Below are 72089 nucleotides of genomic sequence, written 5' to 3'. Positions count from 1 at the left end.
ACAACACCACCTAGTGGCAGAATGCCTGAAACTATAGCTTGATAGGAAAATAGAATTTTGTTGTGATAAGATGTTGATATAGTCTTTTAATACTATAAATTGCTGATATAAGGTAATATGAACAGGAAGTGTGCAGCGTACTCAAGACTTCTTATATATTATTAGTTAATCCTGTCATATAGCATACAGGGAGTCAAGATCGTACGTAGTCTTCAGGTGAAGCAGGATTAGTGGGAAAGGAATTATTGGACCTTGGCACACTGACATAATTCAGTCCACTCGAAAGTCAGAGCAGAGCTAATCATAAAGTCTCAGTTAGATTAAACCACAGGTTATAAAGGTGAAGTGGCCAGGGTGGGGCATGGTCACAAGCAGCAAGTAAAGAAACCCATTGCTTTTATATAATTCTAGCAGAGTCTCATCGACAGGTTTGCGGCTGCCTGCAATGAATTTGGCCTAACCATCAGCCTCAAGAAAACGAACATCATGGGGCAGGACGTCAGAAATGCTCCATCCATCAATATTGGCGACCACGCTCTGGAAGTGGTTCAAGAGTTCACCTACCTAGGCTCAACTATCACCAGTAACCTGTCTCTAGATGCAGAAATCAACAAGCGCATGGGAAAGGCTTCCACTGCTATGTCCAGACTGGCCAAGAGAGTGTGGGAAAATGGCGCACTGACACGGAACACAAAAGTCCGAGTGTATCAGGACTGTGTCCTCAGTACCTTGCTCTATGGCAGCGAGGCCTGGACAATGTATGTCAGCCAAGAGCGACGTCTCAATTCATTCCATCTTCGCTGCCTGCGGAGAATCCTTGGCATCAGGTGGCAGGACCGTATCTCCAACACAGAAATCCTGGAGGCGGCCAACATCCCCAGCTTATACACACTACTGAGTCAGCGGCGTTTGAGATGGCTTGGCCATGTGAGCCGCATGGAAGATGGCAGGATCCCCAAAGATACATTGTACAGCGAGCTCACCACTGGTATCAGACCCACCGGCCGTCCATGTCTCCGCTTTAAAGACGTCTGCAAACGCAATATGAAATCCTGTGACATTGATCACAAGTCGTGGGAGTCAGTTGCCAGCGTTCACCAGAGCTGGCGGGCAGCCATAAAGACGGGGCTAAAGTGTGGCGAGTCGAAGAGACTTAGTAGTTGGCAGGAAAAAAGACAGAGGCGCAAGGGGAGAGCCAACTGTGTAACAGCCCCGACAAACAAATTTCTCTGCAGCACCTGTGGAAGAGCCTGTCACTCTAGAATTGGCTTTTATAGCCACTCCAGGCGCTGCTCCACACACCACTGACCACCTCCAGGCGCTTATCCATTGTCCCTCAAGATAAGGAGGCCAAAGAAGGAATATGAGAAATAATATGATAGTTACAGTCAAATAGCTAAAAATGAAATAATAGAGGTACAGTCTTATATAGGTACGGAAGAGTTAGACATTATCATTGTCTAACATGGTAAGTAATAGACATGAATTTTATTTAAAGGGTTATAAGTGATATCAAAAGAATTGGATAACAAAAGGAGGCTAGCTCTATTTATTAAGAAGGAATTAATTTTTAATGAGAAATTATTTTGGTCTGCAGGGAGAAGCTAAGCGAATTTAGGGGCTGGATTTTATGTCAGGCGGACAGGAGCTGGTCACTGACGTAAAAGTCGGTGGTGAACCCGCATCCACCTAGCCCAGGGATCCATCCCGCATTTCACGGGTCCCCGGGCTTTAATTGTTTCGAGGCGGGACTTCCACCTACTTGAGGGAGGAAGTCCCGCCTCATTGAGCTGCCGGCCAATCATTGGGCCAGCAGCTCTTAATCCCAGCAGCGCCACCGGGAGCCCAGGCAAGGACATGGAGCCAGGATTGCAGATAAGTTTGGTTTGCCTCGCTGGGGTTAATCAGTGGGGCCCTGGCCAGGCAAGGGGGAGTCTTGAGTCCTAGGGGTGGTTGGGGAAATGGAGGCAGCCTTCAATTGGGCACCCTATGCCCGATAGTCAGAGCCCGCACCCCGTGCACTGAGAGGCCGCCAAGTTTCACCAGGCAGCTTTTCACGTCTCCAGGATGCCCACTTTCCATGGGTAAAATCCTCATGGAAGCAGGCGATGGCCCTTATGTGGCTGTTAAGTGGCCACTTAAGAATTAGAATTAGAATTAGAATATTACAGCGCAGTACAGGCCCTTCGGCCCTCGATGTTGCGCCGATCATCTGACCTACACTATTCCATTTACATCCATATGTCTATCCAATGACCACTTAAATGCCCTTAAAGTTGGCGAGTCTACTACTGTTGCAGGCAGGGCGTTCCACGCCCCTACTACTCTCTGCGTAAAGAAACTACCTCTGACATCTGTCCTATATCTTTCACCCCTCAACTTAAAGCTATGTCCCCTCGTGTTTGCCATCCTCATCCGAGGAAAAAGATTCTCACTATCCACCCTATCTAACCCTCTGATTATCTTGTATGTCTCTATTAAGTCACCTCTCCTCCTCCTTCTCTCTAACGAAAACAACCCCAAGTCCCTCAGCCTTTCCTCGTAAGACCTTCCTTCCATACCAGGCAACATCCTAGTAAATCTCCTCTGCACCCTTTCCAAAGCTTCCACATCCTTCCTATAATGCGGTGACCAGAACTGCACGCAATACTCAAGGTGCGGCCTCACCAGAGTTTTGTACAGCTGCATCATGACCTCGTGGCTCCGAAACTCGATCCCCCTACTAATAAAGGCTAACACACCATATGCCTTCTTAACAGCCCTATTAACCTGGGTAGCAACTTTCAGGGATTTATGTACCTGGATACCAAGATCTCTCTGCTCATCTACACTACCAAGAATCTTCCCATTAGCCCAGTACTCTGCATTGCTGTTACTCCTTCCAAAGTGAATCACCTCACACTTCTCCGCATTAAACTCCATTTGCCATCTCTCAGCCCAGCTCTGCAGCCTATCTATGTCCCTCTGTACCCTACAACACCCTTCGACACTATCCACAACTCCACCGACCTTCGTGTCATCCGCAAATTTACTAACCCACCCTTCTACACCCTCATCCAGGTCGTTTATAAAAATGACAAACAGCAGTGGCCCCAAAACAGAACCTTGCGGTACACCACTAGTAACTAAACTCCAGGATGAACATTTGCCATCAACCACCACCCTCTGTCTTCTTTCAGCTAGCCAATTTCTGATCCAAAGCTCTAAATCACCTTCAACCCCATACTTCCGTATTTTCTGCAATAGCCTACCGTGGGGAACCTTATCAAACACCTTACTGAAATCCATATACACCACATCCACTGCTTTACCCTCATCCACCTGTTTGGTCACCTTCTCGAAAAACTCAATAAGGTTTGTGAGGCACGACCTACCTTTCACAAAACCGTGCTGACTATCGCAAATGAACTTATTCTTTTCAAGATGATTATAAATCCTGTCTCTTATAACCTTTTCCAACATTTTACCCACAACTGAAGTAAGGCTTACAGGTCTATAATTACCAGGGCTGTCTCTATTCCCCTTCTTGAACAAGGGGACAACATTTGCTATCCTCCAGTCCTCCGGCACTACTCCTGTCGACAATGACGACATAAAGATCAACAACAACGGCTCTGCAATCTCCTCCCTGGCTTCCCAGAGAATCCTAGGATAAATCCCATCTGGCCCAGGGGACTTATCTATTTTCACTCTTTCCAAAATTGCTAACACCTCCTCCTTGTGAATCTCAATCCCATCTAGCCTAGTAGGCTGTATCTCAGTAATCTCCTCGGCAACATTTTCTTTTTCTACTGTAAATACTGACGAAAAATATTCATTTAATGCTTCCCCTATCTCCTCTGATTCTGCACACAACTTCCCACTACTATCCTTGATTGGCCCTGTTCTAACTCTTATCATTCGTTTATTCCTGATATACCTATAGAAAGCCTTAGGGTTTTCTTTGATCCTATCCGCCAATGACTTCTCGTGTCTTCTCCTTGCTCTTCTTAGCCCTCCCTTTAGATCCTTCCTGGCTAGCTTGTAACTCTCAAGCGCCCTAACTGAGCCTTCACGTCTCATCCTAACATAAGCCGCCCTCTTCCTCTTGACAAGCGCTTCAACTTCTTGAGTAAACCACGGCTCCCTCGCTCGACAACTTCCTCCCTGCCTGACAGGTACATACTTATCAAGGACACGCATTAGCTGCTCCTTGAATAAGCTCCACATTTCGTTTGTGCCCATCCCCTGCAGTTTCCTTCCCCATCCTACACATCCTAAATCTTGCCTAATCGCGTCATAATTTCCTTTCCCCCAGCTATAATTCTTGCCCTGCGGTATATACCTGTCCCTGCCCATCGCTAAGGTAAACCTAACCGAATTGTGATCACTATCGCCAAAGTGCTCACCTACATCTAAATCGAACACCTGGCCGGGTTCATTACCCAGTACCAAATCCAATGTGGCATCGCCCCTGGTTGGCCTGTCCACATACTGTGTCAGAAAACCCTCCTGCACACACTGGACAAAAACAGACCCATCTAAAGTACTCGAACTATAGTATTTCCAGTCAATATTTGGAAAGTTAAAGTCCCCCATAACCACTACCCTGTTACTCTCGCTCCTGTCGAGAATCATCTTCGCTATCCTTTCCTCTACATCTCTGGAACTATTCGGAGGTCTATAGAAAACTCCCAACAGGGTGACCTCTCCTCTCCTGTTTCTAACCTCGGCCCATACTACCTCAGTAGACGAGTCCTCAAACGTCCTTTCTGCCGCTGTAATACTTTCCTTGATTAACAATGCCACACCCCCCCCCTCTTTTACCCTCTTCTCTGTTCTTACTGAAACATCTAAATCCCGGAACCTGCAACATCCATTCCTGCCCCTGCTCTACCCATGTCTCTGAAATGGCCACAACATCAGGATCCCAGGTACCAACCCATGCTGCAAGCTCACCCACCTTATTCCGGATGCTCCTGGCGTTGAAGTAGACACACTTTAAACCAAGTTCTTGCTTGCCAGTGCCCTCTTGCGTCCCTGTAACCTTATCCTCTACCTCACTACTCTCAACAGCCTGTACACTGGAACTACAATTTAGTTTCCCATTCCCCTGCTGATTTAGTTTAAACCCCCCCGAAGAGCACTAACAAATCTCCCCCCCAGGATATTGGTACCCCTCTGGTTCAGGTGAAGACCATCCTGTTTGTAGAAGTCCCACCTACCCCAGAAAGAGCCCCAATTATCCAGGAAACCAAAACCCTCCCTCCTACACCATCCCTGCAGCCACGTGTTCAACTCCTCTCTCTCCCTATTCCTCTCTTCGCTAGCACGTGGCACAGGCAACAACCCAGAGATAACAACTCTGGTTGTTCTCGCTTTAAGCTTCCACCCTAGCTCCCTGAATTTCTGCCTTAAATCCCCATCTCTCTTCCTACCTATGTCGTTGGTGCCTATGTGGACCACGACTTGGGGGTGCTCCCCCTCCCCCTTAAGGATCCCAAAAACACGATCGGAGACATCACGTACCCTGGCACCTGGGAGGCAACACACCAACCGTGAGTCTCTCTCGTTCCCACAGAACCTCCTATCTGTTCCCCTAACTATGGAGTCCCCAATGACTAATGCTCTGCTCCTCTTCCCTTTTCCCTTCTGAGCAACAGGGACAGACTCTGTGCCAGAGACCTGCACCCCATTGCTTACCCCTGGTAAGTCGTCCCCCCCAACAGTATCCAAAACGGTATACCTGTTGTTGAGGGAAACGGCCACAGGGGATCCCTGCACTGCCTGCTGGTTCCCTTTCCTTCCCCTGACGGTAACCCATCTACCTACTTCTTTTACCTGAGGTGTGACTGCCTCCCTATAACTCCTGTCAATAATCCCCTCCGCCTCCCGAATGATCCGAAGTTCATCCAGCTCCAGCTCCAGTTCCCTAACGCGGTCTGCGAGGAGCTGGAGTTGGGTGCACTTCCCGCAGATGCAGTCAGCAGGGACACTCTTGGCGACCCCTACCTCCCACATTCTGCAGGAGGAACATACAACTGCCTTTACCTCCATTCCCACTATTCTAGATTCCCAATAAATCTACTGAAAAACCAAACGAAAAAAAAGTCAAAACTTGTTCGCTTAGCAATCCGACGGACTGAACTTTTTAAATAAAAAGCTTACCTTATCAACACACTAGAGTCCTTTTTTTTTTGGTTAGAGGAGGAGCGTGGGTGGGAGACACAACACGTGTAGTGTCTCGGGTACTGCCACTGCCCAAATAAATAGTTTTCCCCTACCCAGCAGTCCCCTGGTCCTCCGAAACAAAAGGGGATTAACTTGTAACTTACTGAAATTGACCGCTCAGCTGAAAGTCCGCTCCGCACCTCGTTCTGTCAAGGCTGCTCCTCGCAAAAGACAAAGATTTTAAAACTGCCCAAATAAATAGTTTTCCCCTACCCAGCAGTCCCCTGGTCCTCCGAAACAAAAGGGGATTAACTTGTAACTTACTGAAATTGACCGCTCAGCTGAAAGTCCGCTCCGCACCTCGTTCTGTCAAGGCTGCTCCTCGCAAAAGACAAAGATTTTAAAACTGCCCAAATAAATAGTTTTCCCCTACCCAGCAGTCCCCTGGTCCTCCGAAACAAAAGGGGATTAACTTGTAACTTACTGAAATTGACCGCTCAGCTGAAAGTCCGCTCCGCACCTCGTTCAGTCAAGGCTGCTCCTCGCAAAAGACAAAGATTTTAAAACTGCCCAAATAAATAGTTTTCCCCTACCCAGCAGTCCCCTGGTCCTCCGAAACAAAAGGGGATTAACTTGTAACTTACTGAAATTGACCGCTCAGCTGAAAGTCCGCTCCGCACCTCGTTCTGTCAAGGCTGCTCCTCGCAGGGCCTTGATTGGCCTGGGGCAGGCGGCCCGTTTATCGCCCCCCCCCTCCCGCCCTACATAAAGAGGGGCGGAGGCGTGAGCGGGTCAGGGAGGCCTCCCGGAGCCTTTTGCTCAATTTTACCCCCCCAACCATCCGACTCGCTGGGGTGGTGTAAATTCCGGCCTAGGTGTGGCTGGATCACATCATTACTCCGAAACTGATAATTGGTATCTGTTATGTGCTGTCAAGTCAGAGGACTAACCAGGACAAGATAGTTTCTGCATCAGGGTTACAGAATTAGGTAACGCATGTATAAAGGTGTAAATGTACGTATAAATGTATAAACCTAACAAGATTTGGAGAGTTTAATCTACATCTGAGGCAAGTACAGGAACACCATTCAAAACATTTGAATGCGGAGCTAGATGGTGAGATGCATTTTCACACAGTTGTTGGTGGCGCCAGGCATCTCGGACAGAAAGTTCCGATTTCCTCATTTAACTGCACATATGTGATCCGTGGAAGTTGCTGTCCAAGTTCACATATATAACGGTGAGCACTGTTAGGGTCACCATTATTTTTACAGCAAAATCTAATCCATAATGTTTTACCTGTTCTGCGAGTCAAAAATATGGCTAGCAACCATAACTTTGAAAGGGCTAAAATCAACTAAACAAGGGAACTTAAATAAATTAATTGGGAAAGATTATTCAGCCACACTTTAGTACTTGAAAAGTGTAACAACTTTAAAGGTATTATGCTGAGTGAGCATGATAAATACCTTCCCAAAACCAAAAAGCTCCAACTAAGCAAATCATAGAATGGTTACAGTACAGAAGGAGGCCAGTCGGTCCGTCAATGCCGCACCTGCTCTCTGCAAGGGCAATTCAACTTGTCTCACTCCCTCGCCCTTTCCCCATAACCCTGCAAATTTTTTATTGTCAGGTGCTATTCAATTCTCTTTTGAAAGCGACAATTGAATCTACCTCCACCACCCTCTCAGGCAGTGTATTCCGGATCCTGACCAATCGCTGCATAAAAAAATGTTTTCTCATGTTGCCTTTGATTCTTTTGCCAAACACAAATCTATGACCTCTGGTTCTCGACCCCTCCATCAAAGAGAACAGTTTATCTCTAATCTACTCTTTGTAGACCCTTCAAGATTTTGAACACCTCTATCAAATCTCTCCTTTTCTCTTGGGAGACCGAATTCTCCAATCTATCCTTGAAACTGAAGTCCCTCATCCCTGGAACCATTCTCGTAAATCTTTCCTGCATCATCTCTAAAACCTGTCCTAAAGTACAGTGGCCAGAATTGGATACAAAGCTCCAGGTGTTTTATAAAGGTTCATCATAACTTCCTTGCATTTGTGCTCTATTCCTCGATTTATAAAGCCTAGGATCCCATATGCCTTTTTAACCACTTTCTCAATCTGCCGTGCCACCTTCAACGATATGTGCACATATACCTCCAGATCTGTCTGTTCATGCACGCCCATTGGAATTGTAACCTTTAGTTTATATTGCCTCACCTCTTTCTCCCTACTATTCTTCCTACATTTCTCTGCATTAAATTTCATCAGCCTATCACTATCCTTCTCACAGTTCACAATACTTCCAAGTTTTGTGTCAAAATTCTGTCCTGTACACCCAAGTCTGTCATTAACATATATCAAATAAAATCAGTGGTCCTAGTACTGATCCCTGGGGAACACCACTGTATACCCTCCTCCAATCCGAAAAACAACCGTTTACCACTACTCCCTTTTCCCTATCACTCAGCCAACTTTGTATCCATGCTGCCACTGTCCCTTTTATTCTGTGGGCCTCAACTTTGTTGACAAGCCTATTACATGGCATTTTATCAAATGCTTTTTGGAAGTCCATGTATACCACATCAACTGCATTACCCTCATCAATTCTCTCTGTTATCTCATCAAAAATCTCAATCAAGTTATTCAAACATGATTTGCCTTTAACAAATCTGTGCTGGATTTTCTTAATTAATCCACCTTTATCCAAATGACTGTTAATTTTGTCCTGAATTAATGCTTCTAAAAGCTTTCCCACCACCACGGTTAAACCATTGGTCTGTAGTTACTGGGTTTATCATTACACCCTTTTTTGAACAAGGGTGTAATATTTGCAATTCTCCAGTCCTCTAGCACCACCCACGTATCTAAAGAAGATTGGAAGATTATGGCCAGTATCCCCGCAATTTCCCTCAGCATCTTCAGATGCATCCCATCCAGTGTTGATGACTTATCAGTTTTAAATACAGCCGGCCCTTCTAATACCACCTCTTTCCTAAATTTTAGCCTATCCAGTATCTCAATTACCTCCATCTTCAATATGACCCTAAATGGATGAACAAATAAATTAAAAATGAGATAAAGAGGGGAAATTACTTGTTCAAACCTTCAAGTAGGGAAAAGAAGCTCACTGGGATGGACATAAAAAATACAGAAACATGTTAAAAGGCTGATCAAAGAGAGACATGGAAAATGTTATAAGAGTAAAAAATAATCAGGCAGGCAGAGAAGTGAAAATATGCAAATATGTATAAAATATGCAAATGAGTTTGAAAGTGAAGGTGAGCACAAACTGGTAGATTATCTGAATTATTACTTACTCTGAACATTTAATAGGGAAAACTTAAGCAACACCCCCTCTCCAAACAAAATTACCCAAGTATAATCATCGGGCAGGGGGCAGTAGATTGGAAACAGGTTAACGTGGTGCCCATAGTAAAACAGATTGACAAGTCAGATATAGGCAACTACAGATCCAGTATTGCTTCCCTCCAGGAGTAAACTTCAGAATCATCAATATACCTGTAACTTAGTTAACAACAGTCAGCATGGATTCAGAAGGGGAAGATCCTGCCTGTCCAGCCATCTCTACTTCTCTGAGGATGTGAAAACCCAAGTGGACTGTGGTAAGCCCTATGACATGGTAAACCTTACAAAGTAGTCAAATTTAGTTTATACCAAAGTAGAAAGGGGAGTGGAATGAGAGGGGGCAGATTTCAAATTATAGAATGATTTATACAAAATATACAGAACAATGGCAGATTAAATGCACATGAATGTAAAGTGCTACATGTAGAAAGTAATAATAGCTGACATACATACTCCATGAATGATATTTAAATAGGTAAGAATGACACTGAGAAACCTGGGAATCTTTGTAGTCTCAACAATAAATATGTACAAACAATACAAAGCAGCAATCAACATAGACAATTATACAGCCAAAACAGTAGAATACAAGTCAGAAGAGGTAATGATCTAACTATATAATGCTGTAGTCTGGCTTGTTATGAAGGTGTTTCTGTGTTTTAATATTTTTGAGGAATTGTGTGTAAAAGTCTGTGGAAATCTGAGGAGCTGCCGGACTTGGGTTCTTTTTGAAAAGGTCACTGGAAGGACTTTTTAAATTCATTCATAGGATGTGGGCATTGGTGGTTAGGCCACCATTTATTGCCCATCCCTAATTACCCTTGAGATGGTGGTTGTGAGCTGCCTTCTTGAACCGCTGTAGTCCATGGGAGGTAGGTACATCCACAGTGCTGTTAGGAAGGGAGTTCCAGGATTTTGACCCAGCGACAGTGAAGGAACGGCGATATAGTTCCAAGTCAGGATGGTGTGTGACTTGGAGGGGAACTTGCAGGTGGTGGTGTTCCCATGCATTTTCTGCACTTGTCCTTCTAGTTGATAAGAGATTGCGGATTTGGAAGGTGCTGTCTAAGAAGCCTTGGGACGTTGCTGCAGTGCATCTTGTAGATGGTACACACAGCTGCCACTGTGCGTCGGTGGTGGAGGGAGTGAATGTTTGTGGATGGGGTGCCAAATCAAGCAGGCTGCTTTGTCCTGGATGGTGTCGAGCTTCTTGAGTGTTGTTGGAGCTGCACCCATCCAGGCAAGTGGAGAGTATTCCATCATACTCCTGACTTGTGCCTTGTAGATGTTGGACAGGCTTTGGGGAGTCAGGAGATGAGTTACTCGCCGCAGGATTCCTAGCCTCTGACCTGCTCTTGGAGCCATGGTATTTATATGGCTACTCCAGTTCGGTTTCTGGCCAATGGTAGCCCCTAGGATGTTGATAGTGGGGGATTCAGTGATGGTAATGCCATTGAATGTCAAGGCGAGATGGTTAGATTCTCTCTTGTTTGAGATGGTCATTGCCTGGCACTTGTGTGGCGCCAATGTTGCTTGCCACTTATCAGCCCAAGCCTGGATATTATCCAGGTCTTGCTGCATTTCTACACGGACTGCTTCAGTATCTGAGGAGTCACGAATGGTGCTGAACATTGTGCAATCATCAGCAAACATCACCACTTCTGACCTAATGGTTGAAGGAAGGTCATTGATGAAGCAGCTGAAGATGGTTGGGCCTGGGACACCAACTTGAGGAACTCCTGCAGTGATGTCCTGGAGCTCAGAAGATTGACCTCCAACAACCACAAGCATCTTCCTTTGTGCTAAGTATGACTCCAACCAGCGGAGAGTTTTCCCCCTGATTCCCATTGACCTCAGTTTTGCTAGGGCTCCTTGATACCATACTCAGTCAAATGCTGCCTTGATGTCAAGAGCAGTCACTCTCACCTTACCTCTTAAGTTCAGCTCTTTTGTCCATGTTTGAACCAAGGCTGCAATGGGGTCAGGAGCTGAGTGGCCCTGGCGGAACCCAAACTGAGCATCACTGAGCAGGTGATTGCTAAGCAAGTGCTGCTTGATGGCACTGTTGATGACACCTTCCATCACTTTACTGATGATTGAGAGTAGACTGATGGGGCGGTAATTGGCCGGGTTAGACTTGTCCTGCTTTTTGTGAACAGGACATACCTGGGCAATTTTCCACATTGCCAGGTAGATGCCAGTGTTGTAGCTGTGCTGGAACAGCTTGGCTAGGGACGTGGCAAGTTCTGGAGCACAGGTCTTCAGTACTATTGCTGGAAAATTGTCAGGGCCCATAGCCTTTGCAATATCCAGTGCCTTCAGTCGTTTCTTGGTATCACGCAGAGTGAATCGAATTGGCTGAAGTCTGGCATCTGAGAATGGTATCTGGCATCTGAAGAATAAAGGGACAACTGATATCATTCCATATCTTCTACTTTATCTTCAAGAATTAACATATACTTAGCCAAAGTTTATTTTTGTCTGTTTTGTAAAGAGATATTTGCAGAGAAAAACTTCTTTATTTTTTCTTTAACCAGTGTGTGCGTGTGTGTGCGTGCGCGCGCACATGTGTGTGTTGTTTTTTTTTTCGAAGGGTATACTTATACTTTCATATTTCAAACTGTGTGTTAAAACTTTGCATCTTTATTGAATAGGTCTTGTTTTATAATATATTAATAATTTTGTTGCTTATTAAAGAAAGCCGGTTGGTGTATTTTATTCTGAAACAAAAATAGTGTATATAATTGGCTGTATCTGTAACTGGGTAAACATTTAAATATATGTTGTGACCCGTGGAGAAGTCTTCTTTCTTTGGCCTCCTTGTCTCGAGAGACAATGGGTAAGCGCCTAGAGGTGGTCAGTGGTTTGTGAAGTAGCGCCTGGAGTGGCTATAAAGGACAATTCTACCTGTGGAGAAGTGGAACTAGAAAAAGACAGTGCACCCCTCCCACCTCGGTCATAACATATAATTGGGGGCTCCATGCAGGATAACCCAAAGCTGACGATTTGCAATTGTAAGTGGGGTAATAATAATTGAAAAGGGGAAAAGGAAAACACCGGGGGCCGGATTTTACCAGCCCCCTGATGTTGGGGGTCATGGTGGGTGGAGGGGGCCCAGAAAATGCCTCCGGGTGAGGCCCACTATGGGCTTCGACTCCGGGAAGGCCTTGCCCCATATTACTAGCAGCGGCGAGGCCTCGTGGTGGCCCCTCCCCACTCGGCGATGGGAGCAGGATTTAAATATTTAAATTACTGAATTAATTACCTTGCTGATCCCATTGGCTGTCCTGCTGCCATATTCCAGCTGGTTGCTGAGATTCGAGCGCCTTCGGATCTCCATTTGGAGATCTGAGGCGGCACACTGGTTGTGAGGGGGGGAGCAGGTAAGTTTTCAGGTCGGGGGGAGCGGGGAAAATGATTGCGATTGGTGAAGAAGATGGTGGGAAGGGGTTGAAGGTGAAAGGGAATAAACTTTGGAAGGGGGAAAGGTTGGGATCACAAGGTAGTTTTTTTTGGGGGGAGAGGGCAATTAATAAATTATTCAGTAATTGTGGGGGGGGGGGGGAGAGGGGCTTGAATCATTTATTAAATTTTTCTAATTAAATTTTTAATGACTATTCCCTTAAAAATGTAAATAAGGTGAAAGGGCTTGAAGCTCTTTAAAACTAGCACTGGCGCCTGCGCAGTGGCACCTGCCCCTCCACATCATCGGGGTGGGGCGGTCCGCCCCGTCCATGTAAATGAGCTGTCGTGTCAAATATTGCGGCGGTTCTGCAGAGTAAAAGCCATGTGTGTGGCCTGCCATCTTGGAAGCTCGCCGCCGAAAACGGCGGCAAGCTAGTAAAATTCAGCCCCAGGAGTTCACACTATCAGAATGGCTTTGTTAGTTGCTATGACCTTTCTGGGGAGTGAGACCTTATTCCTGAGTGATTTGAAAAACTTGACCAAGGCTGGGCTAAAAGAATTGGAAGAAAAGTTGAGGATAGAGTGAAAACCAAGAGGTAAGAAAGCAGACATAATTGAAGTAATAGCACAGCATTTGAATTTGGAAGAAGGAACGGCAATCTAGATGGTAGTTCAGTTGAATTAGCTAGAATTCTGTTGCAGATGAAGCAGCTTGGACAGGAAGGAGAAATGAGAAAACTTGGACTAGAATTTAAAAGGGAGCAAGCAAAGTGGCAGGAGAGAGAAAAAGAAAAAGGAAAGAAAGGGAGCAAGAAAGGGTATTCAAATCAAAAAAGCTATAACTTAAAAAAAAGGGTGGCCTTGACTCCAATGAAAATTCTTGTGAGGAAAGACCTGACTCCAGCCCAGTAGCCAGCCAAGAGTTGTTTAAATTTATGCAAGCCCTCCTGAAGTTTGCGGAAAGGGATGACGAGACATTTTTCATTTCTTTTGAAAGGATAACTAGACAGATGAAGTGGGCCAAACGAAAACTGGACACTGCTTATGCAAAGCAGGTTAATGGGCAGAGCTCATGAAGTTTATGCCATACTTTCTGAAGAGACTTCTGCAGATTATGAGATGGTAAAGAAGGCTATTCTCGCTGCTTATGAGTTTGTCTCTGAAGCTTAAAGGCAGAAATTTCGGAACCTCTGGCAACAGCCTGAGCAGACTTATATAGAATTTGAGAGGGTAAAGCAAATTAATTTTGATTGTTGTATATGGGCACTAAAGGCAGAGGCCACGTATGAGACGCTTAGGGAAATAATTCTCCTAGAAGAATTAAAAAATTCACTCCCTTCATTAGTAAGAAACCTTGTAGAGAACCAGAATGTTTCAACAGCCAGACAGGCAGCTGAGATCGCTGATGATCACGAGTTTGTTTACAAGCCCAAACCCTTTCTCTGGCACCCCCATAAACCTGAGAAGGATAGAAGGTGGGAGGGTGAAAGGAAGGCAAGTAGCCTGGGATAGGAAAGGATAGCTGGGAATGCCCCCGGGATCTTCTCCTCAGGCCAGAAACGAAGGTGCAGAGGGTCCAAAAGCCCAGGTGTTTCCATTGTCACAGGGTGGGACACCTTTGTGCAGAATGCTGGAAGTTGTGGGGTAAACCCATGGGACTTATTGGGGTACACAAGGCCAATGCAGAGAAAGGCGCTCTGACTGAGAGTACGACAGATCAAGCTGTAGCTCTGACAGTAACTGTAAGGCCAAGTACAAAACCGTTGTGAGTGCCGGGGATGTGAACAGGATGCCTGAAAGTTCTAGGGAATTCTTTTCAAAAGGAAAAGTAACTCTTTATCCCTCAAGTGAGGCAGGTAAACCTATCAATATACTTAGGGATACAGGAGCCACCAAAACTCTTCTGCTGGGGAAAGGCATAAACTTTCCTCCAGAGATCGCATTGAATGCCAAGGTTTTAGTGAATGGTATCGCGGAGAGTTTATAACCATACCTTTATATCGGGTGCACCTGGAGTGTGACCTAATATCTGGAACGGTAACCATAGGAGTTGTCCATTGTTTGCCTGTAGACAGAGTTGACCTACTCCTGGGGAATGATTTGGCTAGAGCGATGGTAGTAGCTTCTCCAGTAGTCACGGAAAGACCAAGTGAAGTCAAAGAGACAGAGCAGTTGCAAGAAAAGGTTCCAGGAATTTTTCCTTCATTTGTAGTGAACCAAGCAATGGCTAAACAAGTTCCATTGTCGAAGATCAAATTGGCACCACAGACAGATAGCCGAATATCTGAAACTTTCTTTGGGGATTTGGATAATCCGAAGGAAATGTTCACTAAGTCTTCTCTGATCAAGGCTCAGCAAGCCGATCCAGAGCTATGTAAAGTGGCACAATCAGCTCTAACTGAAGCTGAGGCAAAGGGAGTTCTGGAAGGCTATTATATTAAAAGTGGGATTCTGATGAGAAGGTGGAGACCTCCTCACAGATCTGCGGATGAAGAATGGACGATTGTTCACCAGATAGTGGTACTGCCCAAGTATCACCAGGAAATATTATGAGTAGTACATGAAATTCCTATAGCGGGACATGTGAGGATCCAGAAGACCCAATCACATATAAGTCAACATTTTTACTGGCCAGGTCCTTACAAGGACATGGTGCAGTTTTGAAAAACATGCCAGATTGTGGGGAAAACTGCAACCTGCCATAAAACTGGCACCTCTAATTCCCATACCAGTTTTTGTGGAACCATTTGGTAGGGTATTTGTAGACTCTGGGGGAACTTTACCAAAAACAAAAGCGAGACATCAATATATACTCAGTATTACGGATACGGTTTCTAGGTTCCCAGAAGCCATTCCCTTCAGAACAATTTCCGCTAAGGTAGTGGTAGAAACATTAACTTTTCTTCGCTAGATATGGAATACCGATTGAGATTCAGTCGGATCAAGGTTCCAATTTTACGTCTGAAATTTTTCAGGAAGTTATGAGTAATCTGGGTATAAAACAGTTAAAGTCTTCAGCCTACCACCCACAGACACAAAGGATTTTAGAACGGTACCATCAGATCCTCAAAACGATGATCAGGGCATACTGTCATGAGTATCCCCATGACTGGGATAAAGGACTGGAATTTCTTTTATTTGCCACTATGGAGTCACCTAATGAGTCTAACTGTTTTAGTCCTTTTGAATGAGTTTATGGACATGAGGTAAGAGGTCCTATCAAAACTAATCAATGAAAAGTTTTTAGAACAGAGGGACAAATCTTCCGTGTTAGGTTATGTATCCATGTTCCAGGAACGGCTCACGAGAGCCTGCAAAGTGGCTCAGGAACTCCTGAAAGCTTCCCAAACAACCATGAAGAAATGGGCAGACAAGCATGGCAAGACTCGAACATTTCAACCAGAGGATGAGGAGGTGTTAGTATTACTGCCTTTGCAGGGTGAACCCCTGAAAGCACGATTCAGTGGACCATATAGAGTAGTCAAAAGGATTGGTAAAGTAAATTATTTGATTGACACTCCAGATCACCAGAAAAAACATAGGCTGTGTTACATCAATATGTTGAAACAATATCACTGTCGGGAGGAGATAAGCAAGCACAGGTATGTCAGAGTAGGGACAATGAAGGACGAAAGGCATAGTGAGGACAAAGCAGGAGGCCTAGACAATTCTCAAATTGAACCTCCTACTATCCGGTGAGCTAATACTAAATTGTTCGGGAGATTGGACACTCTGCTTTCATATTCAGATGCAGAACAATGAGAAGATCTGACTAGGCTACTCACAGCAATTAAAGGAGTCTGTAGGGACAAACCAGGATGTACAAACTTAGTCATACATGATGTGGATGTAGGAGAATCCTCTCTATAAAACAGCATCCTTATCGCTTAAATCCAGAGAAACAGGCCCAGGTGAAAGCAGAAATCCAATACATGTAGGAAAACCACCTAATTGAACCCAGTCAAAGCAGCTGGATTTCCCCAGTCGTGTTAGTGCCTAGGCCTGACTGTTCAACTAGATCTTGCATAGACTATTGAAAGGTTAATGCAGTAACAAAGGCAGACACCAACTCAATTCCTCGCTTGGAAGACTGTACTGACAGAGTTGGCAGTGCCACTTTTTTTACCAAAATGGATTTGTTAAAGTGATACCGACAGGTTCCTTTAACATCCTGAGCTAAAGAAATATCAGCCTTTAGTCACACCAGATGGAATTTTTCCAATACCGAGTGATGCTATTTGGGCTAGAAAATGCCCCACCACTTTCCAGAGACTAATGAACCAAGTGGTAACCAGTTTTCCTAACTGTGTGGTTTACCTTGATGTTTAGTTTAGTTTAGTTTAGTTTAGAGATACAGCACTGAAACAGGCCCTTCGGCCCACCGAGTCTGTGCCGACCATCAACCACCCATTTATACTAATCCTACACTCCTACTACATCCCAACTGTCCCTATATTTCCCTACCACCTACCTATACTAGGGGCAATTTATAACAGCCAATTTACCTACCAACCTGCAAGTCTTTTGGCTGTGGGAGGAAACCGGAGCACCCGGAGAAAACCCACACAGACACAGGGAGAACTTGCAAACTCCACACAGGCAGTACCCAGAATCGAACCCGGGTCGCTGGAGCTGTGAGGCTGCAGTGCTAACCACTGCGCCACTGTGCTGCCCTAATGTGTGCTGGCATACAGTGAAACTAGGAAGGACCACCTGAAACAACTAGAAGCTCTATAGAGAAAATTATAATTGGCTGATTTGGTGATAAACCTTGCCACAAGTGAATTTGCAAAAGCACAGATAACCTACCTAGGGCATATAGGAGGGCTCGGACGAGTGTTGCCAAGCCCAGCAAAAGTACAAGCATTGATGGAGTTCCCTGCTCCTAAGACTAAACGAGAAATCATGAGGTTTTTGGGGATGTGTGGTTTCTACCGCAGGTTTGTACCAAATTTTAGCACTACAGCTGCTCCACTGAAGGATTTGCTACAAAAAAATAAAGCCAAGGTAGTGTGGGCAGGAGAGTGCTCAGCATCTTTTGAGAGCTGAAAGCCATTTTGATCAACGAACCAGTGTTGGTTGCCCAAATTTCACTAAACCCTTCAAGGTAGCAATTGATGCTAGTGACCTGGGGGCCGGTGCAGTCCTGTTACAAGACAATCAATCAGGAATAGAAAAGCCGGTCGGATACTTTTCCAAAAAGCTAAATCAACACCGAAAAAGGAAACCCTGGGCATACTACTAGCTTTTAAACATTTTGAAGTATATGTCTGCCACGACTACAGAAAGACACTGGTATATACTGATCCTAAGCCCCTGGCCTTTGTGGAAAAATTCAAAAACCAAAATGTCAGACTATTTCGATGGAGTTTAATGTAACTTCTGATGCTTTCTCTAGAATTTAACTTTCTGAGTATCTGAATGCAAAGATGGTACAAAGCAGAACTGTATTATTAATTTTACAGGTAAAGAGTGAATGAGTGTGTAAATGTGTTTTAATTTGTTTTTATCTTCTGTTTTTTCCACACTTTGTAATCAAACACATTCAAAAATAGTGTTTCATTCTTCTAAGGATTGAGTTGTTATGAAGGTGTTTCCATGTTTTAATATTGTTTGAGGACTTGTGTGTAAAAGTCTGTGGAAATCTAAGGAGCTGCTGGACTTGGGTTTTTTTTTAAAGGTCACTGGAAGGACTTTGGGACTTTGTTTATAAACACACTTTCTGGAAGTCACATGTCTTCAGCTAAGTAAACAGCAGATGCCTTCTGAATATTGGAGTTCTTTACGGAGAAGTGACATGTCAAGATTTAAGGTGGTCAAGAGTTGGTTTTGTTTTGGATATTGTTTTGGTTCAGTCGGGGGTCAGCCTGCTAAGAGAGAGGACACCAACCAGTTCATCCTTTCTCCACCTCTCTGAGAAACCCTGAGAATCCAGTGTGTGATAGCTGAAACCCTTGATGCCGCATTTCTCCTGGAAAGCCTGCCAGACTAAGCCTCGACGTCGCCTAAAGCGAACTGCTCCAAAAAGATCCCAGTGACAGCCAGTGACAGCCTTCGATGTGGACTTGGGATGCCAGAATAAAATTACAACTGATATCATTTCATATCTTCTCCTTTTCCTTCAAGAAATAACATGTATTTGACCAAAGTCTTTTTAGTCTTTTTTGTGAAGAGATATTTGCAGAGAAAAACTTCTTTATTTTTTCTTTAACCAGTGTGTGTGCATGTGTGTTGGGGTTATTTTAGAAGGGTATATATTTATACTTCCATATTTCAAACTGTGTGTTAAAGCTTTGCATCTTTATTGAATGGATCTTGTTTTATAATAAATTAATAATGGAATGTAGTGTAATTGCACTAGAAAGGGTACAGAGGAGATTTATGAAGATGTTGCCAGGATTGGAAAAATGCAGCTATGAGGAAAGATTGGATAGACTGGGGTTGTTCTCCTAGGAACAGAGAAGGCTGAGAGGAGATTCGATTGAAATGTATAAAGTTTTGAGGGTCTTGGATAGAGTGGAAGTGAAGGGTCTATTCACCTTAGCAGAGAGGCCAGTGACTAGGGGGCATAGATTTAAAGTGATTGGTAGAAAAATTAGAGGGGAGATGAGGAAAAGCTTTTCACCCAGAGGGTGGTGGCGGTCTGGAACTCACTGCCTGAAAGGGTAGTTGAGGCAGAAACCCTCAAGTCATTCAAAAGTAGTCCGGATATGCACCTCAAGTGCTGTAATCTGCAGGGCTACGGACCAAATGCTGGAAGATGAAATTAGAATGGGTGGATCGTTTTTCGGCCGGCAGAAACACTATGGGCCAAATGGCCTCTTTCTATGATTGTAGTTTTGTTGTTTATTAAAGAAAGCTGGTTGGTAGATTTTATTCTGAAATAAGAATATATAATTGGCCGTATCGGTAACTGGGTAAACATTTAAATATATGTTGTCACCCATGGAGAAGTAACAGGCTGCACGTTGAATACTGCATCCAGTTCTAGTCACAGACATTCAGGTAGTGGAGACAATGCAGAGAAGAGACAGAACGCGGATTCCCAGTGCCAGAGATCTAGATTATGAGGGTAGAAAGGGCCTTTTCAGTTTGGAAAGGAAGCATCTAGATGATGTTAAAGGAGCATATGTAATTGTATCAAATACATCATATTACTTTAATAAAAGCAAAATACTGCAGATGCTAGAAATCTGAAATAAAAACAAAAATGCTGGAAATACTCAGCAGGTCTGGCAGCATCCGTGGAGAGAGAAGCAGAGTTAATGTTTCAGGTCAGTAACCCTTCATCAAAACTGGCAGATATTAAAAATGTAATAGGTTTTAAGCAAATAAAGCAGGGGTGGTGCCAGAGGATTGGAGAACTGCTAATGTTGTACCTCTGTTTAACATTGGAGTGAGGGATAGACCGAATAATTACAGGCCAGTCAGTCTAACCTGACGGACCCCCCTTTTTTATTTTTAGTTATTTTTTTCTTTTTTATTTGTTTATCTTATTTTACTTTGTTTAGTTTTTTTTTTACTGTGCCTACCCACTGTTGTTTTTTCATGTTAGTGCTTGGGGCCAGGGCTGTTAATTTTTCTGTCAATTAACACCCTCTCTGCACTCAAGCTTTGTCTTTCACCACACCACTAACAAACCGTTTACCTTTGCTCCATGACCTTCTGGTCAGTTATTCTCTATGAACTTGTCATATCAACACCTCTTTTGTTATCTCTTGCCCCACCCCTGCTTTACTTGCTTAAAACCTATTACATTTCTAATCTTTGCCAGTTCTGATGAAGGGTCACTGACCTGAAAAGTTAACTCTGCTTCTCTCTCCACAGATGCTGCCAGACCTGCAGAGTATTTCCAGCATTTCTTGTTTTTATTTCAGATTTCCAGCACCTGCAGTATTTTGCTTTTATTTTAGTCTAACCTCAGTAGTGGGCAAATTATTGGAATCTATTCTGAGAGACAGGATAAACTTGTCACTTAGAAAGGCAGAGGTTAATCAAGGATAGTCAGCATGGATTTCTTAAGGGAAGATCTTGTCTGACCAACTTGATCGAATTTTTTAAAGAGGTAACAAGGAAGATAAATGAAGGTAGTGCAGTTGATGTGGTCTACATGGATTTTAGCAAGACTTTTGACAAGGTCCCACATGGTAGACTGGTTAAAAAAATAAAATCCCATGGGATCCAGGGAAATGCAGTAAGGTGGATGCAAAATTGGCTCAGTGGCAGGAAGCAAAGGGTAATTGTTTTCGGATGTTTTTGCGACTGGAAGGCTGTTTCCAGTCGTGTTCTGCAGGGCTCAATACTGGGTTCCCTGCTTTTTGTGGTATATATTAATGATTTGGACATAAATGTAGGGGGCATGATCAACATGTTTGCAGATAACACAAAGATTGGCCATGTGGTAGATAGCAAGAAGGATAGCTGTAGGTTACAGGAAGATATTGATGGTCTGGTCAGATGGGCAGAAAAGTGGCAAATGAAATTCAACCTGGAGAAGTGTGAGATGATGCATTGGGGAGGTCAACCAAGGCAAAGGAATGCACAATCAATGGGAAAACACTGAGAAGTGTAAAGGAAGTGAGGGACCTTGGAGTGAATGTCCACAGTTCCCTGAAAGTAACAGGGCAGGTCGATAGGTGGTTAAGAAGGCAACTGGAATCCTTAAAATGAAAGCAAAATATTGCAGATGCTGGAAATCTGAAATAAAAACAAAAAGTGCTGGAAATACTCAGCAGATCTGGCAGTATCTGTGGAGAGAGAAGTAGAGTTAACATTTCAGGTCAGTGACTTTTCATCAGAACTGGCAATGGTTAGAAATGTAATAGGTTTTAAGCAGCTGCCAGATCTGCTGAGTATTTCCAGCACTTTTTGTTTTTATTGCATATGGAATCCTTTCCTTTATTAGCCAAAGTATAGAATATAAGAGCAGGGAGTTTATGCTGGAACTGTATAACTCATTGGTTAGGCCACAACTTGAGTACTGTGTGCAGTTCTGGTCACCTCATCACAGAAAGGATGTAATTGCACTAGAGAGGGTACAGAGGAGATTTACGAGGATGTTGCCAGGACTGGAAAAATGCAGCTATGAGGAAAGACTGGATAGGCTGGGGTTGTTCTCCTTGGAATAGAGAAGGCTGAGCAGAGATCTGATTGAAATGTACAAAATTTTGAGGGGCCTGGATAGAATGGAGGTGAAGAGTCTATTCACCTTAACAGAGAGGTCAGTGACGAGGGGGCATGGATTTAAAGTGATTGGTAGAAAAATTAGAGGGGAGATGAGAAAAAGCCTTTTCACCCAGAGGGTGGTGGGTGTCTGGAACTCACTGCCTGAAAGGGTAGTTGAGGCAGAAATCCTCAACTCATTCAAAAGGAGCCTGGATGTGCACCTCAAGTGCTGTAATCTGCAGGGCTACGGACCAAATGCTGGAAAGTGGGATTAGAATGGGCAGATCATTTTTCGGCCGGCAGAGACATGATGGGCCAAGTGGCCTCTTTCTGTGCCTTAAACTTTTTATGATTCTGATCTATGATTCTATGTCCTGCCACCTTCAAAGATCTATACACATGAACTCCCAGGTCAATTTGTCTCTGCACATTCTTTAGAACAGTGTTATTAAGTCTATATTTAACTCTCTCCCTAAGCCTTCTGCCAAAATGGAACACCTCACACTTCTCTGTATTAAATTCCATCTACCGATTGTCCTATGCTTCTGCTAGCCTATGTCCTGTTGCAGTCAATTAGTAGCATCCTCACTGTCAGCCACACCTCCAAGTTTGGTACCATTGGCAATAAGCCAGCCACTTATATGTATCAAGTAAAGCAGTGATCCTAGCACTGAACCTTAGGGAACACCGCTGTCTATCATCCTCCAGTCTGAAAAACAACCATTTACTGCAACTTGCAGTTTTCTGTCCTTAAACCAATTGTTTATCCAAGCTGACACTGATCCTCCTATTCCATGAGCCTCAATCTTGTTAACCAGCCTTTTATGTTCTACTTTGTCAAGCGCTTTCTTAAAATCCACATAGATAACATCCATTTCTTTTCCCTTGTCAATCTTCTCTGCTACTTCATCAAAAAATTCGATTACTCAAGCACAGTCTTCCTTTTACAAATCAGTGCTGGCTCTCTTTAATTAACGCAAACCTTTCTAAGTGCCGGCTGACTTTTTTACCTGATTGTTTCTAACACCTTACCCACCACTAATGTTAAACTGACCAGCCTGTAGTTACTAGGAACACCCCTACATTCTTTCTTGAATATAGATGTCACATTTGCCACTCTCAAATCCTCTGGCACCTCCCCCGTATCTAGTAAGATTGGAACATTATGGCAAGCCCTTCCACTATCTACACTCACTTCCTTTAGTAACATGCGATGTAAGCCATCTGGAGCAGGCAACCTATCTGCTCCAAGCATAGCCAACCCTCCCAATATAATATTCCTTTCAATTTTCACCCCATCCATTGCCTCTACCATCACTGCTTCTCCCAAAATTTTGTCAGCATCCTCTTCCTTAGTTAAAACCAATACAAAGTACTCATTAAGTATTCTAGCCTTGCCCTTTGCCTCTAAGCATGTCACCCTCTTTGTCATCAACAAACGTCACCTCTTACTACTTGCTTACTATTTACATGCCAGTAGATGATTTTTGGGTTCCCTTTGATATTAATTGCTGTTCTATTCTCATTCTCTCTTTGCCAGTCATCGTTTTCCTCTTCACCTCCCCTCTCAACTTATTGTAGTTGGCATTCTTCTCACTTGAAGAATTCACTTGACATGCTGAATACACCCTCTGTAGTTGTTTCATAATATTCTTTATCGCTATCTCTTTGAAATACCCTCACAGGATCTTTTACATCCATCTGATAGGGCAGACAGGGCCTTGGTTCGATACCACATCCAAACGACAGAACTTCGGACAGTGCAGCACTTCCTCAGCACCACACTGCAGTGTCAACCTTTGACCTTTGTGCTCAAGTCCTGGAGCGTAACTGGAGGCCACAACCTTCTAACTCTGAGGGCAGAGTGCTACTACCAGAGCCACAGCTGATACCAGATAGAGCAGCAAAGGAAAAATTTCTGGAATTATTTAAGAAACTGTTTGGAATTACAAGAAACCTTAACATTCACTTCGATGCTCGAATTGAGATGGGCCGAATAACCGAAAGACCTGCTTCTGCTCCCTCCCTAATTTGATTCAATTATCTTTCCAAAACTCTGCTTAACCTGAATACTACACGGTGTATTCAATCCCCGCGTACAATGTCGCAGGAAATCAACAAATGCGCCGTCTCTCGGCCGGATCCAACCATTTAACGACGTTTGACCACACGGCACCGAGACTCACCGCCGCGGCTGTTGTGTTAAATGACGTCAACGTATTCCGCCCGTTGGTGATCACGTGCTCGATTCACAAGGGGCCAATCAGCTTTGGCGGTGGCCGAGTTTGAATTGGTTGTTTAGAATCTGCAATCAAGCAGAGGGCGAGTACGGAACAGGTAGGCCGGGTGAAAATGGAGCGGGTAATGGGACAGGGTCCGCAGCGCTGGCCGGGTGAAAATGGAGCGGGTAATGGGACAGGGTCCGCGGCGCTGGCTGGGTGAAAATGGAGCGGGTAATGGGACAAACTTCGCGGCTTTGCCGTAGGCCGTGATGTACTAGTTCTTTCTCTTACACAAACACATACCAGAAGCTGGTCAGGTCTGCTCCGCCACGGCAATCCCTTTTATACTGTTGTCGTTGGGGCGATGACTTTACAAACAACAGTCGTGCTGGCGGTGTAACTCTGCTGCTGGATGGTGCAAGAAACCAGACCGATCGCCCTACTAAAGGTTCCGATGTTGATATCACCCCGGCCCCGTACAGAAGGGACGCGTGTTCTGCGTTTGTCTCTGGGCAAGTCTCCATGTTCCGTGGGACGTGGGTGGGTTGCAGACTTTTCGGTCTCGTATACTTCCTGCTGCTGAAACTAAATGACTGAGGCTGGGAAACATTCAGAAGAAATTAAGAAGGAACTTGCATCTCATAGTTATACAGCACAGAAACAGGTCCTTCGGCCCATCGTTTCCATGTTGGCCATCAAGCACCTATCTATTCTAATTCCATTTTCCAGAATTTGGTCCATAGCCTTGTCTACTATGGTGTTTGAAGTATCTAGAGGAGCACTTGAATGTTGTGAGGGTTCCAGTCTCTATCACCCCTTCAGATAGTGTGTTCCAGATTCCAACTACCCTCTGAACATAGAACATAGAACATAGAAAATACAGCACAGAACAGGCCCTTCGGCCCACGATGTTGTGCCGATCCTTTGTCCTCTGTCAAGGACAATTTAATCTATACCCCATCATTCTCCTTTATCCATATACCTATCTAAAAGCCGTTTGAAAGTCCCTAAAGTTTCTGACTCAACAACTTCCCCAGGCAAGGCATTCCATGCCCCGACCACTCTCTGGGTAAAGAACCTTCCCCTGACATCCCCCTTATATCTCCCACCCTTCACCTTAAATTTATGACCCCTTGTAACGCTTTGCTCCACCCGGGGAAAAAGTTTCTGACTGTCTACCCTATCTATTCCCCTGATCATCTTATAAACCTCTATCATGTCACCCCTCATCCTTCTCCGTTCTAATGAGAAGAGGCCTAGAATGTTCAGCCTTTCCTCGTAAGACTTATTCTCCATTCCAGGCAACATCCTGGTAAATCTCCTCTGCACCCTCTCCAAGGCTTCCACATCCTTCCTAAAATGAGGCGACCAGAACTGCACACAGTACTCCAAATGAGGCCTTACCAAGGTCCTGTACAGCTGCATCATCACCTCACGGCTCTTAAATTCAATCCCTCTGCTAATGAACGCTAACACCCCATATGCCTTCTTCACAGCCCTATCCACTTGAGTTGCAACTTTCAACGATCTATGCACATAGACCCCAAGGTCTCTCTGCTCCTCCACATGCCCAAGAACCCTACCGTTAACCCAGTATTTTGCATTCGTGTTTGTCCTTCCAAAATGGACGACCTCACACTTTTCAGGGTTAAACTCCATCTGCCACTTTTCAGCCCAGCACTGCAACCTATCCAAGTCCCTTTGCAGACGACAATAGCCCTCCTCGGTATCCACAACTCCACCAACCTTTGTATCATCTGCAAATTTACTGACCCACCCTTCGACTTCCTCATCCAAGTCGTTAATAAAAATCACAAACAGGAGAGGACCCAGAACTGATCCCTGTGGCACGCCACTGGTAACTGGGCTCCAGGCTGAGTATTTACCATCTAAGACCACTCTCTGCCTTCTATCAGTTAGCCAATTCTTAATCCAACTGGCCACATTCCCCACTATCCCATGCCTCCTGACTTTCTCCATAAGTCTACCATGGGGGACCTTATCAAATGCCTTACTAAAATCCATGTACACCACATCCACTGGTTTACCCTCATCCACTTGCTTGGTCACCTGCTCAAAGAATTCAATCAGGCTTGTGAGGCAAGACCTACCCCTCACAAAACCGTGCTGACTGTCCCGAATCAAGCAGTGTCTTTCCAGATGCTCAGAAATCCTATCCCTCAGCACCTTTTCCATCAACTTGCCTACCACCGAAGTAAGACTAACTGGCCTGTAATTCCCAGGGTTGTTCCTATTCCCTTTCTTGAACAGGGGCACAACATTTGCCACCTTCCAATCACCTGGTACCACCCCCGTCAACAGAGAAGATGAAAAGATCATTGCCAGCGGCTCTGCAATTTCATCCCTTGCTTCCCATAACATCCTTGGATATACCCCGTCAGGCCCGGGAGACTTGTCTATCTTCAAGTTATTCAAAAACCCCAACACATCTTCCCTCCTAACGAGCACTTCCTCGAGCTTACCAGTCTGTTTCACACCGTCCTCTTCAGTAATACACCCCTTCTCATTCGTAAATACCGAAGAGAAGTACTCATTCAAAACCTCACTTATCTCTTCCGGCTCAACACACAGTCTCCCGCTATTGTCCTTGACCGGACCTACGGTCCCCCTAGTCATCCTCATATTTCTGACATACGCGTAAAAGGCCTTGGGGTTTTCTTTTATCCTACCCGCCAAGCATTTTTCATGCCCTCTCTTAGCTCTCCTAATCCCTTTCTTCAGATCCTTCCTGGCCATCTTGTATCCCTCCAGAGCTATGCCTGTGCCCTTTTTCCTCAACCTTATATACGCATCCTTCTTCTTCCTAACAAGACTCTCAACCTCTCTTGTCAACCACGGTTCCCTCACATGACCATCCCTTCCCTGTCTGACAGGGACATGCTTATCAATGGCCCCTACTATCTGCTCCTTGAAAAAGTTCCACATTTCGACCGTGCCCTTCCCTGCCAGCATATGCTCCCAACTTATGCTCCTCAGTTCCTGCCTGACAGCATCATATCTACCCTTCCCCCAATTGTAAACCTTGCCCTGTTGCACATACCTATCCCTCTCCATTACCACAGTGAATGCTACAGAATTGTGATCACTATCTCCAAAGTGCTCGCCCACCAACAGCTCTATCACTTGCCCTGGTTCATTACCTAGTACCAAATCCAATATTGCCTCCCCTCTGGTCGGGCAGTCTACATACTGAGTCAGAAAAGCTTCCTGGACATACTGCACAAACACTACCCCATCCAAACTATTCGATCTAAAGAGTTGCCAATCAATATTTGGGAAGTTGAAATCCCCCATAATTACTACCCTGTGACTTCTGCTCCTTTCCAAAATCTGTTTCCCAATCTGCTCTTCCACCTCCCTGCTGCTATTGGGGGGCCGATAGAAAACTCCCATCAAGGTGACTGCTCCTTTCCTGTTCCTGACCTCAACCCACAGTGCCTCAGTCGGCAGATCCTCCTCGAAAATTCTTTCAGCAGTTGTTACACTATTTCTAACTAACAATGCCACCCCCCCACCTCTTTTACCACCATTCCTAATCTTATGAAAACATCTATAACCAGGTACCTCCAAGAACCATTCCTCCCCCTCACCTATCCACGTTTCAGTGATGGCCACAACATCGTAGTCCCAAATGCCCATCCACGCCTTCAATTCACTCACCTTATTCCTGATGCTTCTTGCGTTGAAGTATACGCACTTTAACCCTTCTCCGTGCCCATCTGTCCTCTGCGACAGTGCTACCTTCCCCAATACCTCACTACACTCTTTGTCTTTCTGAGTGGACCCACTGGTCCCTGGACTACAAGTCCGGTTCCCATCCCCCTCCCAAACTAGTTTAAACCCTCCCGAACAGTACTAGCAAACCTCCCTCCCAGGATATTGGTGCCCCTCTGGTTCAGATGCAGCCCGTCCTGTTTGAACAGGTCCCATCTTCCCCAGAATGCAGTCCAATTATCCAAGAACTGGAAGCCCTCTCTCCTATACCATTCCTGCAGCCACGTGTTCAGCTGTGCTCTCTCCCTATTCCTAGCCTCACTATCACGTGGCGCCGGCAACAAACCAGAGATAACAACTCTGTCCGTCCGAGCTTTCAGCTTCCAGCCTAACTCCCTAAACTCACTTCTAACATCTGTGCCACCCTTCCTTCCTACGTCGTTGGTGCCAATGTGCACCACGACCTCTGGCTGCTCCCCCTCCCCTTTAAGGATCCTGAAGACGCGATCACAAACATCACGGACCCTGGCACCAGGTAGGCAACAAACCATCCGTGCGTCTCGCTTGCGCCCACAGAACCGCCTGTCGGTACTCCTCACCATCGAGTCCCCGATGACTAGTGCTCTCCCATTCTCCCTCCTTCCCTTCTGAGCCACAGTGCAGGACCCCGTGCCAGAGGCCCGTTCACTGCAGCCTGCCCCCGATAGGCCGTCCCCCCCAACAGTATCTAAAACTGTATACTTGTTGCTGAGGGGAACGACCACAGGAGATCCCTGCACTGACCTCTTCCCACCTCTAACTGTTACCCAGCTGCCTTTGTTTTGTGGAGTAACGACATCCCTGTAGCTTCTATCTATCACCCCCTCAGCTTCCCGAATGATCCTCAGTTCATCCAGCTCCAGCTCCAGTTCCCTAACACGGTCTGATAGGAGCTGGAGACGGATGCACTTCCAGCAGGTGAAGTCGGCAGGGTCACCGGAGGTTCCCCTCACCTCGAACATACTGCAGGAGGAGCACTGCACTCCCCTGGCTGCCATTTCTTTTACTCAATTACCCCTTAATTAAGTACAAATATAGATATTAACAAAAACAGTGAAATAGCTTACCTGTTCAGTCCTTTTTGGCTAGAGGAGGAGGGTAAAAAGGGTCTTATTATTAGGTTAGAGGAGGAGGATGGGTGGCAGACACTACATGTGTAGTGTCTCGGGTTAACTCTGCTCCGCACCTTTTTTCCCCCCTTTAATCCCCTCTAAACATTACCTTAAATCCATGTCCCCTGGTTATTGACACCTCCACTAAGGGAAAAAAAATTCTTCCTATCTACCCTTTCTATGCCCCTCATAATTTTGTATACTTCAATCAGGTTCCCCCCTCAGCCTTCAGTCTCCCTTCATAGTTGAAATGCTCCAGCCCAGGCAACATCCTGGTGAATCTTCTGTGCCCCCTCTCCAGTGCAATTACATTCTTCCTATAGTATGGTGACCAGAACTGTACACAATATTCCAGCTGTGGCCTAACTAGTGTTTTATACAGCTCCATCATAACCTCCCTGCTCTTGCATTCAGTGCCTCGGCTAATAAAGGCAATTATCTCATATGCCTTCCTAACCACCTTATCTACCTGTGCTGCTGCCTTCAGTGATCTATGCACAAGTACACCAAGGTCCCTCTGTCCTACCATCCATTGTATATTCCCATGCCTTGTTAGTCTTCCCAAAATGTATCACTTCACTTCTCAGGATTAAATTCCATTTTCCACTGCTCTGCCCATTTTACCAGCCCATTTATATCATCCTGTAATCTAAGGCTTTCCTCCTCACTACAGCACTGCCAATTTTTGTGTCATCTGCAAACTTACTGATCATACCTGCTATATTTACATCTAAATCATAATGTACACTACAAATAACAAGAGTCCCAGCACCGGTCCCTGCGGTACACCACTGGTCACAGGCTTCCACTCGCAAAAATAGCCCTTGACCATTGCCCTCTGCCTCCTGCCACTAAGCCAATTTTGGATCCAATTTGCCAAATTGCCCTGGATTCCATGGGCTCTAAAGTTCATGTAGACTACATCAACTGCTAAACACCTAGTGACCTCCTTGAAAAATTCAATCAAGTTTGTTAGACATGATCTCCCCCTGACAAAGTCATGCTGACTAACCTTGATTAATCCCTGCCTCTCCAAGTGGAGATTAATCCTGTCCCTCAGAATTTTTTCCAATAGTTTCCCTACCACTGACGTTAGACTCACTGGCCTGTAATTACCTGGTTTATCCCTACTACCCTCTTGAATAATTGTACCATATTTGCTGTCTTCCAGTCCTCTGGCACCTTTCCTGTGGCCAGAGAGGATTTGAAAATTTGTGTCAGAATCCCTGCAATCTTCTCCCTTGCCTCACAACAGCCTGGGATACATCTCATCTGGGCCTGGGGATTTATCCACTTTTAAGCCCGCTAAAACCTCCTCCCTTTCAATGCTACATCTACATCTCTGGAAGTCCTAAAATGTTTCACAGCCAGTGGAGCACTTCTGAAGTGTAGTCATTGGATAGGGAGCTGCTACTGCTGCAGCAGAGACACTAAGATTTATTAGAGGTTTTCATAAAGTGAATGAGGGACGACTATTTTCACTAGGGATTCGATAAGAGCATTAGCAATTTAAAATTAGGAGTGAGGGGAGGTCTGAAATTTATTTCTATAGAATTGTTACAACATAGAAGGAGGCCATTCAGTCCACTGTGTTCGTGCTGGCTCTCTGCAAAAGCAACTCGCCTAGTCCCACTCTCCAGCCTTTTCCCTGTAGCCATGCATTTTTTCTTATTCAGATAATTATCCAATTCCCTTTTTAAAGCCAGGATTGAATCTGCTTCCATCACCCACTCAGGCAGTGCATTCCAGATCCTAACCATGCGATGCGTTAAAAAAAAAAGCTTTTCCTCATGTTGCCATTGCTTCTTTTGAATATTATCTCTAATCGGTGTCCTCTGATTCTTGATCCTTCTGCCAATGGGAATAGTTTTTCCCTATCTACTCTGCCCAGATGCTGCATGATTTTGAACGCCTCTTTCTAATTGTTTCTTAATTTTGTCCTCCAAGGAGAACAGCCCCAGCTTCTCCAATCTATACACTTAGCTGAAGTTCCTCATCCTGGAACCATTCTCATGAATCTTTCCTCTTCTCTCTCTAAAGTCTTCACATCCTTCCTGAAGTGTGGTGCCCATAACTGGACACAATACTCCAACTGAGCCCACACCAGTATTTTGTGCAAATTTATCATAACTTGCTTACTTTTGTATTCTGCCCCTATTTAGAAAGCCCAGGATCCTATATGCTTTATTAACCTGCCCTGCTACCTTCAATGATTTGTGCACATAAACCCTAGGTTCCTCTGCTCTTGCACCCCTTTAGAATTGTACCCTTTATTTTATGTTGCCTATGCTTGTTCTTCCTACCAAAATGAATCACTTCACACTTTGCATTAAATTTCATCTGCCACTTGTCCACCCATTCCACCAGCCTGTCTATGTCCTCTTGAAGTCTATGGCTATCCTTCTCACAGTGCACAATACTTCCAAGTTTTGTCATCTGCAAATTTTGAAATTGTGCCCTTTGCACCCATGCCTAGTCCACTAATATGGATGAAGAAAGGCACAGGTCCTAACACTGACCCCTGGGGAACCCCACTATATGCCATCCTTTTGTCCCAAAAACAAGCATTCACCACTCTGTTTCCTGTTACTCAGCCAATTTTGTATCACTGCTGCTCCTGTCCCTTTTATTCCATGGGGTCTAGCTTTGCTGACAAACCTGTTATATGGCACTTTATCAAATGCCTTTTGGAAGTCCACATGCACCACATCAACTGCATTCAACCCTCTGCCTCATCAAAAAACTCAAGTTAATTGAGCACACTTTGTCCTGAACAAATCCATGCTGGCTTTCATTAATCCACATTTGTCCAATGTCTAATTTTGTCCCAGATTATCACTACTGAAAGTTTTCCCACTGGGGTTAAACTGACTAGCCTGTAGTTGCTGGGCTTATCTTTATACCCTTGTTTGAACAAGCCTGTAACATTTGCAATTCTCCAGTCCCCTGGCACCACCACTGTATCTCAGGAGGACTGGAAGATTATAATCAGTGCATCTGTATTTTCCACCCTTGCATCCAAGGATATGGAGGGAAGTAAAAACAAGAAATGCTGGAATCACTCAGCAGGTCTGGCAGCATCTGTGGAAAGAGAAGCAGAGTTAACGTTTCGGGTCAGTGACCCTTCTTCGGAACTGACCCGAAACGTTAACTCTGCTTCTCTTTCCACAGATGCTGCCAGACCTGCTGAGTGATTCCAGCATTTCTTGTTTTTATTTCAGATTTCCAGCATCCGCAGTATTTTGCTTTTATTATGGAGGGAAGTATCTTGTCAGGTCCTGCTGACTTATCAACTTTAAGTACAGCCACTCATTTCCCCCTCCCCCATTCATTCAGGGTTCTTAATGAGTTTTTTGTCTCTGCCTTCACAAAGGAGAGGGTTGTTGTCGACATTGTAGTTAAAAAGGAAGAGTATGAAATAGTAGATACGATAAGCATAATGAGAGAGGCAGTACTAGAGGGTCTGACATCCTTGAAAGTGGATAAATTGCCAGGGCTGGATGGATGGCATCCCAGATTGTTAAAGGAAGCCAGGGAGGAAGTAGCGGATGCGCTGAGAATCATCTTCAAATCCTCACTAGATGCAGGAGAGGTACCAGATGACTGGAGGTCTGCGAATGTTGTATCATTGTTTAAAAAGGGTGCGAGGGATTGGCCAAATAATTATCGTAGGTTGGTTTGACTTCAGTGGTGGGAAAATTGTTAGAATCTATTCTGAGGCACTGGAAAACTACCACTTAGAAAGGCACGGATTAATCAGGGATAGCAAGGATTTGTTAAGGGAAGGTCATGTCTTACTAACTTAATTGAGTTTTTGAGGAAGTAACAAGAAGGATTGATGAGGGTAGTACAGTGTTTGTGGTCTACATGGACGAGTAAGGCATTTGACAAGGTCCCACATGGAAGACTGGACAGTAAAATGAAAGCCCATGGGATACAGGGAAATGTGGCAGGTTGGATCCAGAATTGGCTCAGGGACAGGAAACAAAGGGTAGTAGTTGGCAAATGTTTTTGTGAATGGAAAGCTGTTTCTAGTGGTGTTCCACGGGGCTCAGTGTTGGGTCCCTTGCTGTCTGTGGTATATATTAATGATTTGGACTTAAAATGTGGGAGGCATGATTGGGAAATTTGCTGACGACACAAAAATTGGGCGTGTTGTTGATAGTGAAGAGGGTAGCTGTAGACTCCAGAATGATATCAGTGGTTTGGTTGAGTGGCCAGAAAAGTGTCAAATCGAGTTCAGTCCAGATTAGTGTGGGGTAATGCATTTGGGGAGGGCAAATAAAGTGAGGGAATACACAATAAACGGGAGGATATTGAGAGGGATAGAAGAAGTGGGAGACATTGGAGTGTATGTCCCCAGGTCCCTGAAGGTGGCAGGACAGGTAGATAGAGTGGTAAAGAAGGCATATGGAATGGTTTCCTTTATTGGCCGAGGTATAGAATTCAAAAGCAGTGGTGTAATGCTGGAACTGTATAAAATGCTAGTTAGGCCACAGTTGGATATAATTGCTCTGGAGAGAGTACAGAGGAGATTTACAAGAATGTTGCCAGGGTTCAAAAGTTGCAGCTATGAAGAAAGATTGGATTGGCTAGGGTGGTTTTCATTAGAACAGAGGAGGCTGAGGGGTGACTTAATTGAGGTGTACAAAATTGAGGGGCCTAGATAGAGTAGACAGGAAGGACCTGTTTCCCCTAGCGGAGAGATCAATTACCAGGGGACACAGATATAAGGTGATTGGTAGAAGGGTTAGAGGGGACATGAGGAAAAACTTTTTCACTCAGAGGATGGTGGGTGTCTGGAATTCACTGCCAGGAATGGTGGTGGAGTCAGAAACCTTCAATTCTTTTAAAACATACCTGGACATGCACTTGAAGGTCTGCAAAGCTATGGACCAGGTGCCGGAAAGTGGGATTAGATTGGGCAGCTAGTTTCTATTTTTTTTTGTTCTCAGCCGGCATGGACACGACGGGCTGAATGGCCTCCTTCTGTGCTGTAATTTTTCTGTGGTTCTATTCCCCCGTTCATCTCCCCCCTCCCCGTCTAACCCATTCCCCCAGTAAACTCATGATTAATGTATATCTGTGGAAGGTTTCTCGTTATTAGCAGATGCATCAAGGAAAGTCCTTACAGTCCACTGATCTGTTTCATAGCACAACAAAACCAGGAACTTCCTTGGGTAGCTTTCAAGTCCGGTCATCCGGGATGCAGGTATGGAAGTACTGATGTCCTTTCGATAGTGAGCGATATCGTCTTCCCTTTACCAGTTCAGTCTTTTCACTACTCGAACCAGTGCGGCCTTGCCCACTACCATCCTGATGGCGTGGCTGTGCTGATAACTTTCAATTGCCAAAGACGATGGCAGCAGCTCTTCTTTTCCAAAAGTCAGCTACCAGGTTCCAATTCACAGACCCTGTCGTTTTAAAATCAACAGCTCCCAGCTTTTTCCAGTTCAGGAGCCCTGGCAGATTCTTTTAAAACCAATTCTTTTAAATCCAGTTCTGTCACTGGCTTCTTGTAAAAACCACACTCTCTTTTTTTCCTGGTCTTAACACAAGGCTGGTTAACAAAATCGAGGTTTATCAAATAGGAGGGTCAGTGTCCAATTGGATAAAAAATTGGCTTAAGGACAGAAGGCAGCAAGTGGTAATAAATGGTTGCTTTTCAGACTGATGCTGGGGCCACAGCTTTTTTGTTTGCTTATATATGTGACTTGGATCTTGGAATACAGAGTAGAATTGCAAAATTTGCCAATCCTCCTCTAACCAAAAAAAAAAAGGCCTCTTGTGTGGAGGGTTTGGTAAGGTAAGGTTTTCCTTTTTTAAAAAAAATCTCTGTTATCAATTTAGTGCAGAGGGGAAGCTAGGGCAGTTGCATACTCCTCTTGCAGGATGTGGGAGGTAAGGGTCACCACTGGTGTCCCTGCTGACTTCACCTGTAAGAAGTGCACCCAACTCCAGCTCCTCTCAGACCGCGTTAGGGAACTGGAGCTGGATGAACTTCGGATCATTCAGGATGCTGAGGGGGTGATAGCGAGCAGTTATAGGGAAGTAGTGACACCTAAGTTACAGGATAAAGGTAGCTGGGTGACCGTCAGGGGAGGGAAAGGGAATAGGCGCACAGTGCAGGGATCACCTGTGGCCGTTCCCCTCAATAATACGTATACCGTTTTGGATACGGTTGGGGGGACGACCTACCAGAGGAAAGCCACAGTGGTTAGGTCTCTGGCACTGAGCCTGGCTCAGTGGCTCAGAAGGGAAGGGGGGAGAATAGGAAAGCGATAGTGATAGGAGATTCAATGGTTAGAGGAACAGACAGGAGATTCTGTGGTCGCGAACGAGACTCCCGGATGGTATGTTGCCTCCCGGGTGCCAGGGTCAGGGATGTCTCGGATTGAGTCCACAGGATTCTTAAGGGGGAGGGGGAGCAGCCAGAGGTCGTGGTACACATCGGTACCAATGACATAGCTAGGAAAAGGGATGAGGACCTGAAAAGCGAATTTAGGGAGTTAGGTTGGAAGCTGAAAGGCAGGACGAGCAGAGTAGTAATCTCAGGATTGTTACTGGTGCCACGTGCTAGTGAGGCTAGATACAGGGAGCGAGTGCAGCTGAACACGTGGCTACAGAACTGGTGTAGGAGGGAGAGATTCAGATATGTGGATCATTGGGATACCTTCTGGGGAAGGTGGGACCTGTACAAGAAGGACGGGTTGCATCTGAACTGGAGGGGCACCAATATCCTGGGCGGGAGGTTTGCTAGAGCTCTTCAGGAGGGTTTAAACTAGTTTGGCAGGGGGATGGGAACCGGAGCCACGGATCAGTGGATGGGGTAGCTGTGGAACAGGCAGATACCGAGTGCAGAGAGTCTGTGAGGAAGGTTAGACAGTTGACAGGGCAAAGTTGCAGCCAGTATGATGGGTTGAAATGTGTCTATTTTAACGCAAGAAGTGTCAGGAATAAGGGTGATGAACTTAAGAGCATGGATCAGTACTTGGAGCTACGATGTTGTGGCCATTACGGAGACGTGGATATCACGGGCAGGAATGGATGTTGGATATTCCGGGGTTTAGATGTTTCAAAAGGAATAGGGAGGGAGGTAAAAGAGGTGGGGGAGTGGCATTGTTAATCAGGGATAGTATCACAGCTGCAGAAAGGGAGGTTGTCGAGGAGGGTTTGTCTACTGAGTCATTATGGGTGGAAGTCAGAAACAGGAAAGGAGCAGTCACTTTGGGAGTTTTCTATAGACCCCCCAATAGCAAAAGAGACATGGAGGAACAGATTGGGAGGCAGATTTTGGAAAGGTGCAGAAGTAACAGGGTTGTTGTCATGGGTGACTTCAACTTCCCTAATATTGATAGGAACCTCCTTAGTGCAAATAGTTTGGATGGAGCAGTTTTTGTCAGGTGTGTCCAGGAAGGTTTCCTGACTCAATATGTAGATAGGCCGACTAGAGGGGAGACTATGTTGGACTTGGTGCTTGGCAACGAACCAGGCCAGGTGGCAGATCTCTCGGTGGGAGAGCATTTCAGTGATAGTGATCACAACTCCCTGACCTTTACTATAGTCATGGAGAGGGACAGGAGCAGACGGGATGGGAAAATATTTAATTGGGGGAGGGGGAATTACAATGCTATTAGGCAGGAACTGGGGAGCATAAATTGGGAACAGATGTTCTCAAGGAAATGCACGACAGAAATGTGGAGGTTGTTTAGGGAGCACTTGCTGCGACTGCTGGATAGGTTTGTCCCGATGAGGCAGGGATGGTAGGGTGAAGGAACCTTGGATGACGAGATGTGGAATAGCTAGTCAAGAGGAAGAAGGAAGCTTACTTAAGGTTGAGGAAGCAAGGATCAGACAGAGCTCTAGAGGGTTACAAGGTAGCCAGGAAGGAACTGAAGAATGGACTTAGGAGAGCTAGAAGGGGACATGAAAAAGTTTTGGCGGGTAGGATTAAGGAAAATCCCAAGGTGTTCTACATTTATGTGAGGAACAAGAGGATGGCCAGAGTGAGGGTAGGGCCGATCAGGGATAATGGAGGGAACTTGTGCCTGGAGTCTGAGGAGGTAGGGGAGGTCCTAAATGAATACTTTGCTTCAGTATTCACTAGTGAGAGGGACCTAGTTGTTTGTGAGGACAGCGTGGAACAGGCTGATATGCTCGAACAGGTTGAGGTTAAGAGGGAGGATGTGCTGGAAATTTTGAATGATAGGACAGATAAGTCCCCGGGGCCAGACGGGATATACCCAAGGATATTACGGGAAGAGAGGGAAGAGATTGCTGCGCCTTTGGCGATGATCTTTGCATCTTCACTGTCCACTGGAGTAGTACCGGATGATTGGCGGGTGGCAAATGTTGTTCCCTTGTTCAAGAAACGGAATAGGGATAACCCTGGGAATTATAGGCCAGTCAGTCTTACGTCGGTAGTGGGCAAATTATTGGAGAGGATTCTGAGAGACAGGATTTATGATTATTTGGAAAAGCATGGTTTGATTAGAGACAGTCAGCATGGCTTTGTGAGGGGCAGGTCATGCCTCACAAGCCTTATTGAATTCTTTGAAGAGGTGACAAAACACATTGATGAAGGAAGAGCAGTGGATGTGGTGTATATGGATTTTAGCAAGGCGTTTGATAAGGTTCCCCATGGTAGGCTCATTCAGAAAGTAAGGAGGCATGGGATTCAGGGAAAGTTGGCTGTCTGGATACAAAATTGGCTAGCCCATAGAAGTCAGAGGGTGGTAGTAGATGGAAAGTATTCAGCATGGAGCTCGGTGACCAGTGGTGTTCCACAAGGATCTGTTCTGGGACCTCTGCTCTTTGTGATTTTTATAAATGACTTGGATGAGGAAGTGGAAGGCTGGGTTAGCAAGTTTGCCGATGACACGAAGGTTGCTGGAGTTGTGGATAGTGTGGAAGGCTGTTGTAGGTTGCAACGGGACATTGACAGGATGCAGAGCTGGGCCGAGAAGTGGCAGATGGAGTTCAACCTGGAAAAGTGTGAAGTGATTCATTTTGGAAGGTTGAATTTGATTGCGGAATACAGTCTTAAAGACAGGATTCTTGGCAGTGTGGAGGAACAGAGGGATCTTGGGGTCCATGTCCATAGATCGATCAATGTTGCCACCCAAGTTGGTATGGTGTGTTGGCTTTCATTAACAGGGGGATTGAGTTTAAGAGCCGCGAGGTTATGCTGCAGCTCTATAAGGCCCTGGTTCGACCACACTTGGAATATTGTGTTCAGTTCTGGTCGCCTCATTATAGGAAGGATGTGGAAGCTTTAGAGAGGGTGCAGAGGAGATTTACCAGGATGCTGCCTGGACTGGAGGGCATGTCCTATGAAGAAAGATTGAGTGAGCTAGGGCTTTTCTCATTGGAGCGAAGAAGGATGAGAGGTGACTTGATAGAGGGGTACAAGATGATGAGAGGCAAAGATAGTGGATAGTCAGAGACTTTTTCCCAGGGTGGAAAGGGCTATCACCAGGGGGCATAATTTTAAGGTGATTGGAGGAAGGTTTCAGGGAGATGTCAGAGGTAGGTTCTTTACACAGAGAGTGGTGGGTGCGTGGAATGCGTTGCCAGCGGTGGTGGTAGAAGCAGATACATTAGGGGCATTTAAGCGACTCTTGGATAGGTACATGGATGATAGTGGAATGAAGGGTAGGTAGTTAGTTTGATCTTAGAGTAGGTTAAAGGTTCAGCACAACATTGTGGGCCGAAGGGCCTGTACTGTGCTGTACTGTTCTATGTTCTATAATTACGCCAAACTTGGAGATGCAGCAAACAGTGAGGATATGAACCATCTGCAATAGGACATAGATAGGCTAGCGGAGTGGAGAAACGAGTGACAGATGGAATTTAATAGTGACAAGTGTGAGGTGATGCATTTTAGCAGAAGAAATAGGGAGAGGCAATATGTACTTAATGGCACAGTTCTAAAGTGTTTGCAGTGTCTGAAAGTGCTTGTGCATAGATCTTTGAAGGTGGCAGGACATATTGAGAGAGTGGTTCGTAAAGCATATGGGATTTTGGGCTTCATAGATAAAGACATTGAGTACAAAAGCAGGGAAGTTATGCTGAACCTTTATAAAGCTCTGGTTAAGCCCCAACTGGAGTATTGCATCCAGTTCTGGTCACCACACTTTAGGAAGGATGTGAGGGTCCTTGAGCGGCTGCAGAGGAGATTTACCAGAATGGTTCCAGGAATGGAGGATTTTAGTTACAAGGATAGGTTGGAAAAGCTGGGTTTGTTCTTGGAACAAAGGAGATTAAGGGGAGATTTAATTGAAGTGTACAAGGTTATGACAGGCCGAGTTATGGGAAAAACTGTTCCCATTAACTGATAGTACAGGGATTAGGGACACAGATTGAAAGTTTTGGGCAAGAGATGCAGGGGAATATAAGGAAGCCCTCTTTTTATGCAGCGCGTGGTAATGGCCTGGAACCCACTGCCACAAGGGTGGTAGAAGCGGAGGCAATCTATGATTTCAAGAGGAAGTTGGATGGCCACTTGAGGGAAACAGACTTGCAGGCCTACAGGGATCGAGCCGGGGAGTGGGACTGACTGGATAGCTCCATGGAGAGCTGGCATGGATTGAATGGGCTGAATGGCTTCCTTCTGTGCCATAAGTGACTCTATGACTCTATTTCATCCCTGGTAACATTTTGCATTCTCTCCAGACCTTGACCATCCCTCCTAAAGTGCTCCAGCTGGAGCCAAACTTGTATTTTACAAAGGTTTAGCATAGGTTCCTTCCTTTTGTACTCTGTGCCTCTGCTTACAAAGCCACAGATCCTGCATGCCTATTTAACAGCCTTCTCAGCTTGCTCTGCCACTTTCAAAGATTTGTGTACACGCAGATCCAGGGTGTCTCTGTTCCTGCAACCCCCTTAAAGTTGTACCATTTAGTTTACATTGTCTTACCTTATGATTCCTACCAAAATTAAGCCTTTTACACTTTTCTGCGTTAAATTTCATCTGTCACTTGTCTTCCCATTTCATCAGTCTGTCCATGTCCTCCTGAAGTCTGTTGCTATGCTCATCGCTGTTTACTACATTTGTGTCTTATATATGCAAGGCCAAAAAAAAGCAGTGATCCCAACACTGACCCCTGGGGAACACCACTGCACACTTCCCTCCAGTTGATTGCATTTCTGCCTCTGAGTCAGAAGGGTTGTGGGTTCTTGCTCCACTTCAACGTGGATATGAATTCTCATATTGTGCATTTATGATAATAGTAAGGCTATCGAGGCTCATTTTATTTGAACAAATTGGAAAGCAGCTTCCAGTATCCGCAAATGTGTATTTAAATGCGGAAATCTGGATGTTGCTGTCAGGTACCTCACTCCTCCGTAGATTGCAATTTAACAGTCGTCACTGATAGACTCCACACTGAAGTTGTGGTAGTTACCCATTAAAGGTGGCAGAACAAGTTGGAACTGGTGTATTAAGGAGTAAATTAATTTTTAATGGTGTGGTGAGTTATAATTATTGCCACACAACCTCTCTGGCACTGAAAACTGTGGAGTCTCATTTCTTCAGAATTTAATTACTGTTGGGGATACAAAACAATTGTTTTTACTTTTTCTGTCCATCTTGTGTGTCTCAGTCTTATCTTTCTTTCCAAATCTTTATTTCACTTTCTGTGTATGATTTAAATCAGATCTATAATTCCTGGTCTAGACTCTGTGTCTCAATGTTGATTCTTCAGTCTGATTGAAGAGCTTCGCTTTTTTTTTTGCTCTGCTCACAGACTCCCTGTAGAGGGTGCCACGCTGGATTAGACGCCCGATGAAAGCAAGTCTCTGCTCAAAAGCCTGCAAAAACTCAATGGGCAGCTGTCAGTGTAGTGAACAATGAGCGTCATTCCTACGCCACTGACCACAGAATCTGGATCGTAATGTAGGGTGAAACTGCAGTGTAGTACTGAGGTAGCTATATAACAACAGTGACTACTTCAGAAGTAATCCATTAGCTGTGAAATGTTTGTGGATGTCCAGAGAATATAAGGTACTTTATAAATGCAAGTATTTTTTAAACGAAGGGACTGGAGTATTGAAAAAGCAGTGCTTCAAATGTGATGTTAAACAGAAGAAGGTCCATTTGATGGTTCCTAATCCTGATGAGTCAAATGGATTTAGAAAATCACATGCACTGTTTGAAGAAGAGCAGGGCATTCCTCTAGTGTCCTGGGCAATGTTCCTTCTTCAACACTACCAAAACTGATTGATTTGATTAATCATCTGATGTGCTATTTGTGAGATAAATTTAGCTGTCTGCATAAAGTTTTGGCATACAATGCTACGTAAATATATCGGCTGTAAAGCCATTAATTGGTGTTTTTTTAACAGAAGATGGATGTAGTTTTGGAATTTAGTTCCCCAAAACACTAATGCAAATCCTATGTAAAAACAATGGAATTTAGTGTTCATCAGTAATGCCCCAAAATATAAATTAGCAGCAAATGATTTCCCAAAAGTCTCACATGAAAGTGAAACAGATATTTCCAGCCTCTGTAAAATAATTTACCTAGTTACCGGCTTGTTGGTTTCTGGGGTATTCCGGCTGCAGCTGTTATACTGGGCCTGGTCAACATTACTGCAGCATTAGTGTCTATATACTTTGGTAATCTCACTGGGGAGAGACTAGCTGAATCAAAATGCTATTTGGTTGCTTTATGTTAAAGGCTCATTTAAAGCCACTTTTTATTGCCAATTAGCCTACATTTTTGGGGTATTTTTCATTTTTTTTTGGCATCACAAACCATGAGTACATCAGAGGGAAAAGTTTGATCTCAAAATTCAAATAACAATCAAACTTTATTTGAAAGATCACAAAGAAAAAACAGACTTATAAAGGCCATACTAAGTTAAATGACAATCCACAATTATTTACAAAGTTCATGAATCTAATGACGTTTTTTACTCTAATGAAAAGTTAGATGGATGTGATTTTAGTTCATATTCACCCCCGTATCTGCGTTCTCTAACAATACAGTTGAACAATCGAGGTTTAAAATAAAAGCTGGCAGTCGTAATAGAGAATGTGTATCAGGCAAACAGTATAGTCTTATGATTTCTTTCTCCAAGTGCAGCCGACCTCTGCCAGAAACACTTTTTTTTTAATCAGAGTTTGATAGAATGTAAGGTGACATTTGGAGGTTATGACCACTAACTACACAGTAGGCAGAGTACAGTAAACTTTTTAATGCAGAAAATCTGTTGTCAGGTCTGCATCAGTGTATGTCCTGATCACATGGATATGCTGCACCTGCATTACGCAATCCTATTTTTGGTAAGAATTTTTTTTTTTTTATTAGAGATACAGCACTGAAACAGGCCCTTCGGCCCACCGAGTCTGTGCCGACCAAGAACCACCCATTTATTCTAACCCTACAGTAATCCCATATTCCCTACTACCTACCTACACTAGGGGTAATTTACAATGGCCAATTTACCTATCACTTTCAAGTCTTTGGCAGTGGGAGGAAACTGGAGCGCCCGGCGAAAACCCACGCGGTCACAGGGAGAACTTGCAAACTCCTCACAGGCAGTACCCAGAATTGAACCCGGGTCCCTGGAGCTGTGAGGCTGCAGTGCTAACCACTGCGCCGCCCTTTTCAAGGGTTAAGTAAGATTTTAGATAAGATAACCAATTTTTAATAGCAAATTGGAAAAGTTTTCTTTAAATAATCCACTACCCAGTCCTCTCAAATTTATAGTAGATATCAGTGATAAAACTTTTTAATTATCTGTATTTATAGCGCAGATTTGGTGTGAATTTGGCACATTAACCTTCTATAACAAGCTCAATATATACTATTTCATTGTCTAAAAGAAAAATAAGGCAGATGGCATTTAATGTAAATAAATATGCATGTGTGTAGGGCTAATGCCAAGCATGTGTATACCATGTTGAGTTCTGAATTAAAATCTGTTGAGTGGGCAAATGACCTAGGTGTTACAGTGCGAGAATTTCTAAAGGCTCACAGCCAGTGTCAAAAGACTAGTGAAAGCAAAGAGTAGTAGGATGTATAGCTAGGACAATTTGATATAAAGCAAATAGCATCTTAGTGTTCTTGCAAAAGAACATGGTTAGGCCTCATCTAGAATATTGCGTCTGCTTCTGGTCCCCTCGTATCGTTGAGACCCTGAAAGAGTTCGGGGTAGGGCTATGAGATTAATACTTAGTTTAATAATCCTTGCTTTGGGGAGTATAGATTTCAGGGTAAAGTGATTGATTGGTTTTTAAAATGAAGACTCTAGACTGTGTCCATTGGGATAGATTATTTGAATTAAGTTAGGGAGAACAAAGGGAAATATGCATAAGTTATGCAAGCATAAATCTAGGTTAGATGTCCAGAGGTTTTTCTTCTTGCAGAGGGTCATAAACCTGGCTCATGCTGTGAGTACAGATTCGCTGCAAACTTCAAAAGGGAACTGAATAAGTTCCTGGAGAATGCTGATATTGCTGAATACAAAAAGTAGGTGGAATGTTGAGTGACGTACACTTTATCTCTTGGAGCTTGCTTATAATCATCCTTGGAGGTTGGAGAGGAATTATTTGGGGACCTGTTCTCTCTGAATTAGCCTCGGATTCTTTTTTTTTTGCTTCTGCCATGGCTGGTGGTGGATATGGAACGTTAAGAGGTATCATTGGGACAGGCTTGATGGACTAGCTGGTCTTTTTCTGTGTCTTTTTTTCATATGAAGGCTGTTGTGGAGGTAGGGTACTATGATGTAGTGGGAATATCAGAAATGTGGCTATATCCAGAGGATGGACAAAAATAAGATAAGTTTAAAGAATTAAGAAAAGATAAAGTGAACATGAACAGTTGGTGTGTCTTGTACAAAAATTGTTGACCTGGAAGGTAGAAAGGCTACAGAATGAACAATCCTGGTTAGTCTTCTCTAGCACTAAAGAAATCAAGCTACCGTTGGGTGTGCTGTAGTTTATTTTACAAAACAATCGGAAGGTTATATGAAAACAAGAAAGTTACTTTGAGTTTTTAATCAATTTAATATAAACTGAGAGAATCCAGAGTTAGAGTTGGTAGGAGTAATGAGAGATTCCTGAAGCTGTGGGCGGAGATGACCCATTGCCCCATGATTGACTGCAGAGTTCTGATGGCCTGCACCTAGACCCATACAGGTTGGAGATGGACTTCTCTATTTACTATGCCATTGTCTAGGGGTGCACTGACAAGCAACCCAGTGGATCTATAAGTTCCTGATGTAAAGCCATTGGTCATCTATACTATGTGTCCTCTGACGCCAGGCTAGGATATGAACCCTTTTGCCGGTGACCTGCTTCCTCAGCCATCCTATCCCCCAAGTGGCTTATACTAAACCCGATTACATGGTTTGTCTTAACATGCTACAGATTTTTCCCAGAAGACAAACTGTCAATGAATTCAAAGCTGTGGGGTTTCAGGGTAAACCTTGGGAAAGGATTAAAGAAACCTGGTTGGAAATGAATGTTAGTTAGAAGAGTTATATCAGAGTTTGGAATAACAGTGTGTATTTTATATAAATGGCCTGCATTCAGAAACTCAATACAAAGTGGTCAGTAGATGCTACCAAATGAGGGAGAATGAAATTGAAAGACACTGCTCAGTTTACAGAACAAGTTTCATAGGTTTATGTAAGTGGGCAGAACAACGCAAATGAAATTTAATGCAAACAAAGTGTAAACTGCTACACATAGAAACAAAAAAGAGAGGACAGGTCTACTCAGTTAATGGTATTGAAGTCATTAAAGATAAAGCTGAAAGAGACCTAACTTCCTCTAGCCCTACAACCAGGCCCCTTTGAAGCAGAAATCTTAATTCCTTTGACTCTGACCTCTTTGTATTTCCCATTCCTTTGCCCCACTATCCAAAAATATATTAGAGTAAATCTAATTTTGATGGGTGGTTAGGGGTTTCTATGTTTTTAGTCCAACAGGGAAGATAGATCGTGTTAAGAAGTGCAAGGTGTGGAATTTTCTCATTTCATGTTTTCTTGTATCCCTATGATTTTTTCCTTAATATTTTCTTGTGTTGTCAGCTATTAAAGAATGAAGAAGGAAAATGGCCTTTGAACGATGTCAAAAGATCTCTTTCCAGGAAAGTCTGGAAGCTATCAAGGAACGAATGAAAGCGAAACGGAATCAGAATCAGACTAAAATTCACAGGGCTAAACAAACCTTGACTTCAAAAGTGAAAACCAAAGTACTGAGTAAGCATGCAGTTTTATTTCTAAGAACTTTAATTTTCAGCTTTTAACAGTCCTTCTTCACCTTTTACTTTTTTTAATTTAACAGGTAAGAACTCTTTCATAAAAAATATTCAAGCAAACAATCAAAACCTAGCTCTGTCTCTAGAAGCAGAAAAGAAGAAACTGAGAGTAGCATGCGATGTCATATTGTCCTTGAAGAGAGAACGGCAGGCTATGATGTTCTACATCCTCATGCTAAAGAGGAAACTTGAAGATCGTATCTCAGAGCAAGTTGAGGTACATGAGCAAAACCAAAACTATTAAATTTTATTTTGACTTTTTGTAGTCAATAAATAGCAAATGCCTTGAATTGCTACAATTTTATGATGAATAAAGTATTTTTAAAACTCTTCCAATTATGTTACAAATAACTTGGATTAAAAAAAAATTGGCTTAAGGACTGAAAACAGCAAATCATGGTAAATGGTTGTTTTTCAGACTGGAGGCTGGTAGACAGTGGTGTTCTCCAAGGTCCAGTGCTAAGTCTGCTGCTTTTTTGGTTTATATAAATTATTTGAATATTGGAATACAGAGTAAAATTTCAAAATTTGCCAATGGTACCAAACTTGGGGGTGTGGCAGACAGTGAGGATGATGCCAATCGAATGCAACAGGACATAGATGGCTAGCAAAATGGGCAGACAAATGGCAGATGGAATTTAATAAAGAAGTGTGAGGTGATATATTATAGCAGATGGGATAGGGAGAGGCAATAGACTTAATGGCACAGTTCTAAAGAGTGTACAGGGAACTGAGGGACCTGGGGGTTCACGTGCACAGGTCTTTGAAGGTGACAGGATATGCTGCGAGTGTAGTTAGCAAAGCATATGGGATCTTGGGCTTCATAAATAAGGATATTGAGTGCAAAAGCGGGAAAGTTATGCTGAATCTTTATAAAGTTCTGGTTAGGCCACAACTAGAATACGGTGTCCAATTCTGGTCGTCACACTTTAGGAACGATTTTTAAAAAATATTCTTTCATGGGATGTGGGTGTTGCTGGCAAAGCCAGCATTTGTTGCCCATCCCTAATGGCCCTTGAGAAGGTTGTAGTGAGCCCCCGCTGTGAACCACTGCAGTCCATCTGGTGTGACTTTTCTGTAGCGCTTTGGCACAACTGAGTGGCTTATTAGGGCATTTAAGAGTCAACCACATAGCTGTGGGTCTGGACTCATATATAGGCCAGATCAGGTAAGGATGGCATTTTTCCTCCTCTAAAGGATATTAGTGAGTCAGATGGGTTTTTACGGCAATCAATGATTGATTCGAGGAACCATGACAGACTAGCTTTCAGTTCCTAATTTATTAATTAAATTTAAGTATTGATGAAAACACATACATTCTGTTGAAGCTTTTCGTCTTGCACTCAGCAGGACAATTTGCAAGAATACCAATGTATGGGAAAGCAACAAATTTTTACTGCTTTGAGAATATACAGTATAAATTTGTTGCTTTCCCTTACATTGGTATTCTTGCGAATTGTCCTGATGAGTGGAAGGCGAAAAGCTTTGACCATATGTCTCAGTTTTCAGCAATACTCAACTTCTGTACTACCAAACGACTAATTAAATTTAAATTTCACCAGCTGCCAAGGTGGGGTTTGAACCTGTGTCCCCAGGGCACTGGCTTGGGCCTCTCAATTACTAGTCCTGTGACATTACCACTACACCTTAAACAACACAGTCTCCCCTACAGGTCCTTAAGAGGAGATTTACCAGAATGGTTCCAAGGGAGTTTTAGCCACAAGGCTAGGTTGGAGAAGCTGGGGTTGTTATCCCTGGAGCAAAGGAGATTGAGGGGCGATTTGATAGAGGTGTATAAGATTGACAGGTTTAAATAAGTTAGAAAAGGAAAAGCTGTTCCCATTAATGATACAAGTACTAGGGGACACAGATTTATGGTTTTATGCAAAAAATGCAGGGAAATGCAGATGTGAGGAAGAGCTCTTTTTATACAGCAAGTGGTAATGACCTGGAACCCGCTGCCTATGAGGGTGGTGGAAGTGGAGACACTTAATCACTTCAAAAAAAAAATTGTATGGGCACTTGAGGAAACTAAACTTGCAGGGCAATGGGGAGAGAATGGGAGTGACTTAATTGCTTTACAGAAATATGGCACAGACTCAATGGGCTGGATAACCTCTTTGTGCCGTTATGATTCTGTAAATGTTTGCAAGCTGTTGAGGACATTCTTTACAAAGAAGGGCGGACTGCTGCCTTGTTTTTCTTTGTAAAGTTTTTTTTTTATACTTTAAAGAAATTTTGGAAAGAACTTAAGTAGGCAAGATTTGCATTCATTGATTTCGTGAAGCATGTAAGTGTTTCAATGTACCTGATTACAGCTACATATCAGATCACTGAGGATCTTTGAGGGAAATGTTGACTCTTAGTAAATATAGCATTTATATGTAGACAGATATTAGTTTATAGAATTTTGGGTATTCATAGGTATTCTATTTTTTTTCCTCCCTTCTCCTCACACAGCTTTTCCAAACAAGACAAGTGGAAAATTGATCTTTTCCTGTGTGTCTGCCGCCCTTAAGCTGCTTGCTGGAAAGTGCATACCAGCAGTGCAGTTTTCTTTCCTGCTCCCTTGTCTCTGGATCTGGTTTTCTCCCAGGTGGACTACTGAGATTGTCAGTTCATTGGGAAATGTGTGATCTCATCTTGTCACTTCATCGTATTGGAAATATATTGGTGAAATGCAAATATTACTGTGGTTAATCTTTCACTTTTGGGCATAGGTGCCCTCTGCTGCAGTAACTTTGTCTATGATCAAATTCATCTGCTGAATGTTGCTAAGCACGTAATTGTGGAATTAAAAAACTGTTTAAATTTTAAGTTAATAAACTTATGATATTGAAAAACTCAAGTTGCATATTACTACTAATGTTAGTAAAACGTTATCCTAACTTGGGTTAGAATCACACATGGTGGTACCATAATAGAGCTTGAAATTGCCAGCCGAAGAAAACTTGCTGTTTGATATGTCTGAATGAGATTTCTGAGGTTATAAATAATGAGCAGTCTGTTCTTGGGGAATTATGTGAATAGCTGGTTACTTACTAATAATTTTAGAGGAATTTGAATAATATTAGCTTGTGGAAATATCCTTTTTAAGGTCAGGAAAGAAGACCACGTGAGCAATTTCTTGCTGTTGCTGATTTCAAGACTCTTTAAATGCTCTGTTCATGCTGTCAACCTGGACTTGATTTTAGATAATAAAAGCAGCCATAAATTAGATAATCTGATATCTTGAATTTTAATTTCAGACTAAGCTTTCTATTTTTAAAGTAGCCTTTAAAGTAAATCCATTTTGTCGAGGCTCACCTCCTTGACCCCTGTGCAAGATCTGTAAGAAAATTGCAGTATTTCCTTTTTAACAGTGCAATGAAAGAAATGCAATGCTTGGGAATTTGTAGTAAATTCTGCGGATTTTTTCTTTTCTACCTGAATGGGAATCTACCAGTCTCGGTGCAATGTCAAATTGTTGTCCGTGTGCTTTATAATTTTGAGCGTGAATAACAATTTAAAATTTTGAATTTATAAAAAAAATGGCAAAAATCCCATTCCTTCACATATGGTGTTCTGACAACAGTTCTATGTATTTGCCACATTTGGTCATAAAAATGTCAAGATTTTATATATAACAAAAACTGAAAATGTTCAGGTAAAGCAGCATCTATGTAGAGATCAGGCAAACTAACATTTTGGGTGCAGACCCTTTGTTAAAACTGGTCTGCATCCAAAATGTTCACTTCACAGATGCTGCCTGACCTCCTGAGTGTTTCCTGTATTTTTGTTTTTTGTTTAATTTTCAGCAATTTTTTTTTTGCATTTTGTACAAGGTTTTCTTTGTTTTGGAACCTTGGATGTGTTTTAAACTTGAGAAACAATTGATTAGTATTTGGGGTTTGTTGACTTAAAGTTTTTGAAATTTACTGCTAGCAGATGTTCTAAATTTGATCCATCTGATTTTGATAAAATTTGGTAATTCATAATTCAGTATTCATTCTAATACTTATATTCATCAACATATTTAGCATTTTCTTATTTAAGTCCAGTTTCACTTGTTCTTTGTCAACTGAAAGCGAGTGGGTGAATTAGCCCATAGAGATCACTTGTTCATTTGCACAGTAAAAATTGTCATTTTGACAATACCAGGGAGCTAGTCAGGAGATATGTTTACTTTCAAACCTGTTGGCAATCACAGGAAACCTATATGGCTGCAGGTAGATGAGCATTTACTGATTCTATGTTGGAAATTTGTTTCATTCAGCTTCATTCATTTTCCATTTTCAGTGTTAATTGTATGGATGCATGCATAATTGTAACACTTATCTCCCTGTATCTAAAGCCTGTGATGTTGAGTGTGGTCTAGTAAGAGTCATCCTGTGAAGGCAACAGAGCTGTCCTAACAAACTTACTTTATTTTCAGGAATTTGGTTTCCTGGTAAATGCGGTAATCTTCAGTGTTTTTCATAAGAATTTAGTTCAAGAAGTAGTGTCTGCCATAGGAATAAATGCTTGATGTGAAACATTTCTTTAGGCTGTGATATATGGAAATCTCATGCTGCTACATGTTATGACTGTGTTTCAAATGATGTGTTCTTTAAGCTATCTTGCAACTGATTTTAAAACATTTTGCATTGCATTTCAGTTGTATTTACAGAAATATAGTGGGACGATGTGTAAATTGCCTCTTTCTAGTTTTATGTCTGAAATACAGGCTCTGAACTTTTCCAATCTTTAGTCTTAAATAATTGAATATGTTCCTTTTTATAGGTCATTAATCATGGTCAGCTGTTCATACTGATCATACCTGTTGGCTTTTCTGAGATGTGTCCATATTTCAGATTAAAAACATAACTTCTATACTGACTCGATTACTGGACTAAAATTATGAACAGTAATGTTCCTAAAAGTGACCAAGTCAACAGGCTTACCATTTTACCACCTCAAATTTTTGTTGCAGAATTTGAGTGTCATTCCTGATTCTATCGTGGAGGATCTAAGTAACTTTGAAGGGGATGATTTGCCACAATGCTTACCAGAATGTTCCTCACCCATTGAGCCCTTTATTCAGTGAGTATGTTTTGGAATTCTAGTCTTTAAAGAATTAAAATGCCTCAGAGTGAAGGTTTTAATAAATGTAATTCCGTTTCTTATAGAAAAATATGTAAATTTAGTGTATTGACATCAGATTTTAACCAGATTGACCTCTAATCAAGAGCTACACCCAGTGCTGATATATGGGTTGGCAGGTGGTGACCTTTCCACTGTGATGATGTGACTAGATTCTGGATAGACTGAATTTTTTCTACTATTTCTGTCTGTGCAAATTCAGTGTGCTATTATCTGTAATTATCCTAATGCATTATTGCTACTAGCGATCTTTGCTTTCCTACGTGTGGGCATTGACATATGCCTGGAATAGAACTTTCTGATTTAATATCTGACCTTGCAGCCTATGTGATGAACAGGTAGACTGCAGCATTTTTGATTTCTTTCCAATTGCTATTACTGTCATGCAGTTCAGGTTTTTTGCTTGAGTTGGCAGAAGTCCTTTTGTCATGAGATAAAATTCCCAAATATATCAACTGAGAGAGAAGACTTTTTTTTTCTATGGGAAGTTAAAGCAGCTAATGTGGTAGCACAGTGTAACCTGGTCCTACCCACACTCACCAACAACTTGCATTTATATAGCACCTTTAGTGTAATAAAACATTCCAAGCCACTTCACAGGAGCTTGACACACAGCCACCAAAGACGACATTGGGCTAGATGGCCAAAAGCTTGGTCAAAGAGGTATGATGTCTTAAAAAGAGGAAAGAGAGGTGGAAAGATATAGGGAGGGAATTCCAGAGCTTAAGAGCCTAGGCAGCTGAAGGCACGTCCACCAATGGTGGAATGATTAAAATCAGGAATGCTCAATAGGCCAGAATTTACAGAGCACAAAAATCTCAGAGGGTTGCACGGCTGAAGGAGATCAGAGATAGTGAGGGCGAGGCCATGAAGCAATTTGCAACAAGAATTAGAACTTTTAAAATCGAGGCGTTACTTCATGCCACACAACTATAAAGTAGATACTTCATGACAGACCCAAATATTATGCATTACAAAAGATACAAGCTCAAATCATGCTTCCTGTATCCTGATGTGTAAACGTGAGCTTCTCGATGCATATGAATCCCACTGCTCTCGTGCCATAAATATCCTTGCTATAGCATATATAGCCACAATCAGTGCTCCTCTCCGGTCCATTCCTTAAGGAAAAAGGCTTCCAGTATGCCCAGCCCCTAGGTATCGTCACATTTTTAAGGCCTCCAATGAGTGGCTGGAGTTATTCCGCAGCAGTCAGTCCATCTCCTTCCAGATCACATTGAGTGAGAGTGCCAGTATTGATGCCCATATTAGTGGCTGGAAGCAGTAACTTGCATCCTTGATTGTCATGTGATCGCAAAAACATCTATAACATGGACAATGCCGACCTGTTTTCTGGGCTTTGCTTAACAACACCCTCACCAGACCCAGTAAGCAGTGTAAAGGCAGCAAGTCCCAGGACTGCATCCCACTGCCCCCTGCTGCAATGTTGTGAAAAATATGGATGCCAGTCTTTAAAAAAAAAATACAGCTGATGCATCCTCCGGTTGTCCGTAGTTAACAGTTTTCACTGTATTTGACATATGATTTAGCATGTATTAAGTTAAAATGTTTGAACTAGTTCGTGAAAGCTAGAGTTTGAGGAAAACTTGTTTGTTTGTGATCGTTATCATTGGATTTTAATTCTGATAGCCAAAACAAGGAATAAAATGAAGGTACAAAGCATTGAACTTTTTTTTAAACCATGAGGAGCAAACTTGATAAACTGAGAAATCATACTTATAGCAACGATCGAACAAAAATGTAAAGCATCAAAGTGTCTGTCAAGTGTATAAATTATGTATAATATAGATTAATTTGAAACTTAAAAGTGAGTGAAAGATGAAGGAAAAACAAATTAAACAAACAAAGCAAATATGTAGAGCCCTCTGTGACCTCAACATCCTAAAGCGCTTTAGCCAATGAAGTACTTCTGAAGTGTAGTTAATGTTGTAATGAAGGAAAATGTGTTAAAAGAAACCCGGACTGAATACGATTGGGAAAAATACATTAGAAATTCTAGAAAGGCTAATTTACATGTATAATAGCAAAAGTGCTGCTCATAAATTTTGTAAATATATTGATTTATTCTGTAGATTTTTCCTGTAATTAGTTTGAATTAATTTGCAAACTAGCTGGAAAAATTATGTAGTTTGCTGTACAGAGCAAATAAAGTGCACAATTTCTGTTTGTAACATCTGTTTTTTTTTTAAAAAATGGCTTTCTCAGTGATGCTGTGAGGCTTGTTCCCTTGGAGAACTCCAGAATTCATACAGCTGAAAATGTTGAGTGCACCACAACTGAAGAGAGCAGAACACTCCTATCCAATATGGAGGGCACACAGCCTGCATCAAAAAAGATATCCAGAGGTAAGACCATGTGCATTAAAGCCTGAAGAGAAGAAAGAATTTTTAAACCAACCATATCCATCTTCACCCCAAAAAGGCAGAAAACAATTTAAAAATGTCTTTTTGCCAAGAACAATTATTGTCTTGTTAATGAAAAATGTAGTCCTATTTTGAGGGGTGGGGTGAACGAGCGTCGGTAGGAAAGGAGCAATTTAAGATTATTTCTCTTTTTAAGGTTAGAACCTCCTGCTTGAAAACAATGACTATTTTTATAAGTAGTAAACTACAATCAGCATACTTTCTACGTCATGACAAATGGAGGAAAATTATTAGTAGACCAAGGATGTCAGCTCCAGGTTTGTTGACCTAATCAGGTAATTGAAAGCAGATCAGGACTGTAAGTTGCTATCATGGTTTGGCCGTCAAGTTCACAAGCCTCTTTTGTCAGCATGCGTGGCAGAGATTGTTGGCTATGCCATAACTGATTCTTTCTCCAGTTCAACTGACATTTTGGCACCCAGCTTATTCGAATTATTCACTATCCTGTTAAAGGATGTAATGAAGGTCTTCATCTGTTTTCAGACCACATCAACCTCAGTGAATTTAATTTGCAAACCAAAGAGGAGGAGGACGTGGTCAATTCAGTTTCACTCTTCAAATGCATGTGTAGCTCCAACTTATCACTGACTGCTTTGCTATAGCTGCAACCAACCTTTCTCAAGAAACCCAAGTTGTTTGTCAACCAACTGGAATCCAAGTAATTTTATGGTATCTTGCGTATTCTCCCATAAGCATCTTGTCACAATTTGAGGTTAATCATTAGGCTTGGGTTATACTAACTCGATTTGACAGATAAAAGATATAGGATTCAGTTATGGCTTACTGTACCAGGTCCAATGTGATCTCTGGTCTATCACAAACCAGGATTCAGTATTGTGAAGCCAACTTGTGCAGCAAACCAAAGCAAATTCTGTAAGAGAATGTTGACTCTGGCGCATTTCCCCAGTTTCTGCAGCACACTACTAGGTGGCCTACATGTATTTATGTCTTAAAAATGTAGTAGGTTTATAAAAGGCTCACAGGAACTCTCTGCCTACGAGGGTGGTGGAAGCGGAAACAATGAATGACTTCAAAAGGAAATTGGATGGGCAGTTGAGAGAAATAAACTTGCAGGGCTACAGTAATAAAGCTGGGGAATGGGACTGATTGGATAGCTCTACAGAGAGCCAACATGGCTCTCAATGCGCCGTTATGACTCTGGCAGCACAAGTTTAGAGAGAGGCACTTAGTCTATAAACTTACAGTAACTGAGAGGAAATATGGAGACCAAATCAGCAGAGCACAATCTGGAGCAGAAATCTGTAATAGAATATGGCACAGAGGCATGCTTTAACTGAGCAGGCAAAATGGCAACCTGTAGCCCTGGCAGTTTCAGTCACCTTAGTTTGCAGAAGCATTTCAGGTCCATTTAGAAGAAAGATGGAAAGGTCGGACCAGTGGGATCAATCTTGAGTATTATTAGGTCAGTCTTACTGTCACATAGGATGGAGTACCTGACTCTAGCCTACAGTTGGATTTGGCAGTGACACACATGACTTCCTGAGAAAATAGTCTAAAGCAGTTAAGATTCCAAGAGTCTGGAATTGTGTAACACTAAATGTAGTGAACTGACTGTATAACTCTATGTAGCACAACACTAAATATTCAATTTCTGCTATATAGGCAGCTATTTATTTGTCTTAAAAACAACAAAGGAAACCTGTGAGTAGACAGGAGTTTGCGCTTACCTTACGATCTGGCCTATCCTATATTTCTCGTTATGGGATGTCTGGGAACTTTTTTTAAAAAAAAATATTTTGTTCAGTTTATCATTATAACTTTTATTGGAATGTGCTTTTTCCAACAAATTTGCTGATACTTTGTACTTCTACATTTGTAACTTAAACAGGTTATTAATCTGCCTTTTTAATTGGGTACTTGGAAAGCCTTTTGCTGTAACCATTAAAGTTTTGTTTACTTTCTATTTTCAAAAGGGCAACAATCTACATTTAATCAAAGACAAGACTCTGCCAATTTATTAGCTCCATTGGATGATGCGTCTATTGAGGGATTGGATATAGTGCCAAAAGGGGTTTCAGTTAGGCGACGATCTGGGAGGAAAAGCCCCTTTTTCTATGATCAAATTGGTGCCTTTGATTTTTTCAACACTTCTGAAAATTATTCAGAGGTATCTTGGGCAAGTGAAGATCAAAAGTTTGACATAAATTTCAAAGCTTTTGAAAATGTGCCTAATTCTCTGAATTCTAATCAAGGAACTGATACAGGAAGCACTGAGCTAGATCAGGTGCAAATGGCAAACGATTGGGATCCTGAGAGAGTCAAAACAAAGTTCAAAAGCAATGTGAGGAACACTGAAGTTGTAAATTCAAAAGATGCAGAGGGGATAAAGCCAATTTCAGAAAAAGGAAAGGATGTTCAATTGGAAGTAGAGCAAAGGGGAAGAGGAGGAAAGGTCAATGAAGGAAATAAAAGCATGCCATTAAAGAAACATTTGGAGCCTGCAAGATCTCGAACCACATCAAAGAATAGAGATCGAAGTCAAAGCAAAAGAAGCACTGCCAAAGAAAGAAAAAAGTCTCTTGATTGCAGTGATACTTACAATTTTGATTATGAAGAAAGCATTCATCTCACACCTTTCCGTAGGAAGGATGAACCAAGTGTAGGTGAGAATATAGACGATACTAAAAGCACTATTGATACAGAGAGTAATTCAGATGATTTGGATGATAGTCTTTATGTACCTCCTGCTGATAAAAGACGTAGGAAATCATTGGGCTATCGTCCAGCTAAAAATGAAGGTCCAACAGTCTTACCAACCAGACCAAGGTCAAGCAGAAGAACGGTAATTCTCCAAAAAAAGGTGCCTCACAAGAAAGGACCTGAAAGTGGTGATGAAGAGGAGACGACTCAAAATGAAACGGCAGCTTGCTTGTTGAAAACACCAGAGTACGGTAAGTATATGTACATTTCATCTCTTTGTCATCTGGTTAGTCATTCAATTTAGTACTTTGAAAGCTGTGAGGTGCAACTCTCCTGCTTTGTTTCTGACAAATGCTTATTCCCTGGCTGCAAAGTGGATGAAAAGGGAGTGGAGTCCCATGATGCTAGGCATCTGCTTTTGTATTCACACCAACTTCCAGGGCTTCTGTGGGTTGGAAGTACAAAGTAGCTGCATCTATAACAGGCACAAGCGTTGAAATTAATATGGAAATGTGGTGGGAGGTGATGTTATCGTACCTCCACCTCTTTTCCTCTCTTTACACCAGGTGTTCTCCCCCTCCCCCCCCCCCCCCCCACCCCAAACTTTTGAGGGATGCATGGGCAGAAGACGGCTGTTGTAAAGTTTAGGGTCATTCTTGCGTGTTCTCTTTGTACATTTGGTGCTGGTTACTCCCATGAGCACCTTTCATTAGAGATTTCCCTCTCCTGGTCAATATCTGAATATAATAGTATAAACCAGGGGTGGTGGGTTGCTTTCCCATCTTCATATTCTTCCCTTGAAGGATTGTGTGAAGCAATGGGAAAGATTCACAGATTGATTAACAGCCTGATTGATAAAGAAAGGGAGACTAGAATAAGAATGTAAACTAGCAATAAACATAAAAACGGACTGTGAAAGCTTCTATAGATATATAAAAAGGAAACAAATGTGGGTCCATTACAGGCAGAGTCAGGAGAATTTATAATGGGGAATAGAGAAATGGCAGAGAAGCTAAATGATTACTTTGTGTCTGTCTTCACTGACGAAGATACAAGAAATCTCCCAGAATTAAAGATCCAAGGGACTAGTGAGAATAAGGAATGAAGGAAATTAGTAAGAAGATTATATTGGAGAAATTGATGGGGCTGATATTCTACATTCCAGAATGTTGAAAGAGATAGCTATGCAGATTGTGGATGCTGTTACGACCAAGTGAGCAACGTGTCTAGGGGTCTTTTACTGTCTTTACCTGGTCTTATTGTAATGGGGTTTAATTTTTTAAACACAGTTTTGAGCTCCCCCTTTGGTGAATCCTTGTTCACAGCTTTCCAATTAGAAGGCAAAGAAATGAGCACAAACAGGCTTTCTTAGGTTTAAAGACGAAAAGTGAAATTTATTAAACCTTAAACTTAAACTCTAATACGATTCACACCTACGGATATACAACGTGCCCACGCTGGCATGCACACGCGATACACACATGCAAATAAAGACAGAAAAGAGAAAAAAATAAAATGGAGAGGTTTGAGGCAATCTCTGAAGAGAGTTTTTTTTTTACTGTGCTTCAAGCTCGTTGTAGGGTTCTTGATTGTAGTTAGTCTTGCTTTTCGTTGAGGCCCGGTATTCTTAAACCTTGTTCACTGTAGGAGACTTTTCTCTCTTGGAGTTCATATGTCTTCAATGGTTTCCGAAGCTGGTGAGAGCAAGATGAGAGCAGACAGGAGAGAGGTCTTTTCCAGTCCAGGAGCAAACAGTTTTCTGCGTTTTTTGATTCCCTGTTGGAAGATCAAACTCAAAAAAACTCCAACAGTCAGTTCGTCATGTGATGAAACTGGTCTGACCACGTCTGTTTGTGTATTCGGCCATCTTAGAAGTTAACCTGGAATGCTAGCCTTTCCACCTTCAACATCTGGTAATCAAAAGTCCATTCTGGATTAAATTGGAACAGGGAATAGCCCCTTTGTCCTTTGAAATAATGTCTGTTGATATGCTAATATCTTTTTCCAGCCAAAGTCTGCAATTGTTTTTTTTTTAAAGCAAGTTCTTTCTTCACCAATAGTTTAAAATCAATGTTTATGTGGTGAAATTAATATTCCTCATTCTTGGGAGGTAGTGGGCTTGCTGGACAATGCATTGGTGATCATCTTCCAAAGTTCTATAGATTCTGGAATGATTCCTGCAAATTGGAAGGTAGCAAATGTCACCCCACTATGTAAGAAGGGAGGGAGAGAGAAAACCGGGAACTTCAGACTTGTTAACCTAACATCAGTAGTTGGGAAATGCTAGAATCTGTTCTAAAGGATGTGATAAAATGGATACTTGGATAATTTTGGCATAGTCAACATGAATTTATGAATGGGAAATCATGTTTGACTAACCTGTTGGGAGTTTTTTGAGGATGTTACTAACAGAATTGATAAAGGGGAATTGGTGGATGTAGTATACTTGGATTTTCAGAAGGCTTTTGATAAAGTCCCTCATGAAGTTGGTTAGCAAAATTAAAGCACATGGGATAGGAGGTAATATACTGGCATGGAGTAAGGATTGATTTAACAGGCAGAAAGCAGAGTAGGAATAAACGTGTCATTCTCTCGCTGACAGACAGTGACTAGTGGGGTACCACAAGGATCAGTGCTTGGGCCCCAGTTGATCACAATATATATCAATGATTTGGACGTGGGGACCAAATGTAATATTTCCAAGTTTGCAGATGAGACAAAACTAGGTGGGAAGGTGTGTTGTGAGGAAGATGCAAAGCAGCTTCAAGGGGATTTGGACAGACTTAGTGAGTGGGCAAGAACGTGGCAGATGGAATATAATGTGGAAAAATGTGAGGATATCCACTTTGGTAGAAGGAATAGATGTGCCGACTATTTCTTAAATGGTAAGAGATTAGAAAATGTAGATGTACAAAGGGACCTGGGTGTCCTCGTCAGTGTCACTGAAAGCGAACATGCAGGTGCAGCAATTATATGGAACCTTGGTTAGACCACACCTGGAGTACTGTGTGCAATTTTGGTCCCCTTACCTTGGGAAGGGTATTATTGCCATAGAGGGAGTACAACAAAGGTTCACGAGTCTTGCTCCCGGGATGGCAGGACTGTCCTATGAAGAGAGATTGGGGAAACTGGACCTGTATTCTCTCGTGTTTCGAAGAATGAGAGGTGATCTACAAAATATGCGATGGCATAGTGGTAATGTCACTGGACTACTAAACCAGAGGCCATGGCAGATGGTCAAATCCGAATTCAATGAATAAATCTGAAATTCAAAAGCTAGTCTAATGGTGACCATGAAACCATTGTCAATTGTTATGAAAACCCATCTGGTTCGCTAATATCCTTGAGGAAAGGAAATCTGTTGTCCTTACCTGATCTGGCCTACATGTGATTCCAGACCCACAGCAATATAGTTAACTCTTAACTGCCCTCTGAAATGGACTAGCATGCCACTCAGTTCAAGGGCAGTTAGGGTTGGGCAATAAATGCTGGCCTAGCCAGCAACGCCCACATCCAATGAACAAAAAAAAACTTAAAGGGATAGACAGGCTAGATGAAGGTAAGATGTTACCCCTGGTTGAGGAGTCTAGAACCAGGGGACACAATTTCAAAATAAGGGGGAAGCCACTTAGGACAGAGATGAGGAGAAATTTCTTTACTCAGAGGGTTGTGAATCTTTGGAATTCTGTACCCCAGAGGGCTGTGTAAGTTCAGTCATTGAATATGTTTAAAGTAGAGATTGACAGATTTCTAAATATCAATGACATAAAGGGATATGGGGATAGTGAGGGAAAAGGCATTGAAGTGGATGGTCAGCCATGAGCATATTGAATGGCGGAGCAGGCTCGATGGGCTGAATGACCTACACCTGCTCCTGTGTTCCTGACTGGCTGCAATGTGAATGGTCCTTCTGTGGCAATAATCCAGCTCATAGGGTGGTTAGTCCAGAACAAGTGGAAACTTTACGGGCTTCCACAACCCATAAGATAGGGTTGAGGCACCTGCACTAACTGGTGCAAGTATCCCACTGGATGTCAGCTGGAATTTAGAGTCGGAGCTCTGATTTTCAATTGCCGGCACTCTTGGGAGTGAGATTTGACTCTTGACCCTTTCTGACATAAGAATGCTACCACTTGACCAAAGGCTCACTCCCAATTTGGACATAAATGTAGGGGGCATGATCAAGAAGTTTGCACATGACACAGAAATTGGCCATGTGGTTGATAGTGAGGAGGATAGCTGTAGGCTGTAGGAAGATATCGATGGACTTGTCAGGTGGGCAGAAAAATGGCAAATGGAATTCAATCTGGAAAAGTGAGAGATATTGCATTTGGGGAGGTCAAACCAGGCAAAGGAATACATGATTAATGGGAGAATATTGAGAGGTGTAGAGGTAGTGAGGGACCTTGGAGTGAATGTCCACAGATCCCTGAAGGTAGCAGGACAGGTTGATAAGGTGGTTATGAAGGCATATGGCATCCTTTCTTTTATTAGCCGAGGTATAGAATATATAGGGAGGGGATGCTGGAACTGTATAAGTCATTAGTTAGGCCACAACCTGAGTATTGTATGCAGTTCTGGTCACCTCATTACAGAAATGATGTAGTTGCACTAGAGAGGGTACAGAGGAGATTTGCAAGGATGTTGCCAGGACTGGAAAAGTGCAGCTGTGAGGAAAGATGGGATAGGTTGGGGTTGTTCTCTTTGGAACAGAGAAGGCTTAGGGGAGATTTTATTGAAATGTACTGTCATGCTAGACCTCCACCTGCCAAGAATGAGGCACATTACTTTTGTCACATGAACATTGATTTTAAAACTGCTGCTGAAGTGAAGAAAGGACTTGTTCGAAACAAATCACCAGGTCCTTGGCTGGAAAGACATTTGCATATTAACAGACAGTGCTTGTGGAGACAAAAGCAGTTACTTCCCTTATCCAATTTAACCCACAATGGACTTTGAGCACCAGGTATTGTGTGTAAGAAGACATTCCAGGATCAGCTAAGACCAGAGAATCCACAAACAGATGTGGTCAGACCTGCTGGTTAGGTAACTAGCCTGCTTGGCAACTTAGTTTTTCTGAATTGTACAAACAGTTTGAACTGAGAGTGTCTGTTTGTTCCTGGTCTGAAAAGACCTCTCCTGGCTGCCTCGCCACAGCCTCTCCAGTCTGCTCCTATCTCTTTCTCACGGATCTCCAAATCCACTGAAGACACATGAACCCCAAGAGAGAAAAGTCTCCTGCAGTAAACAAGGTTTAAGAAGAATACTGGGCCCCAACGAAAAGCAAGATCTTCGTACATTCAAGGACTCTACAGTGAGCTCAAAGATCTGTAACAAAAACCCTCTTCAGAGGTTGTCTCAAACTTTTCCGTTTTATTTCTTGGGCTCTGTTCTGTCTCTATCTGCATGTGTGTATCGCATATGCATGTTAATGTGGGTGCGTCGTGTATCCATAGGCGTTAACCGAATTAGAGTTTAAGTTTAATAAATTTCAGCCTTCTTTAAATTTAAGAAAACCTGTTTGTGTTGGTTTCTTTTCTTCATAATTGGAAAACAGTGAACAAGGCATCACCAAGGAGGAGCTAAAAACACGCTGTGTTTAAAAATAAAACCATGTTATGGTAAGACCAGGTGAAGCCTGAGAGGGAACCCTAGACCCCTTTCTCACCTGGTCTTAACAGTACAGTATTGTGAGGGGCCTGGATAGAGTGGATGTGAAGGGCCTATTTACCTTCGCAGAGAGGTTAATGACTGTGGTGGCATAGATTTAAAGTGATTGGTAGAAGAATTAAAGAGTTGAGGAAAAAATTTTTCACTGAGATCTGGAACTCAGTGCCTGAAAGGGTAGTAAAGGCAGAAACCTCAACTCCTTTAAAAAGGTGTCTGGATATACATCTCAAATGCCGTAACCTGCAGGGCTACAGACCAAATCCTAGAAGGTGGGATTAGGCTGGGTGGCTCGTTATTTTTTGGCCGGTGCAGAGTCAATGGGCCAAGTGACCACTTTCTGTGTCGTAAACTTTCAATGATTCTACTCGGGTCCAACAATGGAACTCTTGTGTTCTGACCTGGATATCGTGCTCCTTATATGTGCCGCCTCGTGCACTTCCCTAATCTTTTCAAAAGCAGTCTGAGAAACATGGTGAAAAATGTGTCTAGATACGAATCGTTAACTGCTTTATTTCACAGAGAGCAAGTTGTCATTTTGGAATAACAGCCAAAGTAAATTACACTTTCTCGACCATCTTGAGGAAAGAATATGGTAAACCACATGCCTTGTCCCTTTTGATGAGTCAACAAAACATGGGTTTGCCCTACTTTTCTGTTGCTTCTGACTGCAGGAAGCAGAGGGATAGTGTCTCTGGGATTAACCAGCAGACCTCCTTGATCAAACTGACAGCAACCCCTCCCAAAAATAAAATCCACCTTATTAGCATCCAAGGTAAAGAGGAAAAACAATCAATTAAGTATGCTTAATTTATTAGTGGAATTAGCTAAAACCCTTTTACTGTCATGGCTGTGTTTCAATTTGTTCAATTCAATAATGCTGAAAATTATCTAAGTACAATGTGTGTTTCTGCATGAGATTACAGCCAAAACTCTGCACAAGGAGGTCATTCAGTCTATTGTGTCTTGTCAGATCCTTGTCAGAACAAACCAAAACGAATCTCTCTGCTCTGCTCTCCCAATCTCTTTCTCTCTTTCAAACATCTATCTACCTTTCTCTTTAAAGGATATCTCATTTGCTCTGTGGTAAAGCATTCCATGCTCCACCAACTACAGACGTTTCTCTGAACCTCACCCCTCGCTCTCAGTCATATTTAAAATTGATGAGTCATTCTCATGGACTCCCCAGCTAGAGGAAATAGCCTTTCCATATTCACCATCAAAACTTTAATAACCTTAATCAAATTTTCTCTTGACCTCCTGTGGAAATAATCCCAGAATTTTACATCTTGTTCTTGAGTGTTTGGTTCCTTGAATTATTATGATGGAACTCCTTTGAAATTAGATTAAATTTGGTTTAAGATAATTGAGTCCATAAGGCAAAACATTGTAATTGGCTCAAATAACCATACTCTCTTCCACATTTAGTCAATAGCATATTTAGACCAATTGGAAAGCATTCACCTAGATGGATACCAACCAACCAAAGGTACCAACCAATAGCCAGCAATAACCCAAAATTATGCAAATAAATAACTACGTTTTTTAACTGTATATTCCTAACCCAGCAACTGCCATAAACAATCAAATCGCACAAGCAATATTTTCCCTTCTCATGTGCCTGCCATATTGTTTTCCATATCCAGTGGAAAAATGACAAATTTTAGCTGAACAATCCAAATGTTTATTTTTAAATTTTGTTTTAAATAATGAAAGAAAACTAGTGATTCATTGGCAAGCCTGGTATCAAGGTTTTAACCTTCAATTTTTTAAACCCAGCAAGATATTTATAGTTTTCTACTTTCTGATGCTTAATGTATTAATGCATCTTATTTCCCCATTAGATAAAACCAATGAATGTGAACATTCAAAAACGACTGCAAAAGATATCCAGCTACAAATTGAGTCAGGCAATGAACCAGAAAACATTTCTACTATCAAACGTAAAAACATAAATAATTTTCAAAATTCTGAAGAGAACAGCACTGTTAAATATCTCAGACCAGTACTGAAAGGATGCGTGCTACTGCAGCAAGAACACAATGAAGAAAATGCAGGAAGGAATACAGCAATAAAGAATGAAAACTTCAAAGCAACAGGTGTGGACATGTTATAAAAACAAGAAATGCTGGAACCACTCAGCAGGTCTGGCAGCATCTTTGAAAAGAGAAGCAGAGTTAATGTTTCGGGTCAGTGACCCTTCTTCGGAACTGACAAATATTAGAAAAGTCACAGGTTATAAGCAAATGAGGTGGGGGTGGGGCAAGAGATAACAAAGGAGAAGGTGTAGATTGGACCAGGCCACATAGCTGACTAAAAGGTCATGGAGCAAAGGCAAACAATATGTTAATGGTGTGTTGAAAGACAAAGCATTAGTACAGACTGGGTGTTAATGCACGGAATATTGAACAGCAGCAAGCGCAAACCTGAAAAAAAAACAGTGGGTAAGCAAACTGAACAAACTAAGATGAAATGAAATAAATGCAAAAAAAAAAGATTGTAAAAAATGTGAAAAAGAAAAAAAGAAGAAAAAATAACTAAAAATGAAAGTAAAATGGGGTGCTGTCATGCTCTGAAATGATTGAACTCAATGTTCAGTCCGGCAGGCTGTAGAGTGCCTAATCGGTAGATGAGATGCTGTTCCTCGAGCTTGCGTTGATGTTCACTGGAACACTGCAGCAATCCCAGGACAGAGATGTGAGCATGAGAGCAGGGGGGAGTGTTGAAATGGCAAGCAACCGGAAGTTCAGGGTCCTGCTTGCGGACTGAGCGGAGATGTTCCGCAAAGTGGTCACCCAGTCTGCACTTGGTCTCCCCAATGTAGAGGAGACCACACTGTGAGCAGCCAATACAGTATACTACATTGAAAGAAGTACAAGTAAATCGCTGCTTCACCTGAAAGGAGTGTTTGGGGCCTCGGATAGTGAGGAGAGAGGAGGTAAATGGGCAGGTATTACACCTCCTGCGATTGCAGGGGAAGGTGCCATGGGACGGGGACGAGGTGGTGGGGGTAATGGAGGAGTGGACCAGGGTGTCGCAGAGGGAACGATCCCTTCGGAATGCAGGCAGGGGAATGGAGGGGAAGATGCGACTGGTAGTGGCATCACGCTGGAGGTGGCAGAAATGGCGGAGGATGATCCTTTGGATATGGAGGCTGATGGGGTGGAAAGTGAGGACAAGGGGAACCCTGTCACGGTTCTGGGAGGAAGGGGTGAGGGTAGAGGTGCGGGGAATAGGCCGGACACAGTTGAGGGCCCTGTCAACCACAGTGGGGGGGAAATTCTCAGTTGAGGAAAAAGGTCATATCAGAGGCACCGTCATGGAAGGTAGCATCATCAGAGCAGATGCGTCGGAGACGGAGAAACTGGGAGAATGGAATGGAGTCCTTACAGGAGGTAGGGTGTGAAGAAGTGTAGTCGAGGTAGCTGTGGGAGTCAGTGGGCTTATGATGGATATTAGTAGACAACCTATCCCCAGAGATGGAGACAGAGAAGTCGAGGAAGGGAAGTGTCAGAGATGGACCATGTAAAGGTGAGAGAAGGGTGGAAATTGGAAGCAAAGTTGATAATGTTTTCCAGTTCGGGGCGGGAGCAGGAAACGGCACCGATACAGTCATCAATGTACTGGAAAAAGAGTTGGGGGAGGGGGCCTGAGTAGGACTGGAACAAAGAATGCTCGACATATCCCACAAAAAGACAGGCATAACTAGGACCCATGCGGGTACCCATAGTGACACCTTTTACTTGAAAGAGAAGTTGTTCAATGTGAGAACAAGTTCAGCCAGGCGGAGGAGGGTGGTGGTGGATGGGGACTGGTTGGGCCTCTGTTCCAGGAAGAAGCGGAGAGCCCTCAAACCATCCTGGTGGGGGATGGAGGTGTAGAGCGATTGGACATCCATAGTGAAGAGGAGGCGGTTGGGACCAGGAAACTGGAAATTGTCAAAATGACGTAGGGCGTCAGAAGAGTCACGGATGTAGGCGGGAAGAGACTGGACCAGCGGAGAAAAGATAGAGTCTAGATAGGAAGAAATAAGTTCAGTGGGGCAGGAGCAGGCTGACACAATGGGTCTGCCGGGACAGTCCCCTTTGTGGACATGTTCCTGTGCTACATCACACTGTCACAAGCAAAAAGAAATGATGCCAATAAAAAAAAGTCACTTTGGATTTATTTCAGGGAAGGTTAATATGGTTTTAATTTATCAGGGTCACTTGTTACTGAACTTTTGATTACCAGGTTATTTCCTGATGTTTGGATTTTTTTTTAAAATGTGTATTTAAATGTGCAGTCAGCAGCTATATAAAGTAATTTATTTGTAGTTCTGTACTATATCTTCCTTTTTATAAGAAAGGAATTGTATTTTGTACACACATATCTTCCTTTCTCTTATTGAAACAGGGAAAAACTTTGGACCTCGCTTCAGTCTGAGTGATGTCACCAATTATTCATCACAACCCGCTGAAAACAAGGAAAAGAAGATGTCCTGCCCCGCTTTGTTTGAAAAAATGAACAAGATTTCTCCGATTGCTGTTAGTAAACGCAGATGCACCATGACAATAAATTACAAGGAACCCAGTCTTGTTGCGTAAGTTGTATTTGTCTGTGCATATAGAATCAGAGTACAGCAAAGGAGGCCATTGTACCTGTGCCGGTCCAAGCTCGTCATCTGAATTTATCTGCTGCAATCCCATCTCCCTATTTCACCATACACTTTCATATTCGTACTTTTCAAATTCTTAACCCATTCCCTCAAACAGTATTAATGTCTCAATGGTCACGTGATAAAGTAGTTTATGTTCCAATAATCCTGAATTTCCCTTTAATTCTAATAATTTTATGCCCCTTTTTACTGATTTGCCAACCAATGGAATCATTTTTTCACTAGTTACCTGTTTTGAAAGCCTCTACTCAATTACCTGCTTAACACTTCATGAAAAAGCCTAATTTTTTTAAAGCTTTCCTTTATTATTATAATCTCTCAATCCTCCTGTTTTAACCTTTCCTATATCCTTCCTGTATGCTCTTCTCCATTTCTCTTTATAGGCTAGATTATTCACAAGATTTGGTGTGAGGATGCAAGTGCTGTCTAAGTAATTTGATTCTCAGATTTTCTAATCTTGAGCACAAGTGGGCCAATTGGAATGCTTCACAAGGAAGACCCAAATTATGGCACAATCTTCATCCATGCCTTTGTTACCTCTAGACTTGACTATTCCAGCCTCCCATCTTCCACCCTTCATAATCTTAAACTCATCCAAAACTCTGCTACCCATATCCTAATTTACACCCAGTCCTGTTCACCCATCACCCCTGTGCTTGCTGACCTGCATTGGCTCCAGTTGAGCAATACCTTGATTTTAAAATTCTCATCCTTGTTTTCAAATCACTCCAAGACCTTGCCCCTCCCTATCTCGAACATCCTGCAGTCCTACAACCCTCCAATAATCTGTGCTTCTCCAAGTCTGGCCTTTTGTGCATTCCTGTTTTTCCTTCAGTTGCTGTAGCCCTGACCTCTGGAATTCATTCAAAAAAACCCTCTCCTCTCTCTCCCTTTTAAGACACTCCTTGAAACCTACCTCTTCGCCCAGCTTGTCGGTCATCTGCCCTAATCTCCTTGTGTGGCTCAGTGTCAAATTCTGTTTGCTAATGCTCCTGTGAAGCACTTTGGAAGGTTTTACCTACATTAAAGGTGTAATATAAATGCAAGTTGTTGTCGTCATAATGGTTATGCAGTTGCTGATACCTCCAGTAATTTCACTTCTCTTGGTTGTTCCAGGTAGTTTGTGCTAGGGAATATCTCACTTACCATCCATTGTTTTACCTTAATACATTCACTTAACCCCAACTTTAAAAGATTCCTGCTTTCTATATCAGATATTATGAGATTGCTGAATTCATCCAGGTTTGTGCTGGCGTTGCATGCATGCTTGTGTGCCATATAACTCTATCTGTACAGTCTGGTGTGGATTCAAAGCTAAGGTAGCAAGTAAAGAATTGTTCTTTAGCAGCAGTTAGCTACAAGAAAACTGGTAAAGAAGGAATTCAACATTAATCAGAGGAAGATTTATCACCGATCTAAATGTTAATTAAAACTTTTAATCTGCTCAACAGGAAATTACGGAGAGGAGACAGATACACTGATACACAATTTTTGTGTTCGCCGATATTCAAACAGAAAAAGAACAATGCTTCTCGACGTAAATCTGGGAAAAAGCCATCTCCACTTAATAGATATAATGAGGCATTTGTTGGCTGCCGATAATCTTATTAAATATTATCTGTATTGAGATCATAAATTGAAGTTAGGTTATTTACTGTATAGATTCACTTTTTAACTTTAGATTTGTTCCATGTGGTTTCTGCCACTGTATTTTAGATGCTTGAGAAAATTTGAACCACCACCTCCAGAAGTATGTTTAACTAGCTTTATTGTATACAATGTCCAATTTCTTTACTCAAACTCCTTAGACCATTCAAATAACTTAACTCAGGATCATTTAAAATGACCAATGATGAGTACATGTCCCTCTGAAGTTGCATTCATTAGATTTAGTATTATCTTGAGCATCATTAACAGATTGTGAAAAATTTGAATAAATGGTCCTTTTTAAAAATAAAATATATATATATTAAAAAAAAATCTTTTTATGGTTCACATTGCTTTTGTCTGTTTTTGCTGATTTCATCGTCTTTCATTTTTGGATGGATGGTCAGCCAGTGCTTTATGGTAATTGACTGTTCAACCACCCGTTGGCTCAGATTTATCCTACGAACAATTGGAGTAGGCAGAGTGGCTATCAGAAGAAAAATCAACAATTTTTTTTTTACTGCTAGGTGTCATTGCATCATATCCAACCCCTGCTATTCACATCACTTCACTGCCCCTACCTAAATATCTTTCCTATCAGGTCTCACATATGCTTCACTTATAGCTAGTGTTCTAGTTCCAGGCCTTAGCTCTGCCTATGGCATTGTGGAAATATAGAATGGTTATAGCACAGGAGGCTGCCATTAGGCCCATCGTGCCTGTGCCAGGTCTCTGCAAGAGCAACTCAGCTAGTCCCCTTCCCCTGCCTTTTCCCTGTACCCCTGCAAATTTTCTCTCTAATTATCCACTTCCTTTTTGAAAACTATGATTGTGTCCATTCATCCAACTGGACCAACATTGGAGTTTGATTATTTGTGGCCTGTGGATAGCAGAGACTAGAATGGGTAGGGTCCATGAGACCCAAAACCTTAATCCTGTTTGGGGGGAGGAGGAAGAGAAGTGATCAACACAGATCTTTTTGTTTGGGAATGCAGGCAAGAGGAGAAGGGAGCATTTTTAGAAAACAGGATACACATTTGGCTTTGCTGAACCAATGATATTTGCTGTTAAGGTTTATTGAGCTTGTTTTAATACAGTATATCTTTTCAACTACCCTGACGAGTATCATACTCAGCAGTTTTAAAAAAAACTGTTAGCTGACCAGAGACTCTTTTGAGCATTTAAAAAGTTTTGGTTGGAGGATAATGCTCTTCATTTGTTGAGTTCTCTTAAGGATTTGCAAGCCAAGGACATCCTGTACAGTGAATTCAGTCTGCCATATCAAGAAAATGCTGAGTTTTATTCCCGTTGAATTTCAGGTAGGTGGAATGCACAACTCTTCCGACAGCCCAGATCTTTACCATAAAAGGGAAATTTCTAAATATTTACCCTGCTGCAGGTCATGTTAGGTGTAGCCAGGTAACTAGCAGGATATGTGCTTCTATAGAGAAATCTACAAGGAAAAACCTCCAAGTCAACAGATGCATTATGAATGCAATGTATTGTTTTGCCTGAGAAGGGGTGGACATGCAGTCCAGTGGCATGGGGTGCTGCTCAGGAGACTAGTTCTGCTTTGCTTGATAATTTGACATTGGCAAATGAACAAGTATTCTGTGAAAATGATTCAGGTTGCAGACGATACTCCTGAATTGCAGGCTTGTTTTCAAAGAAAGACAGACTTGTATTTGTATAGCACTTCTCCTGTCTGAGTGCTTTTGAAGTCAATGAAGTCCTTTTGAAGTGTAGACACCATTGTAGGAAATGCAGCAGTCCATTTGTGCACAGCAAACTCCCACAAGCAGCAATGTGATGATTGGAATTTTTTTTGTGATGTTGATTGAGGGATAAATATTGGCCAGGACACCAGGGATAACTATTATGCTCTTCAAAATAGTGCCATGGGATCTTTTGCATTCACCTGAGCGGGCAGATGGGGCCTCGTTTAATGCCTCACACAATGGACAGTACCTGCAACAGTTGAACACTCCCTCAGCACTACGCTGGAATGTCATGCTTTGATTTTTGTGGAGTGAGACTTGAACCCAGCACATTGTGACTCAGGCGAAGAGAACTACCAACTGAGCCCCGGCTGACACACTTCAGCCATCTTGGACAGGATTTCCAGTTTGGCGTTGGAACCCGGACATTGCAGTCACTTCTGGGTCCTGACCCTACACTGCATCAGTAACACGCAGGCGTTGCAACTTCAATATGGAAAGTAGGTAGTTGGCCTAGAGTTGTGTTCGCTGCCCAATTGATGATGGCAAATGTAGGAAGAAGGCAGGACATAGGCAGCAGCAGGTCTGATTGAAAGGGTCGGTGGCAGTCATTGCTGAGGTGGTTGTTTGTCCAAAGGATGGAAGAGCAGAAAAGGGAGCCCCACCCTGTTTCTCCGATGCCTTACTGGAGGTACTGCTGGAGGTGGGGGACTGAGTGCCAAAACATCCTGCTCCCTGCCAGTGGAACAGAAAGCCTGTAAGCCTTACCAAGATAACATGGCTGGAGGTGGCTCACAAGGTCAGCAGCAGTGGTGAGGTGGAACTGGGTGCAGTGCTGGAAACCGCTGGTGCAGTGCTGGAAACCGCTGGTCCAGAAAGGTGAATCCAAAGATAGTCCCAGATGGCATGCCTTCGGGTTAGTCATCAGACTGCAAAAATAAGGGGTATCCTGAGGGTGCATAGAGGTCTTCGGACTATAGGAGAGATGTGTGCGCAGTAGCTTTGAAGACCGAGAAGTATTGGTCAGAATCCTAGTGCTGTTGGACAGGAAGCTGGAGTGCAGACTGCAACATCTTATGCAACTGAAAAGCTGCGAATAGTGCATGAGAGGCATTGTCCCAACTGCACCCTTCTTCACTTTGCACAGGCCAAGTGGGAGTTGAACGCCAGGGAGACAGTGGGGGTGGAGATGCAGAGCCTAGGGAGTCATGAAAAAGGTGGTTTTAGCTGGAGAACCAGTGTGAGATGTGTCCTCACATGGCAGTGAATTCATGGGATGAGAATGAAGGAGTCCATTCATCTCGTGCTCCACAACGTTTGTGCTTTGAGCATAAGCTCCTCCATTGAGAGTGGCCAATCTCATGGACCGCCATATATGACATCACTGAGTTGATACAGGCACAACATAGTGACATGTACAGAATGCATGCCGCAGTCTGTAGTGCAAATGGTGCAACAAAGCATGGAGTGGCACCTTGAAAGTTCTGAGGTGGCGACAGGTGACGATAAAGGGGGGAGTCACCCCTCATGGATCTCATAGAAACCTACAAAATTCTGATGGACTGGACAGACTTGATGCAGGAAGGATGTTCCCCATGGTGGGGGAGTCCAGGACCAGGGGTCACAGGCTCAGGATACGGGTTATGCCATTTGGAACTGAGATGAGGAGAAATTTCTTCACTCGGAGGGTGGTGAACCTGTGGAATTCTCTACCACAGAAGGCAGTGGAGGCCAAGTCATTAAATATATTCAAGAAGGAGATAGATATATTTCTTAATGCCAAAGGGATATGGGGAGAAAGCGGGAACAGGGTACTGAATTAGATGATCAGCCATGATCTTTTTTGAATAGTGGAGCAGGCCCGAAGGGCCAAATGGCCTACTCCTGCTCCTATTTATATGGTTCCAGGCTGTCCCTGCAGTAATACCAGTCCAGCAGCCTTAGAAGGTGCCCAGCAGCTCCATTACAAGGCTGAGTACTATGGGTATCTCGGGTGCAAACAGCACTTCATCCTCAGCCACAGGTGGAGCATCTGGTAGGCGTAACAGTGAGCGCAGGCCACTGCGTCGATAATGTGATTTTGTGGGGTCATCTGGGTGTGTCTTGTGAATAATATCTCACTGTACTTCGAAAAAATACAGTTCATGTGAATAAATCTGTTGAGATAATGTTCTACAATGACAATGTAAAGAGTCAAACTAGGTAAATAATCCTCACCCTCCTGTCAAATCAACTAATTTGGAGGGGACTCGGGGAAGAGAACCAACGCTGGAAACTATAAATACAGAAATATGCTGTACTCAAGGACATAATTTAAAAATTACACCATTTATTTTTATCTTGGTACAATATATTAATTTTACAAAAGGACATTTACTGTATAGGTAGCAAATACAAAAGTTTACAAAAATCACAGAAGTGAAGTTTACAGTATTGCACAAAATCTACTTTTTTCCCCTAAAAATGAAAGAAGGAAAAATTAGAAAACCTCTAAGTTAGTCCCAATTTTTACATTCTAATTTTGCAGCACTAGATATGATTTTTGGAAAAAAAACTTGAACACTTTAAACTACTTTGTTTTAGCTACTGAATAAAAGCATTGATGTTCAATGACCTAAATTATGTTCACTATGTTCTAACAGTTAAAGCTGGCATTCAGATTATTGGTAGAGAACACAAGCCATACAAGCTTGGATCACAGCATCT

At 42.9% G+C, this 72089-nt stretch overlaps 1 protein-coding gene across 3 annotated transcripts; it reads left to right on the top strand.

The window, feature by feature from the left end:
• Window positions 1-24299: 24299 nt before the first annotated feature.
• LOC137347499 (shugoshin 1-like) lies at window positions 24300-67957 on the top strand. 3 transcript variants are annotated; one of them, XM_068011947.1, is made up of 9 exons: window positions 24300-24426; window positions 45239-45409; window positions 45495-45685; window positions 50420-50529; window positions 52816-52955; window positions 54968-55945; window positions 63206-63460; window positions 65757-65943; window positions 67470-67957. In XM_068011947.1, the coding sequence occupies exons 2-9, from the start codon at window positions 45262-45264 to the stop codon at window positions 67618-67620; spliced, it is 2160 nt and encodes a 719-aa protein (XP_067868048.1). In that variant the 5' UTR covers window positions 24300-24426; window positions 45239-45261; the 3' UTR covers window positions 67621-67957. The 3 variants fall into 3 exon arrangements, with proteins under 3 accessions (XP_067868048.1, XP_067868055.1, XP_067868064.1); XM_068011954.1 differs by lacking the exon at window positions 24300-24426 and adding an exon at window positions 41020-41122; XM_068011963.1 differs by lacking the exons at window positions 24300-24426; window positions 45239-45409; window positions 45495-45685 and adding an exon at window positions 53170-53290 and having other exon boundaries at window positions 50440-50529.
• Window positions 67958-72089: the final 4132 nt, after the last annotated feature.

The sequence above is a fragment of the Heterodontus francisci genome, chromosome 2 (genome assembly GCF_036365525.1).
Source record: "Heterodontus francisci isolate sHetFra1 chromosome 2, sHetFra1.hap1, whole genome shotgun sequence".
NCBI classification, from domain to species: domain Eukaryota; kingdom Metazoa; phylum Chordata; class Chondrichthyes; order Heterodontiformes; family Heterodontidae; genus Heterodontus; species Heterodontus francisci.
The sequence above is the reverse complement of the archived record's forward strand: the minus strand, read 5'-3'. Positions and strand labels throughout refer to the sequence as shown.

Coding starts and splice junctions, on each gene's coding strand:
- LOC137347499 (XM_068011947.1), top strand. CDS start 45,262: ATGGCCTTTGAACGATGTCAAAAGATCTCTTTCCAGGAAAGTCTGGAA. Junction 45,410..45,494: donor AGTGAAAACCAAAGTACTGA/GTAAGCATGCAG, acceptor TTAATTTAACAG/GTAAGAACTCTTTCATAAAA. Junction 45,686..50,419: donor GTATCTCAGAGCAAGTTGAG/GTACATGAGCAA, acceptor TTTTTGTTGCAG/AATTTGAGTGTCATTCCTGA.